The sequence below is a fragment of the Rutidosis leptorrhynchoides genome, chromosome 2, assembly GCF_046630445.1.
Source record: "Rutidosis leptorrhynchoides isolate AG116_Rl617_1_P2 chromosome 2, CSIRO_AGI_Rlap_v1, whole genome shotgun sequence".
Lineage (NCBI taxonomy): Eukaryota > Viridiplantae > Streptophyta > Magnoliopsida > Asterales > Asteraceae > Rutidosis > Rutidosis leptorrhynchoides.
This window is the reverse complement of record NC_092334.1, coordinates 23,458,090-23,519,037: the sequence shown is the minus strand read 5'-3', so window position 1 is coordinate 23,519,037 and position 60,948 is coordinate 23,458,090. Positions and strand designations below refer to the sequence as shown.

Sequence of the window (60,948 nt, the reverse complement as noted above, 5' to 3'; positions counted from 1 at the left end):
CCATGTTGCGGACATCCTCTTAACAACTTTCCATATCTAGTCCATGCCTCATATAGAGTTTCATTTGGCTTCTGTGTAAACGTAACAATTTCTGCTTGAAGTCTTACGGCTTTAGATGCCGGAAAGAATTGTTTAAGAAATTTGTCAACTAAAACATCCCATGTATCAATCGCCCCTTCAGGTAACGATTCTAACCAATCTTTGGCTTCTCCCTTTAAAGTCCAGGGAAATAACATGAGATATATCTGTTCATCCTCCACTTCTCGGATTTTAAATAGTGTGCAGATCCTATTAAAGGTACGTAGATGTTCATTTGAATCTTCCTTCGACGCACCACTAAATTGGCATTGATTAGTCACCATGTGTAGAATTTGTCCTTTGATTTCATAATCTGGCGCATTAATGTCTGGATGAGTAATTGCGTGACCTTGGCCAGTGCGTTTAGCTCTCATTCGGTCTTCCATACTTAAAGGTTCCAGATTCTCCATAATTGAATTTGTTGAATCGGAATCACTAGAGGATTCTGACTTAATGGTTCGTTCCTCAACAATCTCTGTTTGAATGATTGGTGGTTCCGGAGGAAAATTTAATGGTTCAGGATCTACGAATCGTTCCTGAATATTCTCCGGATTCTCAATTGTGAGGTCGGGTTCAAAAAATGGATTATCTGAAATTTGAACTGAAGTACTTGGTCGACTGGATGACGATTCTAAAGAAAAATCAACGGCGGTAATATTTGCTAAATGTCTTGATCTAGTTACAGGTGGTGAACGTACAAAAGGTGGTGAACGTCTTGCTCGGTGCATTCACTGAATATCCTATTAGTTTTTAAAAGGAAAGAAAAATTATAATAAGTTATCCAATCAATAGACTTTTCTGATTTTGCCCACGTTTCGAATAGCCAAAAGATGCAGCAGAGGGGCAGGATTCGTTTGGTCTCAATATAATTGAGGACTGTTTGGCTCCAATAACCCGGTCCACGTACAAATCCAACTATTACTACGAACCAGAAAATTTTGATGTCTATCAATTTAACCACTTAAAATAAATTTTCGTAATTTTAAGAAATTTAGATAAGAAGTAGAATAAAAATCTATGTCCTAAAAACTAGAATAGCGAGAAATAAGAAAGAAAAAGAGCGTGTCGAAAAAGGTCGAAAAAGAAAATTGGTTGAAAAATAAAAGGTGACGGAAAAATAAAAGAAACTTATAAAATTTAAAAATACTTGACTAACCTAACCTTATTACTACAACTAACTTAAAATTATAATCGCAAATTGAGATTACTAATTGGAATGATAATTAATACATAGGTAAAAGTCGTCTAAAAATATTAAAGCTCACAGGAAAAACTAAATCCCAAATGGAAATAACTTAAAAAGAAACTAAAACTTAAAAAGGCGTCGCAAAATTCTAAAGTACCTAAATCTTAGTCTAAAGAAAAAGCACTTAAGGAATTCTACGGCAAAGCCTAAAAATCTAGAAGTAAAAATAACTATGGCAAAAACTAAGTTTAAAACTAAATATGAGCTAAATATTACGCTAAAACGATTAGAAAGGGACAAAATATAAAAATATACAAAAAGTTGTAAAAAGTACAATTTTTATAAAAATATTATTTTTATATTATTTATTTAATAAAACTAGTAATTTTACAATTTAATAAAACTAATTTAACTAAATAAAACAAATTAAATAAAAAGAAACTTTAAAATAAAACTTAATTATAATAATAATAGATAATTAGGGTTTATAATTATAATAATTAATAATTACCCGTAATTAATTATGAATTAGGGTTTCTGTCGGTGTCAGAGTCACTCCGCGAGTCGCGGTATTTAAAGCAGCAAACCCCGCGAGTCGCGGGGTTCAGAAATTCAACTGACAGGTTAAAAATTCGAAGCGTTTTTTTTATTATTTTATATTTTCTGTTTTTATATTTTCTGTTTTTAATATCTAATTAAAAATATTTATATAATTTAAATAAAACTTATCTTTAATAACTAAGATAAAAATAAAATACTTTATAACAATCTAAAAAAATAGATTTATATATATTTATACTTTTTTTTCGGTTTTTTATATTTATAAAATATATTTATAAAATAAATTAAATAAAACTTATATTTTTACAAACTAAAAAACTTTATAAAACTTAAATATTTATCAAACTCCTAAAAATATTTATATTTTTGTTTTTCTTTTTATATTTTCGAATATTTAAAACGTATTTTTATAAAAACGAATTTTAATAAAAGTAAACTAAATTTTTTTTTTTTTATATATTAGCGTTGCGCTTCTGGCGTTTAAGAGTTTTCCCCGGCAGCGGCGCCAAAAATACTTGATGTTTCGCGAGGTGTATATAAAATACTATTAAATTTTACAAGAAAATACTATTAAATACGATACAATTTTACACAAGATATTTATTTATTTAGAGAATGGATATACTTAAACCTTGCTACAACACTTATAGGCAGTGTACCTAATCGTACAGTAGTGTAGTTTTTAGTAAGTTCGGTTCGTTCCACAGGGAATCTTTTTAAACAAAGCTTAACGCTATATTAGTTTACTTTTATAAAAATATAAATATATATATATATATAAGTAATATTATTATTATAAAGGGGGGTTTTTACCGTTTAATGACCGGTTTGTCGATTTTAAAACTTTAGTCGCAGTTAAAACCAAATGTAAAATAATGAATAAATACAAGACTTAAATTAAAGCGTAAAGTAAATAACGATAATGAAATTGCGAATAATAAAAGTGCGATAAAATAAACTTGCGATAATTAAAAAGTACAATAATTAAAAGTGCAATTAAATACAATAACAATAAAAATGCGATAATTAGAAGTGCAATTAAATATAAAATAAAGGAAATTAAATATAAAATAAAAGAATTATGCTTATTTAAACTTCCGTAATCATGATGTTTGACGTGTTGATTTTAGTTTTATGCCCATGGGTTAATTGTCCTTTGTCCTGGATTATTTAATATGTCCATACGGATTTGTCCATAATAGTCCATCAGTCATAAATATAAAGAGCGAAAGCCTTCGTCAAATTATTCTTATTCCCGAAGTTAAATATTCCAACTAATTGGGGATTCGAATTGTAACAAGGTTTTAATACTTTGTTTAATGAATACACCAGGTTATCGACTGCGTGTAAACCAAGGTTTTACTACTTTGTTAACAATTACACCAATTACCCTTGAATGTAATTCACCCCTGTTTCAACAAGTCTATTAACTATTAATCCAGTTCCGTATCCGGTAAAATGAATAATTATTGGTATTTATAGATATCCCGCCCACCGTACCCAGTCAAGCGTATGTGGTTATATATAAATACATCGAATTATAAGTTTGTATATTAAATTAACAAGGTATTGTTTAGTTAATATAAAACCCATTAATAACCCATAGTCTAATTTCCACAAGTGTCGTTCTTTTGTCCAAACCCCAATTATGGTACAAAGCCCAATTACCCTAATTTTAGTAATTAGCCCAACATCATGATTACTTCGGATTAAATAAGCATAATAATAACTTAGCTACGAGACATTAATGTAAAAAGGTTGAACATAACTTACAATGATTAAAAATAGCGTAGCGTTACACGGACAGAATTTTGACTTTACACCTTTACAATATTCGCTAACATACCCTTATTATTAGGATTTAAAATTAAAATTAAAATTAAAATATAAATTATAAATATATATTACGTATATATTGAGAGAAGAAGGAAAAAAAGATGATGAAAAATGCTCAGAATTCGGTTGGCTTTATAGGGAGTTTCAAAGTTTGGGGCTCCGCGACTCGCGGCCCTTTTGGCCTTCAAACTCCACGAGTCGCGGAGTTTGAAATTACAGCTCACCCATTTTGGAGTCTCTCTTGCCGACGGTTTTTATATATTTATATAATATATAAATAATTATAAGAATTATTTAAATATTATATTATATTTATGTGGATAGTTGACTTGTAATTTTTAATCCGTTGCGTCGAGCGTTGAGAGTTGACTCTGGTCCCGATTCCGGATTTTCGAACGTCCTTGCGTACAATTTAATATCTTGTACTTTGCGTTTTGAATCTTGTACTCTTGTAATTTCGAGACGTTTCTTATCAATAATTGGAACCTCTTTGATTGTCTTTTGTACTTTTGAGCTTTTTGGTCGTTTGCGTCTTCAATTCGTCGAATCTGTCTTTTGTCTTCACCTTTTATTATTTAAACGAATATCACTTGTAAATAGAACAATTGCAACTAAAAGCTTGTCTTTCTTGAGGAATAATGCTATGAAATATATGTTCGTTTTTAGCATTATCAGATATCCTTCGCATCATTATTTTAAAAGTTACTACTATAACTGATATGGAACCGGATTGAAAGGATCAAAGGTGGTTGGCATGAGAGATTTTATTTCCTTATTATTTGGTCCGTATTAGTTGATTGGAATATAAGAGTCATAGATAGACTTATATTCTTTAATTATTAGATTATCTTGTTTTCTGTAATTAAATAATACGTTTCCTATTAAGTGTTAGAGTACAAGTAGGAAAGTTTTGGAGGGTAAGTTAGTTTATTATCTTTATATATAGATGCATATGTACGTACAGGGGATCACCTATCTCTCTTTGTTTTTAATAATATTATTATTATTTGATTAAGAATTGCTATTGCATTCTTGCTATACTCGTGCGCGAGTATTTTCATAATTAAATCACGTTTGTGTTTTAATTTATTGTTGCGAAGAGCGTTTGTCTTCCAACGGATCCTTTGATCCTCATCAATTGGTATTCAGAGCAATCGATCCAATCTATCATAATTCCAATTAGTTTGGTTTCTCCCACGTTTGGATTTTGATAGTTTATCTCACATATCTTAATTCGATTACTTGGGTCTCTCCCACGTTTGAGTTTTGATATTCTATCTCAAAAAAAAAAAAAGTATATATATCGTTACTGTTCATCGCCAGAACACTGTTCACGCTAACTATTCATCGTCAGAAAACGCGCAGAAATCACTGTTCACGTTACTGTTCATAAAAAAGATTTTTTTTTTCCTTGTTCAATGGCCGATAAAGGTAATCAAAGTCGCGATCTCGCTACCGCCCTAAAAAGACTCAAGGACACGTTAGATATAGTTAACAAATCCAATGAACGTGCAAAACAACGATGGCTTGAAGAAGAAACCCGAAGTGCTACTTATGATGCTTGGGTCGAATCACAACAAGACTACCAATATGGTGTACCTCAATACCACCAATGCCCTGTTTACTATGAGACACAACCCTACCATCAACCATACTATCCACCACTGCCCTACTATCATCCATACTATCAACCACAACTCTACCAACAACCGCCCCGACAAATCCGACGACCAACACATCATCATCGTAGCTTATGTGATGATAATTCATACTCAAACTATGAATTTCAAGATATTTACAACGAATATCACATCCCTTATGAGTTCCCTTATGAGCCGGAAGTATCATCACCATTGTACTATTTAAATGATGAAGACGAATCATCTTCAAATGATGTGCTTCCAAGAGTTTCGGAAGAAGAACTAAAAGTTGAACAATTATTGAATGCGGATGTTTCGACTCCAATAACACAAGATGAAGATTTAAACTCGATTCTTAATGAGCAGGAACAATTACATGAATCACGAGTTGTCAGTGAAGATGAGTTGTGTGATGACCCGAAAATTTCGACTAAATTTAAACTTAATCTTTGTATGATTAACATTTCCGACACGATAAGCAAAGTCTGTAAAACTGAATCTCAAAATCTTTGAATTACTTTTATATATTTAAATACCCTTCGGTTGTTTTCGACGATTCGCGAACAATTATATGTAAATAGATACATATATACTATAACATGAAAAGGTAACAATGTATTAATTGTTTGATACCGTACATTAAACTTATTGGTTTAAATATCTATTTGAATGTATATGATAAGTTGAAATATTTATTATTAAAATTTATTTATAAATAACTTCCAATGTGTATTTAAAAACTGATTTATGTATATTAAAAAGATATATACATATATATAATAAACGATAGTAACATTCGTTTATTGATTCAATTGATATTTAGATAAGTTAACTAAAGCGTTTAAGATGAACCAGTTAAACACTAATTTGTTACAGTGTTTTCAAATTGCCACATTACTCAAAATGCTACAGTGTTTTCAAAAATCACTATTTGCTACAGTGAAATTGACTTTGCTACAGTGAATTGCTACAGTAAAAATTGACTTTGCTACAGTAACTTTGCTACAGTGGTATATTTTATGGATGATTTAAGACTATATTTTGACAAAGGTACGATTCACGAAACGTAAAGTACAAGTTTTCTCAGCGTACGAAAGGGCGTTCGAAAAACCGGAACCGGGACATAAGTCGAGTGACAACGTACGACTTATCGGAACAAAAATTACAAGTCAACTATGCACGTGAATTTAATATAATATATAATTAATTAATTTAAATTATATATATTATATTTATATTTTATTATGTCGACAAATGTTAGGACAAAAACAATGTGAGCTGTCCCTGGTCCTCATGCGAGTCGCATGGCCAGAAGGCCATTTCCATGCGAGTCGCATGACTCCAGATTTCAGGCCAAGTGCTATAAATTCTCGAGTTTTGGCCAGATAAATCACACACACACATATATTATTTTTACTCCGTATTTATTTATTTTATTATTATTATTATTATTATTATTATTATTATTATTATTATTATTATTATTATTATTATTATTAATAATAAGATTATTATTAATCTTATTATTTTTATTATTAGTGTTATTATTTTTGCGATACAAAAATAATAATGTACATAAAATATTACGACGGAGTGCTGTCCAAGTAATTTTTCAAAACGAGTTTCCGAGAAAGCTAGAGCTAAGGAAAATATGGGTTATTGCCAAGGAGGTTATGGGTAATATTCGGGGGTATTTTTGTGAATCAAACCTCGAGCTTATTATATCCAATGCGTCTACGTGCTTTCCTGCAATATTGTATATCAATATAAAACTGTGAGTTTCATTGATCCCTTTTTATACATATTTTTGGGCTGAGAATACATGCGCAGTTTTATAAACTGTTTTACTAAATGGATACAAATACTAAAACTGATTTTGTGTGAGTTTCATAAGATCCCTTTTACTCTCTACATTTTTGGGCTGAGAATACATGCGACTGTTTATAAATACTGAAAATACTAGATTTATATGCGTGAGTTTCATATGATCCCTTTTACTCAATATATTTTTGGGCTGAGAATACATGAAATGATTTTATATCTATTTTACTAAATGGATACAAATACTAAAACTGATTTTGTGTGAGTTTCATAAGATCCCTTTTACTCTCTACATTTTTGGGCTGAGAATACATGCAAATGCTTTATTAACCGATATACAATATTTATATGCGTGAGTTTCATTTGCTCCCTTTTTAATTGCTTTTGCAATCTATATTTTTGGGCTGAGAATACATGCACTTTATTTTAAACGCAATGGATACAAGTACATACTTAATTCTACACTGAGTTTGAACCGAAAATCCCTTAGCTTTGGTAACTAGTAACTACCGGTTATAAGAACTGGTGGGCGCGAGTAGTAGTATATGGATCCATAGGGCTTGACATCCCCGTCCGAGCTAGAGCGCTAGCCTTTTAACGGACGTATGCTATTTGAGAAGCGTACACGTTGGTTTGCGTGTATTATTAAGATGATTATACAAAGGGTACAAATTATATATACGTTAAAGTTTAGTTACCAGGGTGCTCAATTTCGTAGAATATTTTGATAAACGTTTCTGGATGAAACAACTGAAATCTTGTGATCCACTTTTATATAATCTATTGATAAACGTTTCTGGATGAAACAACTGAAATCTTGTGATCCACTTTTATATAATCTATTGATAAACGTTTCTGGATGAAACAACTGAAATCTTGTGATCCACCTTTATATACAGATTATACGAAACATTAAAACTATGAACTCACCAACCTTTGTGTTGACACTTGTTAGCATGTTTATTCTCAGGTTCCCTAGAAGTCTTCCGCTGTTTGCTTACATGATATACAAGCTATGTGCATGGAGTCTTGCATGCTTTATTCAAGAAAACGTTGCATTCACAAAACCATCATCATGTATCTATTTTGACTGCATTGTCAACGGAAGTATTATTATTGTAAACTATTATTTACGGTGATTGTCTATATGTAGAAATCATCAGATGTCGAAAACCTTGGAATTAAATATTCATTTATGGTATGCCTTTTCAAAAGAATGCAATGTTTACAAAACGTATCATATAGAGGTCAAATACCTCGCAATGAAATCAATGAATGACATGTTCGTCCATATGGATTTGGAGCGATCGTCACAAGTTGTCACCACTACAACTAACTTCAGTTGACAATATAGTTGATGAATTAAATATGATAGCTCAGGATGAATTCAAGGAGGTTGAGTACAACATGGTGGCATACAAAGACTTTGGGGACAATCAGTTCCATGAAAAGAGGTTTACAATTGAAGATCTAGTTGCGGTAATTGATTTGTTTGAGTTTACATCAGGTATATCATATGATTTGAACGAGAACTCGAGGACGAGTTCTTTTAAAGAAGGGGAGAATGGTCAAAGGGGTTTAGAGCATAAGAAATTCATAAAAGGTTGTCGTAAAATTATCAAATTTATTTGGAATGACACCGATGAGTTTGTCATTGACTGGTTTGTCTTTGACCCGGGCATGCTCAAATTTATTTGGAATGGCAACAATGAATTTGTCATTAATTGGTTTGTCTTTGACCCGGGCATATCGTCATATTCAAGTTGGAACTCGAGGGCGAGTTCTTTTTGGGTGGGGAAGACTGATATGGAACCGGATTGAAAGGATCAAAGGTGGTTGGCATGAGAGATTTTATTTCCTTATTATTTGGTCCGTATTAGTTGATTGGAATATAAGAGTCATAGATAGACTTATATTCTTTAATTATTAGATTATCTTGTTTTCTGTAATTAAATAATATGTTTCCTATTAAGTGTTAGAGTACAAGTAGGAAAGTCTTGGAGGGTAAGTTAGTTTATTATCTTTATATATAGATGCATATGTACGTACAGGGGATCACCTACCTCTCTTTGTTTTTAATAATATTATTATTATTTGATTAAGAATTGCTATTGCATTCTTGCTATACTCGTGCGCGAGTATTTTCATAATTAAATCACGTTTGTGTTTTAATTTATTGTTGCGAAGAGCGTTTGTCTTCCAACGGATCCTTTGATCCTCATCAATAACAATGCATAATTAATAACCTGCATAGGAAAGAAATTTCACATAACTTTCAGAAACTGATCTCATTTCCTGTTACGCGAATACCTTCTCTTGTTTCGGCTCTTCAAGATCATATGCTCTCCAGTATCAGCAATTGCATTGAACCACTTTATTCTTCTTGTCGTCAACATTATATATCCTATTACTATTCCAAGTGGAGTTCCACAACCATATTCTAACATCGCTGGCTTCCATGTAAATCCGCTCTCTTCACTTCCATCTGCTTTGATTTGTGGTTTGAGTGACCCCTCACACTTGTTAGGCAAAGGCAGCCCACAAAGTCTCTTATTCCCTTCAAATGAGTTCCCCTCAAACGTGTTGAACTGTGATCCTTGTGGAATGCGGCCCACAAGATTGTTCTGAGAGATTCAAGAACCCAAGAAATGTCAAGTATGCAAGGCTTTCAGGGATCTCTCCTGTGATTTGGTTCCAAAATAAGTCTAATGATTCCATCTCCGATAGTTTGCCAAGACTAATTGGGATTCAACCAATGAGATTGTTGTGAGCTAAGTTGAACACTATCAATGAGGGGTAAGACTTCCGATAATTTTTGGGAAATGCACCACATCCTCACTTTTGGCTTCATCTCTATGATTTTGAAACCATTTATCCGCTATCATTTCACTATGCTGCTCAATATACTCTTTGCTATTCATTTCCGTCAACCTATATATATATATATATATATATATATATATATATACATACATACATACATACATACATACATACATACATATATATATATATATATATATATATATATATATATATATATATATACATACATACATACATACATACATACATACATACATACATACATACATACATACATACATACATACATATATATATATATATATATATATATATATATATATTCAGATACATGGAGGTGTAAAAATGGGTCCACTGAGGTTGGGTAGCGGATCAAAATGTTCACGGGCGGAACGCAAAATTACTTGGTAAAGTCCCAGAGGACCCAATAAAACTATTTATGCTTTTATGAATGCACATTTTATGTAATTTACAAAAAATAATTTGTTTAGAAGGCCCAAAGTTTTGTATAGTTTAAAAAAAGCTATTTAGGAGGCTGCATGTAATGACCCGCACTTTTTCGATCATTCTATACTTGTAAGATTAATATTTACATAAATTAAACCTTACCAACATGATAAGCAATCCAAATTGTTGAGATTTATGTTTTTGAAAAGAGTTTTACACAACGTTTGACCGTCTAGTTTGACCGATGATATCACGAACTATATAACATATGATAATTATACGTTTGTGTATATATATGTATATATACATATTTAACATGATCTAAGAATGTTTTAATATCTCATTTTGTATTAATAACAATAAGTTATATGTATATTTTGAAACTACTAACTTAAGTTTTCAAAACGATAACCATACGCAACGTTATTTGACTTAAATACTTATGACCTATAATGTTTATACATATATCGTATAAGTAATGAATTTAATCACTTTTAAGAACTTAAATACATAAAACCATATAAGTGTATTCACAAAAGATAGCTATATTTGAATCCTCATTCCATTTTTCACAAAATTTCTATACGTATATCTAGAGTATATGTACTCGTATCATACGCAGCTTCTAGATGTATTTACTATTGGTATATACCAATAAAAATCTGCTCCTTAGCAGCCTTAAATGATTAAGAAACATGTGGAACCAACCATTTGTCAAGTAGCATGAATTATTTAGCAAGAAAACAAAGTTAGGTATCTTTTTTTTCCTTTATAACCTAAAAACGTTTTTATGCATGCACACCATTTCTTCACCCCATTTTCTCATACTTACACTTCCATTTCTCTCTCAAAATACTCTTAACTTCATACTTGATCATCTCCATCATTTAGCTTCAAAAACAACACTTAAATCTCATAAGAAAACCTTACAAAAACACTTCAAGAAATCCTTCCAAGAACACAAACTTACTTCCAATCTTTCATCCAATTCCATCACCCTTTTGGTTCTAGGTTCTTACTCCTCTTTTACAGAAACCTTGTCCAAGGAACTTGAGGTAGTATCTATGTTCATAACCTTATTCGATTCATATATATATAGCTATCATATTTTGTGGTATACAATTTTAACAACAAGTACATAGTTTGAATGTTTTCAAACTTGTTTGCAAACTAAATAGATCCTTCTAACTTAACTTTTAAAATACTTCAAGACCTGTAATATAACTTAAATATATGCTAATTTAACAAGGTATAACTTGGTTTTTCAAAGAACACCTTAAAAACTGTTTTTACGACGTCGGAGTGTAACCGGGGGCTGTTTTGGGTTGGATAATTAAAAACCATCTTAAACTTTGAATTGAAGGTTTATGTTCTGGAAAAATGATTTTTACTATGAATATGGTAACACATAAAAATTTCATGATTTAATTTAAAGTATAAGTATTTTTAGAAAAATAGTCATTTAAGGTTGCCTACATAAAGAAAAAGGTTTAACTTCATAAGTTTCACTAAAGTTTTACCTATGCCGTGTGATTTTGAATACAAACTAAGATATTTACAGTTCATAGTCTTAAAGAGGAACTCGATCCAAGGAGATGGCAAGTTGAATCAACGAAAACGGAGTTGTAACGAAGAAACTATGACCGAAACAAAATTGGCTATCCAAGACTAGTTTAACTTCGGGATTAATTGGAGAAAATTAAAATAAATCACATCTTTTTAAGATAACATGATATTTTATATATATGTACTCATAATTCAATTTTATATGGTTCAGGATCACCCGTAAACAACACGAGAAGATTAATCATAAGATCCCATGTTTGTACGCAACACGTCATTTGACAACACCGGTACTTTATATACGCAACACGTCATTTGACAACACCGGTACCGTGGGTCAAGATTAATCTCGACCAATACATATACGTTGGGGGTTTTATTTATTTCGTTGGGGGTTTATTAAACATCTAAATATGAACCATTAAAATTGAATTACTAACAACGAACTGCTAACTACGGACTAAGGAATTATAAAAAGTATTAAAAGTATAACAAGAATATATATGTGACGTTGTTTAAAAAGAAAAGGTATTGATATATTATATATGGATAGGTTCGTGATATCAACCGGGAGACCAAGTCAAAATATATATATCTTCAAGACGAAAGTGAGTATATAGTCCCACTTTTAAACTCTAAATATTTCGGGATGAGAATACATGTATTTTATGTTTTACGTTATGGACACAAGTAACTGAAAAATATATTCTACGTTGAGTTGTACCACTGGCATACTTCCCTGTAGCTTGGTAACTAATATTTACAGCGGTATTGTAAACGCGAATCCTGTTGATAGATCTATCGGGCTTGACAACCCCAACCGGACTGGACGACCAGTATTCAACGGTTGCACAGTACTTCGTTTCGTGACTACACTTGGTACAGTGTAGTAAGATTTCATATTAAAGGGAATATGCGACGTGATTAATTGTTAAGTATGGTTACCAAGTGCTCAACCACTTAGAATATTTTTATTAAATTGTTTATATACGAAATCTTGTGGTCTATATATATATTGCTGCCGGCACTAAACCTATATCTCACCAACTTTATGTTGACGTTTTAAACATGTTTATTCTCAGGTGATAATTAGAAGTTTCCGCTGCATTATGTTGAATTTGAGCAGGATCTTGCGTACGCATATTTGTGTCAAAAATAAGACTGCATATCCAAGAACTTGTGTTGTAAAATATGCTAGAAATCGTGTTGTTATCATCATTTGTAAAGTTTGTAAGTCGAAGATTATCGCTAAACGATAATCATCTTTATTTCATCCAAAGCTTGTATCAAAAATAAGAATCATGGTTTGTAATGTATAATATATGCAGTTTTTCTTTTAAAAATGTCGCATATAGAGGTCAATACCTCGCAATGAAATCATACGTTATCTAACACGTTCTTACGGTTAAGGACGGGTTATGACACTGCATGTAGTAAAAATATACACTCTGCATGACTTTCAGACGTTTGACATTCAGCCAAGTTAACAATGTTTTGTTTGGCGACTTTCAGATTACAAATAATCCAAAATAGAAACACACAGGTCGAAATTCCACCGATGATGATTGTTAATGTTATTAGAGAGTGCAAGAAAAGAATGTAAACATTTCTTGAGAAGTTATCGAACAACAATAGGGGTCAGTTAGGGCATAACGACTTATGGTGCGATCTTTTGCAAATCCCAATTCATTGTCAACACAAAGGTCAAAATCGTCATTCTTTCTTGATCTTGAAGAGGTTCTAGGTGCTACATTATGCACATCTGCTATCGTCACAATCCTCTCAAATAGGTCAAAAGGAGTCCCCTCGAAAGTGTACATCAATCTGCCCTTGTTCTCATACATAACCTATAAGTCCAAAATATCAGTATACTATTTGACAATGTTAGAATGTAGCATCAAAAGTCAACAAGGTCAAATTACCTTTTTTTTAGGTAATTTGACTTTAGGATCAGAAGCTGCAAACTTCATCATCTCCCAAATTAGTAATTCACAAGGAACATCTACAGCTGGACCAACGGATACAAATCTGACCACAAAACAGCATCTTTTCCTTTTATACAAAAGTGGTTCCAAAAAGTGTTATGGAGCCTACTTAAAGTAGAAATAGCTGTTGTAGTTTAGGTGTTTAAAAACACTCATAGCAGCATGTAAAAAAACCAATTCAATTGTATCAAATATTTTCAATTCAATACAAGATCAGTTTGTAATTCAAAACATGGTATCAGAGCGGTGTTGCTGATCTGGGATCATAGCATACACTCTTAAAAGCTCAATCATCTACCAAAATTTAAATGACTTCCATGCCTAATGAAGGCGGCAGCCCACCATCTGTCCAATCCACCCACACAAGCCAAATCAATGATCTTACAAGTCAACTTGCTAGCTTGTTGAGAAACAATATGAGTTTCTAACAACCCAAAATCTCAGACACCCTGAAAATTAGCCTGAATTTAAACAGTTCCAACTATTCTCTATGGTCAAGAATGATGAAGGTAGCCATTGGAGGCAAATCCAAGGCTCTCCTTGCTCATTTGACACATAACCCACCTGAAAACAACCATGAAACTTATGAACAGTGGGAACAGGAAGATCTAATCGTTTTTTCATGGTTGATTCAAAACATTGAACCAAATCTTGCTAGCAACCTAACATCCTTCTCAACAGCAAAACTATTGTGGGATGCTCTTATTACAACATATAGTAGCGGTGGTGACAAGCTACAAATATATGATTTATATGTTAAAGCTACCGAAATCAAGCAAGGCAACATGAATCTCGAAGAACTTTGGATACGGTTGCAAGGAATCTGGGGAGACCTCGAAATCAAAGATCCAAATCCCATGGAATGTGCAGCCGACATCACAAGGTACAACAAAATTCGTGCTGAACACAAGCTTTTTCAATTTTTAAATGCACTTGACAAAAAGCATGATGCCATCAAAAGAGAACTCCTCCGTTTAACGCCGTTACCGACGGCGGAGGAGGCATATGCTGCTGTGCGAAAAGAGGCCGCCCATAGGCAAATCTTGGGGTTATCATCGGGTGGTCCTTCAACCGGTCAAGATATTGCAACTGGTTTAGTTGCAAATGACGGCAAAAGACACCCTCATCATCTAACCCATGCCAATCGGAACAGTAACTTGCAAAGAATAGATAAATCAAAACTTAAATGCTCAAGGTGTGGAAAGATGAGACACACCATAGAACAATGTTTTGAGATCAAAGGGTATCCGGAGTGGTGGATTAAACCTGGAAAGGCGGCGGCAGCCGTGGACAAGCCAACCACCACCATCACCGCCGATCAAGCTACTGCTACCACCACGGATCAAGGCTTCGGTGGTATAGCAACCACCACAGGTACAACACTAAAACCGTGTATCTCTCTGTTTTCAAACATAGAAAGCATAATAAATCATAGAGTTGATAAACCGATGAAAACACATAGAGATCATGAAGCTGTGAGAGAATCAAAAGAGATTTTTTGGGATAATAAAAAGGTGGGTGGTGATAACTGGGTAAGAGGGAACCAGGTAAAAGGGAAAGGATATCCAAAATCAAAAGAGATTTTTTGGGAAAATAAAAAAGTGGGTGGAGATTACTCGAAAAAAGGGAAAGGATATCCCTTTCATCTAACACCGAATAAATTGAATGGATATATGGGTTACCCACTTAAGGATGTTAAAATTGAGCCGAAAAAAAATAATAAGCCCACAAGGGATGGGTGGATCAAGGTTAAAAAAGGCCCAACACATAAATCTGATCAAATGTGTATTGGGCTAGGCAGCCCAAAATCGGTTAAAAATGTTAGTGGGTCAGGCAGTTTATTAAATAGGCCAAAAGATGTAACAAAATTTAATAACCCTATTTCATGTCAAAATAAGTACTCGTTTTTAACTAAAATACCAACCGACCTTTCCGAAACAAATATCATTTCAAACAGTTTGAAGTCTAAATCTTGGATTCTAGATTGTGGAGCAACCGACACGATGACTTTTGACGAAAAAGATATTAGTTTTAAAACAAAACCTAGGAAAAATAAAATTCAAACGGCTAACGGGGAAATTATTCAAGTTAAAAGTGGGGGTACTATTGAGATTTCACCAACTATTAAATTACCTAATTGTCTATATATTCCAGCTTTGTCTCATAAGCTGTTATCGGTAAGTCATATTACAAAAGAATTAAACTGTAAAGTCCTCATGTATCCGACGTTCTGCATCTTGCAGGATATCCGGACAGGACTGTTGATTGGACGTGGCACTGAACAGGGAGGATTGTACTATGTGGACGAGGTTTCTCAACAAGGTACCGTGTCACTAGCTCACGGAACACCTACGAGAGAAGCCTGGTTATGGCATAGGAGATTGGGGCACCCGTCAGCCGGATATTTACATGCTTTATTTCCTAGTTTATTTCCATCAAATATTGTTTTGAACTGTGAAACTTGTATTTTGGCTAAGAGCCACCGCAGTACTTTTAAACCTAGTAATACTAGGAAAGATATGCCTTTTGCTCTTATTCATTCTGATGTGTGGGGTCCAGCTCCAGTTAATGGGGGGGAAAAACCTTCGGTATTTTGTGATATTTATTGATGACCATACAAGGATGACATGGATTTATTTCTTGACTCATAAATCTGAAGTGTTTGAAAAATTTTCTCAATTTTATAAAATGATACAAACCCAGTTTAATAAAAACATACAAATTTTACGATCTGATAATGGAGGTGAGTTTGTCAATACTTCCATGAAACTTTTTTGCGAAAGTAATGGTATTATTCACCAAACATCTTGTGCCCATACTCCCGAACAAAATGGAGTAGCCGAACGGAAAAATCAGTTACTTTTAGAAATGACAAGAGCCTTATTAATTGAATCTAAAGTTCCAAAAAGTTTTTGGCCTGAAGCTCTTGCTTCCGCTACCTATCTTATTAACCGATTACCTACAAAAGTTTTGGGCACAAAAACCCCTAGAGATACCCTATCTCAATTTCACACCCTACCAACCTCTCTAAGCATCGAACCACGTATTTTTGGGTGCTCGGTTTTTGTTCACATTCCAAAGACTGAACGCACTAAGCTTGACCCCTGTGCTGAAAAATGTGTTATGGTTGGTTATGGAGTAAACCAAAAAGGATATCGATGTTATAGTCCAAGGAAGCGTCACGTCTTCACTACAATGAACTGTGACTTTATCGAAACTGAATATTTTTATAACACCCAACCTACGAGTGAGGGGGAGAAAGAGAGTAATGACACTCTAAGTTGGGTAACATGGACACCTAAGCCCCACAATATCCAAACTGAATCACCTAATCCTAGTCCCGAATCACCTAAATCACCTAATCCTAATCCCGAATCACCTAACTCTACTCCCGAATCATCCAATCCGAGTCCCGAATCACCCAATCCAAGTCCCGAATCACCAAACATTGAACCTAATGGAATTGAACCTAATGGAATTCCCTCAAATGATGAGGAAGATATTCAGACTAATGACACACCACTCAATAATGAATCCACTTCCGCTGAAACCAACGAAAGATATGTTTTACCACAACGAATAAATAGAGGTGTCCCACCTAAACGTTACTCTCCGGAAAAAGAAAATCAAAGATCAAGGTATCCTATTGCCAATATAGTACTAGGAAACCTATCAAGTGAAGCACAAAAATTCAATCTGTCCTATACTCTGAAAAAATCCCAAACACGGTTGAACAAGCGTTAAAATCTGAAAAATGGAGGAAGGCGATGGAAGAAGAAATGGAAGCACTCAAGAAAAGTGATACATGGGAAATTAAAAGAAGTAAGAAACAAAAGGTTGTTAGTCTTTCTACATGGTGAATTAAAAGAAGAAGTCTATATGGAAGCTCCTCCAGGATTCTCCGAAAACTTCAAAAATGGGGAAGCTTGTCGTCTTAAAAAATCTTTATATGGGCTAAAACAATCCTCACGGGCTTGGTTTGGGAGATTTACGTTATTTATGAAAAAATACGATTTTAAACAAAGTAACTCGGATCATACTCTCTTTTTTAAACGAAAAGGAAATCTGATTACATGTTTAATCATTTACATTGATGACATGATAATAACAGGAAATGACAAAGAAGAAATTTCAAACTTAAAATTGAACTTATTTAAAGAATTCGAAATGAAAGACTTGGGCAGACTTAAATACTTTTTGGGAATTGAGGTTTTACGATCCCAACAGGGAATATTTATCTGTCAAAAGAAGTATGTTCTCGATTTTCTTGCAGAAACAGGTATGATTGATTGCAAACCAGCCGATACACCAATGATTCCAAATCAGAAACTATATATGGAAGAAGAAGGTGATCTGGCTGATAAAGGGCAATACCAAAGAATAGTGGAAAAATTAATCTATCTTGCTCACACTCGACCTGATATAGCACATGCAGTTGGAGTTGTGAGTCAATTCATGCACCAACCACAGGTCCATCACATGGAGGCTGTAATGAGAATTCTCAGATATTTGAAGAAAACAGCAGACCATGGAGTTGTTTTTAAGAGGCATGGGCACCTGAAGACTAAAATATATACAGATGCAAGTTGGGGTGGAGAAAAAGGGGACAGAAAATCTACATCCGGATTCTTCACAATTGTCGGGGGTAACTTGGTTGCATGGAGAAGTAAGAAACAAAAGGTTGTTAGTCTTTCAAGTGCAGAATCCGAATTCAGAGGAATAGCAAAAGGGGTAGTGGAGGCCTTATGGATCAAAAAGCTACTGACAGAGATTGGTTTCCCACCACAAGAAGCTATTCAAATCCTGTGTGACAATGAAGCAGCAATCGCTATTTCAGAGAACCCTGTTCAACATGATCGAACTAAGCATGTTGAAATTGATCGACATTTTATCAGACAAAAATTAGATGACGAAATCATTTCTCTTCCATCAATCAGAACAGAAGATCAGCTAGCTGACATCCTCACCAAATCTGTCAATGGGAGACTCTTCAGTGAAGTACTTGGCAAGTTGAATATTGGAAATCCCACTATTCAACTTGAGGGGGAGTGTTAGAATGTAGCATCAAAAGTCAACAAGGTCAAATTACCTTTTTTTTTTAGGTAATTTGACTTTAGGATCAGAAGCTGCAAACTTCATCATCTCCCAAATTAGTAATTCACAAGGAACATCTACAGCTGGACCAACGGATACAAATCTGACCACAAAACAGCATCTTTTCCTTTTATACAAAAGTGGTTCCAAAAAGTGTTATGGAGCCTACTTAAAGTAGAAATAGCTGTTGTAGTTTAGGTGTTTAAAAACACTCATAGCAGCATGTAAAAAAACCAATTCAATTGTATCAAATATTTTCAATTCAATACAAGATCAGTTTGTAATTCAAAACAGACAAACCGATAACTTGCAGTCCGATTGTGGAGACCGAAACCGAATATTGGGACACCATCCAAAGCCAAGGTGTGAAAATTTTTCTACCATTGAAAACACGTAAGTTCACAATCCGACTATTGAAGGGTCAAATAATTTGACTTTTAACTTCAATATTTGCATTTAGGGTTAAATTGAAGTTGTTACTGCTACTGTTTGTTTTCTGTTTCTTATATACAGTTACTAATTAATTTAGTTAAATCTAACAACAATGTTTGTGCAGTTTTTGGGTAGCTTATGTATAGTTTTGCCATCAGTGGTTATAGATTCCTGGATCCACCACAGTATACGTTCATTATTAATCAAAGTCGCAACTTACTCAATACTGAATTACCACCATTACGAAGCAACAACATACATTAACACATGATCGGGGCAGGTTCAGACGAGAACCACAAAAAAGGCGAGAATTGTGAGAACTTTTTAATTTCATAGTTTTTATGCATTTAAATGTAACAATTACATGCAAATGTTAATTAATGTTCATATCATTAACAAACATATGTTCATTACCACAAATTACATGTTAAATTGTTGATTTTATAAAATGTTCACATGTATCACAAACAAATACACACATGTGAACGAAAAACTATATATTTGATTATATAGGCAAAATATAGGTTTTTTCAAACTATTTTATGTTCATTCTTACCCTCCATCAACATTTATGGGTGATTCAATCTACTAACATGTGAAAATCTTTGTAAATTAAAAGTTCTCGCAGTTCTCGCCCTTTTTGTGGTTCTCGTTTGAACTTTTGACACACATGATCATCTTGCAACCATATAAACTCATCAACACTTCTGAATCATACTCTGAATGTATACAAGACTTCAAATGGCCTACAGATGCGCCGAACACTGCCTAAATTCATACCCTGCATACGCAAACTGTAGAAAAATAACTGAGTAAGTTTATCAAATCAACAACTTAATATAAATGGCCTAAAAATGCGCACACTGCATAAATTTATCAAAGTAACAACTTAATTACTGAATACTGAATTACCATTAAGATGCAACAACATACATAAACACATAATCATCTAGCTAAACTCATCAACACCTCTTTAAACATACTTACACTGTATGCAACATGATTTCTAATGGCCTAAAATTGCAGCATAAATTGAAAAGTTACTTCTATAACAGTACATAACTAGTGTTCGAACCCTCGCTTCGCGCCGGGGTTCGGTTTTCAATGTATTATATTGCGTTTAGTTTGTAAAATTATTTTGTGGCTAACGATGATATCGTTGAAGCGCAACTCGAGTCGAACTAAAAGGTATAATCCGTGAAAGATTTAAATGTTATTTTAAATTAACAATATATGTACATCTCCGCGTTTCACTATGAAATTGTCGACTTTTAAAAATTTAACGCAAAATCGACGTGTATGAAAAGTACCTCAAATATTTAGCGTTTTTTAAAAAGTGTCCGATTTGCGTATAGTTAGTGATAGTGTGCTCCTAAAATTGTTTCGAGTTTAACGATGGTTTCAGAAAAATTTAACTCGGTGCGAGCGAGAAGATATGGCCCATTGAATATTTGGGTGTAGTTTTTTTAAATTTTTTTATAAAAATGAGTATTTGACACTTTACCCCCTGTTTGGGGGGTCGATTTTAATATTTGAACAAACTATGGGGGCTTTTTTTTAAAAAAAAGGTGGAAAAGGGGGGAAAATGTGAAAGAACGAAAGCACCCCTGGTGACTATTAATCGTTTTTGTCTATTAGGTAGTATATAAAGTATGTAGTCGATTTATAATGAATGAGAAGTTTAATGGTTAAAGTATAAAATGTTAAAAGTTTGTGATAAGTTTGTAAAAACCATAATAAAATGTTAAAAGTTTGTGATAACTTTGTAAAAAATAAAAAGTTAACTATTATATATTTTTTTGAGGGCTAAAATGTAAGTAAGTAAAAGAGTTGGGTGGTTTGTGAAACTTTTGAGGTTACTATTCATTTGAGCTATGCCTTGGGCTTTTTTTAAAAAAAAAAGGTGAAAAGGGGGGGAAAAAGGTGAAAGAACGAAAGCACCCCTGGTGACTATTAATCGTTTTTGTCTATTAGGTAGTATATAAAGTATGTAGTCGATTTATAATGAATGAGAAGTTTAATGGTTAAAGTATAAAATGTTAAAAGTTTGTGATAAGTTTGTAAAAACTATAGTAAAATGTAAAAAGTTTGTGATAAATTTGTAAAAAACAAAAAGTTAACTATTATATATTTTTTTGGGGGGCTAAAATGTAAGTAAGTAAAAGAGTTGGGGTAGTTTGTGAAACTTTTCAGGTTACTATTCATTTGAGCTATGCCTTTAAAATAAAAAGTTAACTATTATATTATTTTTTTTGAGGGCTAAAATATAAGTAAGTAAAAGAGTGGGGTGGTTTGTGAAACTTTTGAGGTTACTATTCATTTGAGCTATGCCTTGGGCTTTTTTTTAAAAAAAAAAGGTGGAAAAGGGGGGAAAAAAGTGAAAGAACGAAAGCACCCCTGGTGACTATTAATCGTTTTTGTCTATTAGGTAGTATATAAAGTATGTAGTCGATTTATAATGAATGAGAAGTTTAATGTTTAAAGTATAAAATGGTAAAAGTTTGTGGTAAGTTTGTAAAAACCATAGTAAAATGTAAAAAGTTTGTGATAAGTTTGGGAAAAACAAAAAGTTAACTATTATATTTTTTTTGGGGGCTAAAATGTAAGTAAGTAAAAGAGTGGGGGTGGTGTGTGAAACTTTTTAGGTTACTATTCATTTGAGCTATGCGTTTTAGATATAAGGTATAATTAATAACATGCATATGAAAGGCATTTCACATAACTTTCAAAAACTAAGTTCATTTTCTGTTATACATATATCTTCTCTTGTTTTGGATCTTCAAGATCATATGCTCTCCAGCATCAGCAATTTCATTGAACCACTTTACTCTTCTCGTTGTCAACATTATAGATCCTATTACTATTCCATGTAGTGTTCCGCAACCGTATCCCAACATCACCGCCTTCCATGTAAACCCACTCTCTTCATCTTTGTCTGCTTCGATCTGTGGTTTGAATGGCCGCTCACACTTGTTAGGCAAAGGGAGGCCACAAAGTTTTGAATTACCTACAAACGAGTTCCCTTCAAACGTGTTGAACTGTGATCCTTGTGGAATGCGGCCCACAAGATTTTTTTGAGAGAGATTTAAGAACCCGAGAAATGTCAAGTCTGCAAGGCTTCGAGTGATCTCTCCTGTGATTTGGTTCCAAGATAAGTCTAATGATTCCATTTCCGTTAGTTTCCCAAGACTAAATGGGATTCGACCAATGAGATTGTTGTAAGCTAAGTTGAGCACTATCAATTAAGTAAGACTTCCAATAATTTTTGGGATCTCTCCTTCAAATTTATTGTTTGATAAATCAAGAATTGTGTATTTAACAAAAATTTGAGGAATAACTTGCTCCACCCCTTTAGACACTACAACAATCGAGTAATACCCGTCACCAGATTTCAAATATTCTGATTCCGTAACGTTTTTCGCCACATTCTTCATGGCATTGAAATTTTGAAAATATTTTCGTGGTAGCTGGCCTACAAACTCATTATAAGATAAATCAAGAACTAGCAGACTTGGAAATTGAGATTCGACTGTCGATGAGGTTACAATGGGACCACTAAATTTGTTCGATTTAAGGATAAGAACTTGCAGTTTTGGAAGATCTCCTAACCAGCTAGGGAATGTTCCATTTAAATGGTTGTTTCCGATATCAAGTACTTTCAAAAACTGACATTTGGACAACGAGCGTGGAATCTCCCCTTCTAACTGATTTCCATTAAAAAACAGCCCTTGTAACCATTGACAGTTCTCGTATACATTTGGAATAGTTCCTTGAAAATGATTGTTCCCCAAATTAATAGTAAGAGCAGAGACAATAACGTTTCCCACGCACGATGGGATCACTCCACCAAAGTTGTTATTGGACATATCCAGATATGTTAATTGTCTCATGCTGCAAATGGAAAGAGGAAAAGGTCCTTGAATTTCGTTGGACTGTAGATACAATTCACTTGGTCCCTCCCATAGACGCTGAGGCAAGCCTGTTATCGAGTTATTTGAGAGATCTAAACTATCCAGCCCATTTCCACCCATCTGAGTTGCCCATTCAGGAATGTCACCTCTTATAAGATTATTAGATAGATTTAAACCTACAAGATCTTTCATGGCTCGTAAGGACTCAGGGAACACCTTTACGTTACAAAAGGCTAAATCTAAGAATATAACACCATGGTTGGCATCACGATTGACAGTGTTAGTCATGACAGATAAACCACTACTGGTAAGACTGAGTTCTGTAAGGTTTGCGAGGCTTGATAACAATGCATCCAACTCCCATTCACCTCTAAAATTATTAAATGAGAGGTCTAGGGCATCGAGGTTGGTGAGTTTCCGAAACGTGTGTAGAATGGGTCCTTGATCAAGTACATCAATCCGGCCGTCAAACTGATTATGGCCCAGTAAAAGATGTTTTAATGATCGAAGAGGAAACGAATCAAACTGTACAGTTCCACTGAACATATTGTAATCTAGTATTATATTTTCTAAAGAAGGAAGATTCTTAAACCACAAGGGCAATGATCCATTTAGGTTGTTAAATGACAAATCTAGATAATAAAGTTGCTTAAGATTGACTAAGGATTTCGGAAGGGACCCCACCAAACCACATCTTGAGAGAGATAAGTAATTCAAAGACTTGAGATGACCGATTGAATCGGGTATCTTTTCTCCTGATAATTTCGTGGACGAGAGATCTAAATACTCAAGACGAGTGATAGTGCTTGTGTTAACTTTAGGCAATGGACCTGTCAGATTATTGTTCTCTGATAAGCGAAGTATTTGCAACTGTGGAAGATTGAAGATATTATCAGGTAAGTTTCCTTCCAAGCCAGTATATCTAAGATCAAGTGATTTCAAAGAAGTGATATTAAGGTAACTAGGTAAAGCCCCAAAGATGTTAACTCTAGCAAGAGATAGATGTTCCAAAGAAGTAGAGTTTTCAAGGAGATTGTTCATAATGTAAGGTTTCAATTGAATATCAAACCCAATTATATTTAGATCAAGAGAAACCAAATTCGGAAGAAGAGAAATTTCTCTAGAAATACGCCCCTTAAACATGTTGTTTGACAAGTCGAGTTTTTCCAAAGAACGAAGATTAAAAATGTTATGAGGTAGTCTTCCATACAGGTTCGTGGAGCCAAGATCTAGTAGTTTCAAAGAAGAAGAAATATTAAGATAAGTAGGTAAAGATGAAGAGATATTAACACTGTTTAGTGAAAGTTCCTTCAAATTAGTACTAGTATTTTGCAGCATGTTAATTAATACATGAGATTCAAAATCAAAACCATTCCAATTCAAAGATAGATCAATGGATTCCAATTTACGAAGAAGTGCGATCTCTGTTGGGACTCGACCTGACAAACTACAACTAGAGATATTAAGATATGTGAGACTATTAGAAAACCTGGCGATTTGAGGAGGAAGTTGAGAATCAATAAAATCATTGAAAGCGAGGTTGAGACTCTTAAGGTGAGGAAGATCGAAAAGGGAGGTGTTGGGATGGATGGAACCTTGTAGCATACCACAACTAAGGTCGAGACCAGTAACGTCACCTGTGGAGTGGTCGCAAGTGACTCCGTTCCAATTACAACAATCTGTACTTACGTTCCAGCTCATCATAATTGGATGATAACTGGAACCAAGCCATTCTTTACATGGAGAATATTCAGGTGAGAAACTTATGGAAGAAAGATTTTGCTTGAAATGAAGCAAAGCGAGAGTCTGTGAACCAGAACATTTAATGGAAGAAGAATATGAGCAAGTGAAAAATGCAAAAGAGATTACCAAAAATAATAATAGAGAAATAAAGGGAATAAACTTTGGATAGCTCATTCTTCTTAACTGCAAGTTGCTAATAGATAGATATAAACATTCATACTTGCTCTACATATATAGGCTATGTTTGGCAAAGAACTTTTTGAAGCTTTTTAGAGCTTTTAGCTTTTAGTTTTTATGAAAAAACTCCTAACTAATATTTAGCTCCGTTTGTTTAAAAGATCTTCTAGCTTTTAGGATTGTGAAAAAGCTCCAATCTCAAACGTTGCTTCAACAAGCGTTTAAGAAAATGGAATAGCGTTTGGAATCTTATTTACCGAATTATCCTTCCATAATTATAAAACCTCCCACGTAAATACTCCATGTAGCAATATATTCTATGCATGGCCACGTAATAATATATTCTCCTCATGATATTCTGCTTATAGTAAAAAGCGTAAATACAGATTATGTAGAGATAATTGGTAGAGATAGGTTTCCAAGGTCTGGCACGCAACATTATAAGACCAAAAGATCCAACTTTTCAACTAGTACCACCTCAAATCATGAACGACAAAAGATACATGCCGTATTTCAAGGTATGTTTTCGGTTATTAGTAGTATTATATATGTTTTCGGTTATTTGGTAATGACTATGTTTTATTAAACTAAAATAATGATATTTAAGTATTTTTTCTAGTGTCCATTTTTGTCATTTTACTTATTTTATAACAGCTCCAGCTACTTTGCCAAACAATTAAAATACATTTAAAAAGTTTCAGCTAAACGCTCTCAGCTAAACGCTTGAAGCTAAACGCCTGCAGCTAAACGCTTGCAGCTTCCAGCTAGTTTTGCCAAACATACCCATAGAAGTACTAACCATGACATACTTCCTCACTGTCACATTCACATCAGCTTTCTCTCTCCACTTCCTCCATGACATTCCCATAACACACCACTACCAATCATGACATACTCCCTCCTCATTACATACCCCACCAAATTAATTAAATAAATAAAAGTACAAGTGAAAAGGATGTGAGTACATATCAATATTGCATTAATATATCAAGAGAGAGATTATGCCGTCCTCCAATATGCTTGGTGAGCAAATAGGTCACGGAACCATATGAGGGCGGTTGAGGGCAAACCTAGGACAAGGGAATGCCAGCAGTACTCTCGAGGGCAAAGGTGAGGGCACACCTCGAGGGCGTACTATTTGAGAGTGGCCTAAGTATAATATTATTCCACCAAAGCATTATAGTGGTCGGGGTCTGATCATATCCCATCCAAAAAAGATATTTATCTATCTACATCCTAAATCATGAAATTGCTGTTGCAATTTCATTGGCCCATATATATTGTTACCAGCCTAGAAACCATATTAATGGTCCGACCCGACCCACGTTGGTAATTTTAGTTCTCTGACTTTTCCAAAGAAGCAACCAGTTGTAACAACTTTCCTTTTCACGGATGACTCCATCCCATAACTAGATCAGTTTTTCTTCATCTTGCTTAGACTATGAATGTTTAATTTACATACGTATGTAAATATCAATACCATTGCCTACGAATGTTTACACTTCATGCTTCACATACAACACCTACAAACAACCGCCGGAAACGCGGACCTGATCACTAGTTTTAGATTCAAACCTTGTTAATCAATTCAATTAATCAATTATAATAAATATATAATAAGACTTGCAATGCTTGTTATCATGACTGAGGGACAATATGGATAGGGACAGGTTTAATAAATGTGAAAATTCAAACTTCAGTTTGTGATAATTCAAACGGAAGCCAGTGCATGAATCCTGTTTTAAGTAAGTCACCTGGTTTAGTTGACAATTGAGGCTTTGCATTTGAAGATTGATAGGAGAGTTTTGAAGTTAAATAAATAAATAAATAATCATTCCAAACAGAAACAAGGGTGAACGGACTTATTTTTCAAGTTTACATGTGAAAAAAGGATAACAAGACTGTGTGCATTGTTGTATTAACACTGTACACACAATGCGCAAGTGACTAACACGTCAATAATCAATAATGAAACTCAACTCTAAGCCAGAAATTTTGATTAGTGGTGTCACAAAATAAAACCAAAATATATCGAGTTACGGATGCAAAAATATACCGAAATATCAAAAATTTACCGTACCAAATACCGTATCGATGGTATTCGGCAGTGGCGATTTTAGGATCAAAACCCAATGGGGTCCCAAATTTTTTTTTTCCGATAACTTACTTGCAGAAAATATTGAATGTGTCAGGTCAAATCGGGTCGGGTTGGGTCGCACCCAAAACACAAACATAAAATTAGATAGTACTCGCAAAATATAAGGTTATTTATATTTATTACTATTGTCATTCCAACAACCATCATACAAAAGAATATCATTTATACAAAAAGGGAATTAATGAAGGTTGAATGAGACTAGTAGGATGAAGAATTGAAGAATTCGGGATACAAAAGAGGGAAGTCGCCGGAGGAAAATAGAAGGGTTTGTTTATTTTTTTGGTTAAATATTTAAATGGCCTATACCATATAATTATAAGTGGGCTAATTTCAGATATTTTAGTAGTCCAAACTATTAAATTATAAAATTTAATAATATATGGGTCACATATATTTAGTGGTGTCCTATACAAAAAAATAATAATTTTTGTGACAAATTTCGAAAAACTAGAGGTGTCACCGGACCCCGCTCCCTAACACCTAAACTCGCCACTGGTATTCGGTATGGATTCCTAGTTTACAAAAAAAAAAAAAAAAATAATAATAATAATAATAATAATAATAACGGTTTTTACCGATTTGCACTTAATGGTCTTTCCTCACTGAATGATACTATTTTCTTTACAAATCATTTGATTGTATTTGCATCTCTAAATTATCAATAATTATTAAGTAAAATATACATATAACAAATGTACTATACACTAGTGAAATGACTTGCAGAATCACGGGTTTATTTAATCGAAACAATTTAATAATATGTTTTAAGTATTAAGTGAATGTAAATGTTAAAGTCATTTAGTTTAATGACCTGTAGAATCACGGATTTCGATTAAAAAACTTGTCGTTATTTTTACAAATATATTGATGTACTTAACTTGGTCAGAATAAATGAACTACATTCAGTCTCTCACCACCCTCTTCCAATTTTCATCACAATTATTGTTTTCCTTATCATAAAAGCCTACATTACAACTTTTTATTAAGACATGTAGTTCGGATACATATATAACGTAATTAATCTCGTAAAGAGAACCCATATTTGAATAATAATAATAATAATAATAATAATAATAATAATAATAATAATATAATAATAATAATAATAATAATAATAATAATAATAATTATTATTATTATTATTCTAATAAATAATAATAAAGTTTGATTAAAAATTGAGTATTTATATTTTTAATAATAATTATTAGTAATAACAAATGTCTCTTGAAATTTTTTTTAAAACATAAAATAAAATTATTATACGAAGGTTGTACAATATGCTTAAAAGTTTGTAAATGTGTTCATGGTTTGTTTTTTTAAAACATTGTACAATTTGTTAAAAATTTTGTACATATGGGGGAATTTATATATTCTAGGTATTTATTTGTTTTGATTTTGTCTCTTTTTTAATTAGAATTAATTTAATAATGTAAATCAGTAAAATGTAATTATCGGGTTGTATATATAATTTAAAATCATAAAACTTTATTGCTTTCAAAATCGGCATGCATATATTATCGGGATTAATATTTGTTTTTATTTAGTAGTTTTAAAATTTTTAATTTAAGTAAAATTAATATATAAAATAATAATGACATCATTATTATAAAATTTAAAAGGTAATTAGTGAAATGATAACATCATCATTTTAGAGGTTTATGTGAATATATAGATACATAAATTAAAATTTATTTAATTGAACCACATATAAAACTAAAAATCAAATAATTCTATTAGAAATATTAAATATTACAAATAATAAATAGGTATAATATATTATAAAAAAACTAAAAAAGTACCTGAATGAACGATCAAGGTTTTAACAAAATTGTAATAGGAGATATTAAATAATACGTCACCAACCAAAAACAAAAATGTAAGTATTGCAAATATTCAAACACAATACTAACCAACTTAAATGTTACGCTTTTGACATAAAACTAACCTTTAAGAGCCCTTGCGTTGCACGGCGGACCCTAATAAGACTAAGTATAAAATGTTAACGAACTTATAAAAATCAACGAAACAACATCGATATAAAACATCACACTTGATATTAAAACAAACAATGTTTTTCATTGAACCAATGCATTCAAATTGTTCTAAGGATTATTGTAAACATTAATAAAGATAGAACTCACGTTTCTTAAATGATTATGTGTACTATAGGTGAATTTTTTACCTGGTACTTAAACCTGCTAAGATGTGTTCCTGTAGCACTTTACCAAATAGCTCAACCAAGTAAAAATGCAAATAAGTTCGCATATTCCATTTTTACTTATATCTATTGTTATAAAATTATTTCTTATTTCACAATAAAGTAATAGTAGCATTCCATGATAAATATCATACAATAATCATATCTCAAGAATCACAGCATAACCAGTAACAATATCAAAACGAAATAGTGAAGTAGTAATTTTAAATCCTTATACAGGATTAACCATGATCACTTGAAAAACTCAAAGTTATGGTATTACAACGACATGTAAAAGACATACATACATTTTAACAGTAAATGTATAATTAGCAGGGTTTTTATCGTTTGTTCTTTAACATAATGTTTTGGATATTGTTTTCTTAGTGCAGGGGTTTTGTTTTGCGAGGAACCTTCTTTAGAATGTTTGACGAGTATTTTTTTTTTACATATTTAAATACTTATTAAAATGACGTGGCATTATGATAATCATTTAGTAACTTAAATTATTTAGGTAGATGAGATGTGTATAATGTCTGTTGTGGAAAAGCCAGATGAGATTTCAAACTTTGGTCTTCTTATTTTATTCAGAAGTCTCTTTCGTATGAAGACTTGATTGATCATCGTATCAGACTGATAAATCAGTACATATTATAGTAATATAAATACCAAAGATTAAACACAATAAGTTTCTGGATCAATTACTTGATGAATTTTGTACCCAATAAAGTAAGAAACTACTAATCAAATTTATTTTCCCCTATCAATCTCCTGTATCGCAGTATGTATATCAAATGTTCTAGTGCGCCTACTTTGATAACCGCTTTAAAAAGTTATACAATATCAAGCCACCATACTGTTATTAATCAAAATTGCCTCATAAGTTGGAAGCTTAAATATTTAGTTGACAAACATGAATGGGTTTACTAAACAAACCATGACTTGACTAATGCCCAGATTTCCCTCACCTCATTGAACTTTTATCTAGCTCCTCGATCTATTCACCATTATTTGTCATAGATCTACTGCTCCATCCTTACTTTTCTCTAAATAGTCTTCACACAATTGACGATATTTTGAAGGAACGTAATTCTTAAATCTGTCAAAAGAACAATAAAGTTTAAATAAACGGGTAAATGGATAAGGTTCTCCCTATTCAACTGGGCAATCCCCTGACTGTTTCATCCCTTACCCTGGCCATTCAGGATATGTATTGTTTTGAACCCGAGACCTCGGTAAGGACATTAGGTTCCAACCACTAACTATTTACTAGAACATTAACTTTTATGAACTAATTGGCTTAAAGTGTTAACCCTGCCGTTTTGGCCCGTTAACCAAACCCACCCATTAGTTTAGTTTAGAGGTTTGTATACTACCTTTGGCGAAGAGGAAGTATATCTAGGGCAGAAAATGGATTTAGTGGCGGATTGAAGAGCAAGAGATATCTTCATGGTGTTAGACTTGAGGGCCCTTATTAACTGCAAAAATTCTTTGTATTCTCCAACATTAAGCTCTTCTCTCTCACATGTTATAAGTTTGCAGCTTAATTAGGCTTTTATATAATATAGACGACATCTTTTGAAGACATCTATTAATTAGGCTCTTATAAACCCTATTTTCATTCTTAACCTTAAAAGTACACCATATTATGAAAAGGATATCCTTATTTATCAAACCACACATGCATATCACTAAATTATAGGAGACACCAGTATATTTTAATTTGATCTTCTGCATATACTGGTAACAGCAACACCAAAAATGATCAATACCTTGAGCTAAACACTGGATCAGCTTACTATAAAGAATGATAGAGCTTTGACTTTGAAAAGTCAAAATAGTATCCTAGTATTGACCGAGCAGCCCCACTAAGACAGAAAGCAGGTTGTTGCATAACAGATAGGTATAGTAGGACCAAAATAGAGACACAAAGACTTGAGATTTAATCATTGATACAACCATAGAAGATGTGTGAATTTTCTACCTGGTACTATAGGTGCTGCAACACTTCACGGTGTTCTGTTTTGAAGTCAAATTCCTACATAACACAATGATTATGGAGCCAGATGAAGTTGAGTTACACCAGATATGTTCAACCACATGGACAAGTTTTGATAACCATATACCTAAACCTTGAACAAATTAAAGTAGTTGGTACTTTTTAACCAAAAACAAAAAAGTTTTGGTTTGAGGTTGTGTCAATGAAGCCAGGAATACAAAGTAAACTAAAAGTACATTTTTGTTGGACGTCAATAAAAGTACTTATTATCTAATAACGAAAAATGAGTTTGAAGAAAGACAACTTATCAAAACCTACCATGCACCTATTTTTAATCAAACTCACAAACCAGCAGCTTCAGATGATTGCAATATGCATCCAGAATTGTTGCCACCATACTTACCCAAAAGACACCATATAACACTTCCTCTGAAATGGAACCATAACAATAACTATGACAGTAGCACATCCCCGGCTCCTTGAGGAAAGTATCTTGACATTAACCTCCAAAACTGCATATCCACAATAACCAGTAACACCAATCACTTGATCTTACTGCAGATGGTCACGGTAATAATGACTGTCATAATACACCTTTTGATCAATAAGAACAATCGCCATAGACTATCAATGAGGCTTTTTGACATGCTCATAAAGATGAAAAGAAAAAAGAAAGTGCAACTCCACCATAATATATAAGGTGATAATTACTTTATTGCTCTGCTAAAGAGATCGTAAGCACTCTCTCGTTTGCTCTGCTTTGGAAGTAGGTCTGATGGGCAATGAGCTCTGTAATAAAGATCAAAAAAGTTAATTCTTTTTTCATCACTTATCTTATGTACGCATTCATACAGAACAACCAAGTCATGCTATATATGCAAAAAATTTTGTGTAATATAGCTTTTATGTTGGAACTGAAAAGTGATTCCTTTCCATATAGAGGAAATTTATAACAAAACAATTTAATAAAAGGTAACATTTTTGACCCATTCGTCTACAAACGGGTCGATTTGGTTTTTGTTTTATCCATCACTACCTAAATAGGTTAATTTAACAGGCTTGAGACTGAAAAAGAGAAACTGGTCAATCGGGACAAACATGTTAATCATTCGAAAACAAATCTCTTATTAACACAGCTTAAATATTTTTGTAATCAAGTCAAACATGCAATACCTTCTTTTCCTACACAACAGGTGCAGGAGGTTTTGGGGCGGAAGGATACTCTGCAGGTAATCTAAGTTTCTGTCTCCTTTCCGCCTATAACACAATATATAATTAGTTTCACCCAAGTAAATCATAAGATACTTGGCTTGTACTACTATTTATGTATGAAGGTTAAATTCATAATATGCATTAGACACAGATTTTAGCCACAAGAAGCATCATCATCATCGTTATTGTCGTTAGATATTTATAATAAGCATTTGTATGGCCAAAAAAGGACTTTTAAGACCTTATCTTCTTCCAACTTCTGTCAATTTTTTTATCTAGCTCTTTTCTCCTCCTCTTTCTCTGCTTTGCGCAGGGCTACAATACTGCAAGATAAAACATGATCCTCTTATAAATGTATGATAAATTAGTATTCTCTGCATCGTTACCATCATAAGAACTTGTTTGATCAAAAAAGTCAAACTAATCGTAGAAAATACAATACTTACTTAGATAGCAATGGAATACCTCATAAGCATTTTCAATTTTCACAAACAATTTTTTCGATTCTGGATTATTATCCGGATAACTGCCAAAAAAACATAAATCAATTCAATTCAAATCACAGACAAACGTAATTACTAGCAGCACTAATTAACGAAACACCCACAGCGGTCAATGAAACACCAATTATGCTGCAATATCTAATCATATTTTAACCTAACTGCAAGTACGTTTCGCCTCTTGATTTATATTAATTAATACGCGATATAATAGAAAATAAATACAAATTGATGTTACTTTTATCCTGGGCACCTTAATCATCATGGAACGGCGTTGGTTGGAAACACCACTCAACTTTGAATATTATTCATCGATATTGTTAATTAGGGTTTTTTTATTGTTCCAGATCTATAAATAAATTAGGGTTTTTGAATACCAGATGCAATTAATCACAGTGAAAAAATGATGGCATACCTGATTTGATTTCTGTACTGGTAATCCTTCGCACGAATTTGTGTTTACGAAATTATACAAAAGTAGTACCTTTGTGTTCCAAAAAAAATAGAGATTAATACTGCAGTGGTGTCGATATTTTTTTCCAGCGGCGTACGAAACCATAGGCGATGGACGTGGTGTGTTTTTTTTTTTTTTTTTGTTTTGTTTTGTTGAAGAGAGATGAACAGACATTGAAGGCGAGGGACGTGTTTGAATTATTTTTAACTGATACGGAGTATAAATTTTTGATTTTTAGGGTGTTGAGGGTTACACGTGGCTTTAGCTGGTTATTTGTCAGGAAAAAATTGAATAAAAAAGGGAAAAATATTAGACTATCCACGTGGAGGTCTGTAGGTGGGGTAAGTAGCAGCATAGCATGACATGTCAGATTTATTGTCACGCTTTATGTGATGTAGGGGATTGATGGGTATTATTAGGTAGTGGGTATCTATGAGAAGCCTTTTTTTTATTTTCATTTAAGATCTATTAGATATTTTCATTGAAATATTGAGCTTTAATAACAACTAATGGGGTCCTAATATTAATCGATGACGTCATTCAGCAGAAGTCCTAAGTTATACAATGTGAACAAATATGGGCTCTGAGTTTTTGGACTGATGAGTAGTGTCACAGGCCCACCCTCATGTCGATGTAGCTCCCAAACATTATTGAAATTGATTTATGAAACTGATTTATGTCTTTTTTTGTGGTCAAAGTTATACTTTTCAGCAAAAGTTCCAATAGAACAGAGGTTTGGTCAAAGTCATACGTGTACCATTTATTACAAGTTTTATTGAATATCTTTGCATATAGCCATTTCTCATTCTTATTCTTCATTCATTATTTTGGGAAGTTGAAAGATATGGGGAACACGATGCTAGGAAAATTTGGGATCTTGTTCGTGTCATGTTAAGTTCAAGTATTTAGTGTATTTCGTGTAGTAGGTCCTTGTTTTTTGGGCTGCTTTTGGCCTAGTCATCCTTGTAATCGTTGTTCTTAATAAAATTGTTGCCTTTCGGAAAAAAATTTGGGATGAGGTGGACAACTTCAAAGCAGTGAAAGATTCAAATACTGGCTAGTGATATATCCTTCCTTTATAAAATGACCTTTAGCACGATGATATCTTCAATATTTTTAAATCCTAGAAAGTTGGTTTCCACTTGTAACTTGCACTTTTAACACTAGTTCAAGCCGCAGGACTTGCCAACTAATGTAATTCGTGATTTGCATTCCATTCAATGTGTCGTACATATACAAGAGTAGCCCTATCATTGTCTGACTAACAATCCTGCATTTCAGGGATATGAGATATTTTCTATACATAACATGTTTGACTTGATTTACTTGCTATACATAGGATGACTATATATGTATAATATATGCTAATGTATATATTATAATACATTCAAGTATAAACGTTTATGTGTTTTGAATATTTGCAAGTCTTTATTAATGAAAGCTATCACAAAACATGCACTCTTATACAGTAGTTATACATATCGTTTTCAGCATGTTTGCTAACATTTGTGTATACACAACGGTTCCATATTTGATCATCATTTATCAGAGTAACAACTTACTGTAAATATACTGAAATACCCATTAAGATGCAACAACATACAATAACACGTGATCATCCTGCCACCAAGCAAACTCAACACCTCTAATAACATACTTGCAATATATACAGCAAGAATTCAAATGGCCTAAAAATGCAGCATATATTAAAAAGTTACTACTATAACAATGCATAATTAATAACCTGCATCGAAAAGGCATTTCACATAACTTTCAGAAACTAATCTCATTTCCTTTTACGCGAATACCTTCTTTTGTTTCGTCTCTTCAAGATCATATGCTCTCAGGCATCAACAATTGCATTGAACCACTTTACTCTTCTCGTCGTCAACATTATATATCCTATTACTATTCCAAGTGGAGTTCCACAACCGTATCCTAAGATCACTGCCTTCCATGTAAATCCACTCTCTTCATCTCCGTCTGCTTTGATTTGTGGTTTGAGTGACCCTTCACACTTCTTAGGCAAAGGGAGCCCACACAGTTTCTCATTCCCTTCAAACGAGTTCCCCTCAAACGTGTTGAACTGTGATCCTTGCGGAATGCGGCCCACAAGATGGTTTTGAGAAAGATTTAAGAACCCGAGAAATGTCAAGTCTGCAAGGCTTCGAGGGATCTCTCCTGTGAGTTGGTTCCAAGATAAGTCTAATGATTCCATCTCCAATAGTTTCCCAATACTAGATGGGATTCGACCAATGAGATTGTTGTGAGCTAAGTTGAGCACCATCAATGAAGTAAGACTTCCAATAATGTTTGGGATCTCTCCTTCAAATTTATTGTTTGATAGATCAATAATTGTGTAGTCAACGAAAATTTGAGGCATAGATCGCTCCACCCCTTTCGACACTACAACAATCGAGTAATAATTGCCACCAGATTCCAAATATTCAAGTTTCCTATTGTTTTTCGTCACATTCTTCATGGCGTTGAAATTTTGAAAATAATTTTTTGGTAGCTGGCCGACAAACTCATTATAAGATAAATCAAGAACTAGCAGACTTGGAAATAGAGATTCGACTGTCGATGAGGTCACAATGGGACCACTAAGTTTGTTCGATTTAAGGATAAGAACTTGCAGTTTTGGAAGATCTCCTAACCATCCGGGGAATGTTCCATTTAAATGGTTGTTTCCGACATCAAGTACTTTCAAAAACTGACATTTCGACAACGAGCGTGGAATCTCCCCTTCTAACTGATTTCCATTCAAAAACAGCCCCTCTAACGGTCCACAGTTCTCGTATACATTTGGAATAGTACCTTGAAAACGATTGTTCCCCAAATTTATCGTAACGGCAGAGATAATAACGTCTCCCACACACGATGGGATCACTCCACCGAAGCTATTATTGGAGATATCCAGATATCTTAAATTGCTCATGTTGCAAATCGATCGAGGAAACGGTCCTTGAATTGTGTTGGACTTTAGATACATATGATCTAATCCCTCCCATAAAAGTTGAGGCAAGCCTGTCAACGAGTTATTTGAGAGATCTAAACCTACCATCCCATTTCCACCAATCTCAACTGCCCATTCAGGAATGTCGCCTCGAATAAGATTATTAGATAGATCTAAGTATCTAAGATCTTTCATGGCTCGTAAGGACTCAGGAAACACCTTTACGTTGCAAAAGGCCAAATATAAGGCTCCAACACCGGGGTTGGCATAACGATTGACAGTATTTGTCATGACAGATAAACCGCTATTGGACAGAATGAGTTCTGTAAGGTTAGTGAGGCTTGATAACACTGTATCCAACTCCCATTCACCTCTAAAATTATTAAATGAAAGGTCTAGGGAAATGAGGTTGGTGAGTTGCCGAAATGTATGTAGAATGGGTCCTTGATCAAGTACATCAATCCGACCATCAAACTGATTATAGCCGAGGGCTAGTTGTTTTAGTGATTGAAGAGGAAATGAATCAAACTGTACGGTTCCACTGAACATATTGTTATGGAGTAATATGTACTCCAAAGAAGAAAGATTCTTAAACCACGAGGGCAATGATGCATTTAGCATGTTATATGACAAATCTAGAAAAGAAAGTTGCTTAAGATTGACTAAGGATTTCGGAAGGGACCCCACCAAACTACATCGCGAGAGCGATAAGTAATTCAGAGACTTGATATGATCGATTGAACCGGGTATCTCTGTTGATAATTTGGTTGACGTGAGATCTAAAACCTCAAGACGGATGATAGTGCTTGTGTTAATGGTAGGAAATGGACCTGTCAGATTACTGTTCCATGATAAGTCAAGTTGTTGCAACTGTGGAAGATTGAGGATATTATTTGGTAATTTTCCTTCCAAGCCAGTCCATCTAAGATCAAGTGATTTCAAAGAAGTGGTATTAAGGTAAGTAGGTAAAGCCCCAAAGATGTTAACTTCAACGAGAGATAGGTGTTCCAATGAAGTAGAATTTCCAAAGAGATTGTTCAAAATGTAAGGTTCCATTTGTAAATCAGACCGAGGCCAAGAGAGATCAAGAAAAACCAAATTTGGAAGAAGAGACATTTCCCTAGGAATATCTCCCTCAAACCAGTTATATGACAAGTCGAGTTTTTCCAAAGATCGAAGATTAAAAATGTTATGAGGTAGTCTTCCATACAGATTCGTGTGGCCAAGGTCTAGTAGTTTTAAAGAAGAAGAAACATTAAGATAAGTAGGTAAAGATGAAGAGATATTAACTCTGTTTAGTGAAAGTTCCTTCAAATTTGTAGTATTTTGTAGCATGTTAATGAAAACATGAGGTTCAAAATTCAAACTATCCCAATCCAAAGAGAGATCAAGAGACTCCAACTTATGAAGGAGTGTGATATCTGTTGGGACTCGACCCGACAAACTACAACTAGAGATATTGAGATATGTAAGGCTGTTAGAAAACCTTCCGATTTGAGGAGGAAGTTGAGAATCAGTAAAATCATTAAAAGCAAGGTTGAGACTTTTAAGGTGAGGAAGGTCGAAAAGGGAGGTGCTGGGATGTATGGAACCTTGTAGCATTCCACAACTAAGGTCGAGACCAATAATGTCACCTGTGGAGTGGTCGCAAGTGACTCCATTCCAGTGGCAACAATCTGTACTTATGGTCCAGTTCATCATAATTGGATAATAACTTGAGCCAAGCCAACCTTTACATGGAGAATATTCAGTTGAAAAATTGATGGAAGAAAGATTTTGCTTAAAATGAAGCAAAGCAAGAGTCTGTGAATCAGAACATTTTATGGAAGAAGAATATGATGAAGTGAAAGAAGCAAAAGAGATGACAAAAAATAAAAGATAAATGAAGGGATTAAACTTTGGATACCTCATTCTTTTTGAGATGAATGAAAGTTGCTAATAGAGCTCTAACATTCATACTTGCTCTATATATACTAATGATATTATTATTGCACCCAACCATTCCAAATTTAGTAATACAAAACAATATAATATGTATACGTAAATAATTAGAATGGCAATTATGCAATATATGTTTTCATGACTGAAAGACAATATGAATAGGGACTGGTTTTATAAATGTGGGTCGTCTAGTGGAAAAATTCAAACTTCAGTGTGATAATTTAAACAGCAGGCTGCAGCCTGTTTTAATTGTCATTTGACTATTTGAGGCTTTGCATTTTTGAAGATTAATAAGACAGTTTTATAGCCAAATAAATAAATAAATAAATAATCCTTCCAAACAGAAACAAGTGAGAAACACATCATTAATGAAACTTCATATGAAGTTGATCTTGATATGCATGACTGTTAGGTCATATTTTATTGATGTGATTTGTATTCCTAATCCCCTATATATGTACATGGTGTCTATCATCTATAAATAGACACCATCCCCCACCATTTAGAGGTTAGACATTCACACCAAAGCCTTACCTCACTTTACACCAACTCCACACACACACACTCACCAATACTCTCTCAATCCCTAACACCTTGTAATCCCTAATACCTTGTAATCTTGGCACAATGTATTGAATAAGAATCATATTCATCATCATCTTCATCTCATCATTCATACCACAGTCAGACATTCATATACTATACATACATATATCACTGATCATTCACATACAAGTCCTAAAACACGAATTCAACCTAGTTTTAATCATAACAATTGGTATCAGAGCGAAATTAGAACATCTACAAGATCCAGTAGCTCAAATTCGTGACTAATTCATCAATTACAGCACCTGTTCTTCGCAGTTTGACCAGAGTTGACTTTTAGAGAAAAAGTTTAATTCATCTGTTTTAGATCGTTTTGAAAGTTGTTACAGGTTCTAAATCGATCACTAAAGCTTCGTCAATCATTAATTCAAGTAAAAACAGTCCAGATTTCGATTTCATGATTTGGAGTTCGTTAATGGCGGTTCTACTGTGTTTGAGATTTCAATGTATTAAACAGTGTTTTTAAGGTTCAAGTCGATTAAACAAGTTCACTGGAGATGAAGAAGCATACCTGAATCATATTTTTGCAGTTTTAGCCGGAAACATCATCGGAATCTTCATAAGTCATCGGAATCTTCATAAGAAAAATAACCGTTTTTCACACGGTTGAATACACGAGTGATACAATTGGTACCTGAAACGTATGTTTTGGTATACAATTGATCAATAATTCGTACGATTGATTGCACGAGTGGTGTTTAATTTCGTAACCCATGAACAAGGTAATACTTACGAGTGATTACACGAGTGACTGAAACTTACGAGAGAATGAAGGTGAAGCGTACGAGAGACTGAAGAAAACAGGATTCGATCAATAGGATTTGGTCGATTCGTACGAGTGGTTTTTTTTTGGCATTTAGGGTTCGTCAGGTCTCAATTGGGGAAGAAGACAATTGATAAATCGTAATTATTTTTTTGGGAACATAAAACACACAGTAACAGATTCCAAGGCCCAACTTTAAAAAAAAAAAAAATAATAAATAAATAATTGTTTAGAAGCCTAAATTGACTTACTAGTCCAATTCAACATTTTAAATAAAAGAAAGGAGGAAAGGCCCAACAGTTTATCAGTCCATCATTTTCAAAAAGTTAACCATTAGTTACCTTTTTCTTTATAACGGCGGACTAACGATGCAAAGAGAAATTTAACGATTCACACTAAAGTTTCTAACGAAATTTTTCAGAAGTTTCGTTTATTAACTGTTTAAGTGCCAATTTATAGGGTTTTCGGAAGTTTCGTTTTTCTCAACAAAGGCTTCAAATGACGAGTACTTCTTCGGTTGCACCTCTAAAACCAACATGGGATCAAAGTCAAAATCATTTACATGGTTTGTGTACATGTGGGATGAGAGGTCCCGATTTAGAAGAATATAAAGACCGGATGTGTACAGTTAAGATCTATGAAGATTATCAAAAGTCTAAAATTCAGCAATAAACGATTGAAAATAACATGAAAAAACGGATTCTCATGTTGGAGAATGAATTGACTGCTCAAAGGAAAACAACATTTGAAATTTCTCAGCTCGAATCTCAACTATTAAAGAGCAAATCACGGGAGGAACTCTTATGAAAGAAAGTGTCTACTCTTCAGAATGACTTGGAGAGTCAAGTTCGGTCGTATGAGGAAAGTCAAGGAAAAATTCAAGCAAAGTTACAAAGTCAAAAAGATTCTTTCGACAAGGAACGACTCAACATAGAGACACTGAATAATCAACTTAAAGAAAAAATTGTTCATCTTATAGAAGAAAATAAGACAATTCGGACTCTTCGAGCAGAAAATCGTCATCTCAAGTCCAAACATGAGCTTGATTCAAAGACCATTCTATAACTTCGCACAGTTGTTGATCATGCTCAAACTCTTAGCCGAACATTAACTCATGACTTTGAAAAACGCATTTCTGATTTGCGACATGAGTTAGATGTTAAATCAACACCAATTTCAAAACCAACCATGGTGTCAATGGGTACAAAAGTCGAAATCCCAGAGTGCACCAAGCCACATATTTCAGAATCAAAATCATCGGCTACAAAGACTTATCCTTCACAAGAGATGTCACACCCCCAAAATGGACCAGGGGTAATTGTGACCAATCATATCATAACAGAGTTGTATAAGCGAGAACGACTCTAAATGAGACGTGTTTATTTAATAAATAAAACGTCTCATTTAGAGTCGTTCTCGCTTATACAACTGTATTATGATATGATTGGTCACAATTACCCCTGGTCCATTTTGGGGGTGTGACAAGAGAACCCCAAGGATTCTAAACTTCACAAATCGGTTTCCCACGGACAACGAATTTATTCATGTTATCGAACCAAAACTAATCAACTGTTCTTGGAACCTACTTGCGGACAAAATGGAGAACTCACCGGATTTCGTGATCAATACGGATGGTTTCCTCATAAATTGAAGCAATCACGTTCAGAAAAATCATCCATCAACTCGAACAAAACACCGTTTGTTAAAACACCTTCAAGACTAATCAAGTACTCATTCAAAGAGTTACTTTCCCTTAAGCCACGAACCGTGATTCAGGATAAACCAAAACCTTTTCAAACCAAGATCGAACCACGATGGAACGCAAGATCAATTAACCACATCGACCAAACCTACAAATTGTTCACCAAAACCAATGACAAAGCAAACCGAAAAACCCACTACTCAAACTTCCGCATCAAATTTCCAACACAAACTCTTCCCATAAACACTTCAGACTCCCCATGTCTGATTGAGGGGGAGCGAGACGATTCATCATTCAAGGGGGAGCTTAAGAAGATCGTCAAGCAAGCTCTTTCCTACACCCCTCTCAATTTAATAAAGACATTTCTGAACAACACACACCAAGGGGGAGAGACAATGTCAGGAACAAAAGATGGTGTGCATTGTGATCACTCATATCCGACAACGGAGAAGTTTCCAAAAGAAGAAGTTTCACCGTTTCAAGTCAACAACTACGCCTATTCCGAGGGGGAGAGTGCAAGTCATCAAAGAGACCCCGAGATCCCAAAGAATACAAGATTACAAAGCCAGTCAAGATCAAATCACATCAAAAGGGGAGATTGTTAGGTCATATTTTATTGATGTGATTTGTATTCCTAATCCCCTATATGTACATGGTGTCTATCATCTATAAATAGACACCATCCCCCACCATTTAGAGGTTAGACATTCACACCAAAACCTTACCTCACTTTACACCAACTCCACACACACACACTCACCAATACTTTCTCAATCCCTAACACCTTGTAATCCCTAATACCTCGTAATCTTGGCACAATGTATTGAATAAGAATCGTATTCATCATCATCATCATCTTCATCTCATTATTCATATCACAGTTAGACATTCATATACTATACATACATATATCACTGATCATTCACATACAAGTCCTAAAACACGAATTCAACCTAGTTTTAATCATAACAATATTGTCTCTCCCCATCTTTTGATCCTGACATTGTCGGATATGAGACGATTCATCATTCAAGGGGGAGCTTAAGAAGATCGTCAAGCAAGCTCTTTCTTACACCCCTCTCAATTTAATAAACACATTTCTGAACAACGCACACCAAGGGGGAGAGACAATGTCAGGATCAAAAGATGGTGTGCATTGCGATCACTCATATCCGAAAATGTCAGGATCAAAAGATGGGGAGAGACAATATTGTTATGATTAAAACTAGGTTGAATTCGTGTTTTAGAACTTGTATGTGAATGATTAGTGATATATGTATGTATAGTATATGAATGTCTGACTGTGATATGAATAATGAGATGAAGATGATGATGAATATGATTCTTATTCAATACATTGTGCCAAGATTACAAGGTATTAGAGATTACAAGGTGTTAGGGGTTGAGAGAGTATTGGTGAGTGTGTGTGCGGAGTTGGTGTAAAGTGAGGTAAGGCTTTGGTGTGAATGTCTAACCTCTAAATGGTGGGGGATGGTGTCTATTTATAGATGATAGACACCATGTACATATAGGGGATTAGGAATACAAATCACATCAATAAAATATGACCTAACAATGACAATCATGGTTACCGTTTTCGACCCTTTCTTTCTGATCACCTCAAAATGTGTGTTAAACCTGATACCTTTTGTGAAGATCCACGGATTATGGTTATGTTTTCTCGGTCTAACAATTAATTGAATAACATACTGGTTTCGTGAAATATTTCTCATATTGTTATCCAATCATTTTACGATGTGGTACACATCGTTTGAAAATATATTGATGCTTAGCAAACATATATATTTATGCTTTCTAAAAATTAGCTATCTTGAAATGGTTATTTATATACATGATTTAACAATGTCTTTGATGTCATTTGTATATATTTTAATGAATTATAGAGTAATCCTCTAAATATATCATGGTATGTTTCTCACATTGCATTGGTTTGACACCATAATTCTTGTGTGGCGTTATCATCATAAAAAAATAGTCAGATAAGTAGTTTACAAGGTAAAAGATGTTAAACACATACGAATAGGGAGAACTTTGCATAAAAGAGAACGTGAACTTAGTGTATTTTACACATGACCTCAGTCTGTGGACAGAACAGACTGGCTCCACTGGCTCCACAGACAGCCTGTCCACAGAGCTCAAGCTGCTATGCAAGATTCTCTTTGGATCCTTTCTATATATAGAAATTCTTTGAAGTTAGATACATATAACAGAATTTCAGATAACGCAAACCAAGTACCTGTCCACATTCTATTCATACACATGCACATTCCGCTCACAACGGGTGGCTCGAATAAGATCTTTAATGAATCTCTCCATTACTCAACCTCATGCATGCACCACATCCTCACTTTTGGCTTCATCTCTATGATTCTGAAACCATTTATTCGCTATCATTTCACTATGCTGCTCCAGATACTCTTTGCTATTCATTTCCGTCAACCTATATATTCAGATACATCCATTAACCACAGATGGGTCCATTGAGGTTGGGTATATAGCAGATCAAAATATTCATGGGCAGAACGCAAAGTTACTTGGTAAAGGACCAAAGCGTAGCCCAATTAAACTATTTATTCTTTTATGAATGTAATAATAGTAATAGTGATAGTGATTATATAAACATTGCCCAAAGTTTTGTATAGATTTAAAAAAGCTATTTACAAGGTTGCATGTAGTAAAAATATAGACTCCACACGACTTTCACACGTTTGACATTCAGCCTTTTTGACCCAATATTGTTTGGTTTGGCGACTTTCAGATTACAGAGAACTCAAAATAGACACACACGGGTCGAAATTGTACCGATGATGAACTGTTTAAGTTATTAGAGAATGACAAGAAATGAATGTACATGTTTTACAGAAATTATGGAACAAGAAGTTATGGAACAACATGGGTCAATTAGGGCATACCTACTGATGGTGCGATCTTTTGCGAATCCCAATTCATTATCAACACAAAGGTCAAAATCGTCATTCTTTCTTGATCTTGAAGAGGTTCTAGGTGCTACATTATGCGCATCTGCGATCGTCACAATCCTCTCAAATAGGTCAAAAGGAGTCCCCTCGGCGGTACACACCAACCTTCCCTTGTTCTCATACATAACCTATAAGTTCAAAATATATAATATAAATAAGTATGTTAAAAATGTGGTCACAAAACAAACACATAAGAGCTAAAAAGAAACGAGACTAACATCAACCAAAGTGACAAACCGATAAGCTGCAGTCCGATTGTGGAGACCGAATATTGGGACACCATCCAAAGCCAGGGTGTGAAATTTCTCTGCCATTGAAAACAGGTCAACAAATTAGACCTTTAACAAAAATATTTACATGCATTTTCGAACGTCTTCAAAACCAAGATGCCTTTGTTATGTAGTATTTGTTAAAGACTATGTTGTCACTTCCTTATAAAAAAAAAAAAATAACTAGAAATACTTCGAAGAATCCTCATAGTTTACGTTGACTTTCAAAGTCAAACTATACCGAATGTTAAATCTCTTTTTTTTTTTGAAAGGCAAACCCCCAAAGTGTAGCAGGTGGGGATTGAACCTGGGTCTCTTTAGAACTTTCCAAGCATCTTACCACCAAGCCACCCCTTGGGGTGCATCCCCGAATGTTAAATCTTTAAATCTTTAATTACGGAACAAGCAAAACAACCTGAAATGCTTTCAGTAAACTTACTACATAATCCAAAATAGTCTGCAGCACCAATAGGTTTGTCACAGAGTTCCTCAAAAGGAAAATATGCACATTTGTTAGCCCCCAACGGTACCTACCCATCACACCGTAATGATACAATTAACACATCATTCATTTTGATATATCACTGACCAAAAAGAACATAAAAACGTATTTTTACTTGATATTTCACAAACCAAATTAAAGCGATCTTTTCTTAACGGAACAAGTTTATCAAAAATTAAAATATATACCTGCAGTCTCCTGCCCATAACAACTTCCACCTCTTGAGGATGAGGTGTATGTTCCCCAATCAACTCATTAAATCTTTGCATAAGAAAATCGGATGTACCATTCTGTATGAAGTAGAAACCTTCTTCTGCCTGCACTTCAGAACATAATTCAAAATTGGATATAATATTAATATATTAAAGTGAAAAGATTTGGCCTTTTACCGAGGTCCTTCTTCTGTAGTCCACAGACGAACCGATTTCATGTACTATGCATCGTTCCTGCACTCATACATATTTAAGACGTAGCAGAATATTTATTTTAGATGGTCAAACATTTTCTGTATATTGTTAACTTAGTCGAACTTTGAAACTTTCACATGACAAAAAGGTGTCAAGTGTAAACTAGTTAAAGACTACCTTGAGAGTGGAAATGAATGGCAGAAAAAGGTCTCTTTGCAATCCACGTTCATACAGATTATCGGGAGCACGATTTGATGTAGCAACAAGTATCTATACTTGCATAACAAACACATGAAGAAACATTATGGTATGAATAAAATAAAATAGAAAAGCGAATATACATTTTGTAATGTTTTGAACACTTACAGCACCATTGTCAAAAAGATGTTTAAATAAGCGGTTTAATATTAAAGCATCAGCCACATCATTAACCTAATAAATAAGTAAAAAGTAAATCAGTAGATAATTCATAGTTATAAATGAAGGGTATTTTATACATTATGGCGCAAGTCGTAATGTACCATGAATTCATCTAAACATAGTAAAATGGACTCATGAGAAATCTCGCCTGCAACAACTTCAAGTGGGTCAGATACTCCTCTGTGTCTCTGCATTACAAAAGAGAAGACAAATCAATATTTTAAATAATCATAATTAATCATAAGTTTCATAATAAAATGAGCTTGTGTAAGCAATATTAGTTTACAGATGCATTTAAATTTGCACTGTGCATAAAGTATAAAACTTAAAAACATTTTTTGAAGCCGAAACAATGTGTTTGACTTCGAAAGTTAAAATGTGCCTCTTTTAGCAATAAAATCTTGTGTTAAGACAATTAGAACAGAGTGTGAGCATTTGACCTGCAAACTGGTGTGAACGTTTAACATAAAGTCGTGAAAATGGATCCTCCTTTTCCTCCAATTGCAAGGCCTGTTGATGGAAATACATGACCGACCATATTTTAAAGGGTAATACATGACAGAAAACGGTCAAAGTCGGTCAAAGTTGCTAAAGTGTACCAATGCTTACAATCTCTTTTCAAATTATTTTTGTTTACTCAAAAGACTAGATAATTGTAATAATATATGTTCTGTAATTCTAAAAACTCGAGCATCACTTGACCCACCTGACCTATATTTAATCATGATAGTAAACCAACATAACAATTTTTCATGGTGTTATCATGATACTTACAATTGATCAAAAAACAAGTCCATCAACATGGTTTTTCCAGTGCCAACTCCACCATAAAGATAGAGTCCTTTGACCGGTGAAACCGAAGACTGAGGTATAAAACGGGACCATAACCACCTACTCCTGAAATCAAAATAAGCACCGGTCAGTCCATGTCCGATATCAAAATAAGCAACATTGTGACTTCAAATTTCATAACAAAGTTTAAGTTGAAGGGTAAAAACGGTAGAGGTATAATAACATAGAAAGTCAATTTGAACTTGCAACAGTATTACCTCCCCGTTTTTCCAGGATCAGAATAACGATCCAAATGACATGCATGTACTGAGCTACCAAGCTCGTCATAGAGTCGTTGAATTTCTCTTAAGGTTCCTATCTGGAAATGAGAAACCATAAACTAATTATTTAAAATATTTAATCTATATACAAATCTATAATCATTGTTTCAAAAAAAGTCAGTTAAGTCGGCCGACGCGTCGGTTTGGGGACAAGCACAAGCCCGTCCCATTTCTTGCCCAAAAACGCCTAAAAAGTTGGTCAACGCTGAAAAGTCGGGTCAAAGTCGGGCTGAGTCGGTCAAAGTCAAAGTTGGTTAAAGTTAGGTCAAAATTTTAATATTTTTTGAAACTGGATTTTGTGCCCTATATATAATTGAAATATTTACGTTTTATGTTTGATATATTTATGTGTAATGTGTAATATATATATATATGTATAACTTATATTTACTAAGAGTCAATGTTGGTCAACGACTGACTCGTGCCTCTAAGTTCCAGACCGACTCGTCCCCGACTCGTAACTTTTACAACCTTGTCTATGATATTTTGGACAAAAAGTTTCTAGAAGCCCGACTGGACTTTTTTGACCAAATGCACAATTATTTTAACCCACCCAACTAGCCACCTCTACAGCATATCACTAGGTAATACAACGTACGTAAGAAGATGTACCTGACAATTATCACCATCTTCAAGTTCACCTGCATTTATTCTCCGTTCATATTCCACAAGGGGCCCGGTTCTCTTCGCTTCTGGTTTTCACATAGCACATTTACTAAGATACATCACAAAAAAAGAGACCAAACTAGATAAAATTCAAATTTTCAAACCTTCATAATTTACTTTAGCAGCATCAGCTGACAAAGCTCTTGAAAACATATATGATGGATGTCCATAGTTACACATATACACGTTGTATCTTACTTCTTTTAACATCATTCTTGGATTTAACAATGGTCTTTTCGCTTCATAATGGCGAAATACCGAGTGAACTAGTCCCGAAGATTTGACCAAAGCTCTCCTCATTTCCAGTCCAATAGTTGTAAGTTACAAAATTCTGTGTCGAATTACAACTGCTTAACACCTCCAATTCCTAAAGACCAATTGCAAATAAATAGATAAATAAATTAGTAATACAATAAATATGTATCAGAATATATCATAGTTATTGATTCCAACACTAGAGTTTGGTTTTGAATTTTATAGTCAAACTAATGGACTATTAAATTCAAAATAGATGAAGACTGAGTTTGAGTTTTGTAAAGGAACTTTAAATTTGTATTAAGAGTATCATTCTTAATGAGTCTTACCGTAAAAAATGTTATGAGCTCCGAAATTAGGAACGTAAATGTCGATTATCCGAAGTCAAGTGGACTCTAAATTCAATCTAATGGTTTAATGTCGATTTTGATTCAATGAACACAGTCAAATTCCGAAAACAACTTGTTATAAAAAAAATGACACCAATTAGGAATATATTACAGTAAGTGATTCCAAAAACTGAAGTTCGGTACTGACTTTTAGAGACAAACTGAACAAATCTGTAGTTCAAATAATTCAATTGGATTAAGATGAATTGGCTATTGAAATATAAGTTTATAACATACGATCTCATTTTCATACAAACAGAGACATTATAGTAGAAACTTATTATGAGCTACGAAACGAAAGACAACAATGTAATTTTCGATTTCAAGAAGCCAAAATAAGACTTGATTTGTGATATAATAAATATAAGAAAAAAAAAAAAAAAAAACAGGAATATCACCTTCAAGGGAAGGAAAAAAAAGGACAAAACTTTAAGTACTTGACAGAGAATCATGTTTTTACTTGTCTTGTGTATCATTCATATGAACATTTTCATAAATTCCAAATTTTGAAAAGGTAGACTGATTATTAGGCCAAAATTAGTACAGTATAATCTTTACAAACATCCTTATAAAATTTGAGGAATTGACCACCAAAAGTTCATATTTTTGACAAATTTTAATTTTTTTGATGCATACAAGAAATCAATAATTGTAAAAAATCAAGATATAAGTGTGATTTGAGTAATTAATAAGAATGGAAAAAAAAAAATACCTGCAACTCACACAAAAAAAAATAATAATAATAAAGCCTTAAAAATTCAAGAACAACCCTCAAGTGGGTGATCAATCAGATTAACTGAAATTACAAAATCTGTAACACCCAGAAAAATGGAAGATCAAACAGTCGACTGACTTCTTTTACCTACTTGTCAAAAAAATTGACCATCAAAAGTCAACACCTTTTGACAAACTCATGAAAATACAAATATACAATGTCTATCATTTTCATTATTATAAACTATTGTTTCGCTTCAAAATCAATAATTTTTGGTTACTTTGATCCCAAAAAGGAAAGAAATTTCAATCTTCGATAACACTATGGGTTGACAAAATTAAAAAATTTTAGCTATTGACAAAGCCTATGCATGCAGAATTGAATTGGGTGACTGATTAAGGTAACTTTAAACTACACTATAATTAAAAATAAAATAAATCAAACTAACAACACCTTGAGTCACTAAACACACATTTCTTATGATAATAATAAAATAAAAAAGATATAGTTGCATGCAAAAGGGGGAAAAAGGACTAAAGACTAGATGAATTCAAGAACAAACCTGAACAAAATCTCCAACACCAAGAATACAAAGTCTGCAAGATTTATCAATTTACTATTCTTGAAGGTTTCATATTGTTAACTTAATCCAAGAAGAAGCTAATAAATACAAGATTCATAAAGGATCAAGAACTCAAAGAACCCAATAAAAATGAATTCTTGAAGATAGATGAGACAGAGAGAAGGATAACAGAATATTGTGATGTATATGCTGTTTTATTAGTTTGTCATTAATGTAAATGTTTGAAATTTGGTAACAAAAGCAACGTCATAATCATTAAAATTAATATTATGGGGACTAAGATTAAGAAAACAAAATAAAACCAAACTAAATTGTTGGAACTAGAATATGGTGGCCAGAGGTTATGGGGTGGGGTGAAAGAAGGATAGGGATATTGTTGTCAAGATATAAAAAGGGTCCCTCAACCATCGAATTTATAATAAAGAACATATGAGATGGAGACCCATATCACCACGTCATTAAGATAATCTAACAGGATTACAGGGCATGAATGGCGAGTTTTTGGTTTTAATATTTTATTTTGAAAAATAATAAACATAACCCCTAAAAGCTAGTTAAATATTAAATTTAAAATTAACGCTTATATACTCTCTTCTTCTCAAATCTATTGTCCATTATTCCTTTTTTAGATGTATCAAATTAGTTGTCCAATTTCATGAATGAAAAAGAACAATATGATAAATTTCTTTTGTGTCCTTACTTTATACATGTATGACAAATAAATAGGTAAAAAGTAAGGGGTAAAATTAAAAGTGGACACAAAAGTACATGTGTCAGATATTTTTCCTTAAAATGTGTGTTTTTTGTCTGAGAACAATAGATTTGGAACGGAGGGAGTAATTAAAAAGTAGATTTTAGAGGTACATTTAAAATTCTCTATTTATACTAGTTTTATGAGCCCGTGCATTGCACGTCATTTGTATAAATTAGTAGTCGATAACGTTAATTTTGATACTTATCGAATGTATAATACAATTACAACTTGTATCGAAAACATTAGTATTGAATACTAACGCATAAATTATGAGTTCGTCCGTTGGAATCCTTTTAACTTCAATTGACAAATAATCGTTAAAACACCAAACATTAGCCCTAAAAAGTTGCTTTAAAACCGATCGTTAAGAATAATATTTTATTTACGTCTCCAATTGTATATGTTTTTATTACAAACTAATTTCATTATGTCAAAATCTCAAACGAAACAGAGTTGTCATACATCTAAATATCTATAAGGATTATTATATAATTATTTTAACTTCAATTGACAAACATGAGCTCGTGCGTTTATATAATATTATACACATAATATATTAACGTAATTTTTTAAATTTATGTAAACTGTAAATTAATTTTATATTATAAAATATCATTCATAAATAATATTATCATGTTAATAAAGAAATATCTATTTTTATTACAATAAGAATTATAGTACAATGGTTTTCAATATATGACCAATTATATATATATATATATATATATATATATATATATATATATATATATATATATATATATATATATTAAATCCGTGTATCGGTTTAATATACATTTAAAGTTATAATGATATTATCTATTTTATAATAGAACTAATTTAAATCTCATAATAATAATAATAATTATTATTTTAAAATAAATTGTTTAAAAAATCTATAAAATAATTTTTAATAATAATATAATATATAATATTAATAATATAATTTTAAAATTTACCATTATCAATATTGATATTGATATAATATTATATGATAATATTTTATAATATTATAGATAATGAAATATGTATATTAAATTAAATTAGAAAATATAATAATATAATTAATAGATGAAAATAACTGATAGACTGACACGTGTCAGGAATAAAGAAGGAGATAACAAGTGACATGAATTAATCACGAGTTGACACCTGCAATTATTGACACGCGCTTTATAAAATATATAGATATAGATTATATACGAATAAGAAAATTATAACTATGTTAGTGATATTTTGACTTTGATGCATGCGGTCATTAATATTTTAATACGGATTATTTGATAATCGTATTATGATTCTAAAATATGCATTTAATGAAATTTTAAAGTATTTTATTTTTAAATTTTACCAAAGTATGCCTTGTAGCATTTCTTAAAATACATTTAAAGAACCGTAATTTCTGTAAATATGTTAAAATTTATAATTATTATATGTACATAAAAATGATAAATATTATATTAAATTAATGAGTATTAAATACAGATGATAATATATATGAAAAGGGTGGTGAATTAAATTGATAGATCTAATTAAGAGATCTAAAATACTCTTAAATGATGTATTGCACAATTTTTATTCGAGTAGTTATTTGAGGGTATTATTGGAAGATTGTGTGAAATAATTGTGGATCTATCAAAAGTGAGTTTGAAATATTAGTACTCATATGAAAATAATGGATAACGGGTATGTGTAAACTATTGGCTGTTGGTATAGAATTATATTTTTTTAGGAATTTTGTAAATCTACTGATTCAAAGAAGTCTTAGCTGAAAAGTATTTTGAGTCTGTATTATTTGAGTATATATATATATATATATATATATATATATATATATATATATATATATATATATATAGTCTGAAAGATTGAAGAACACAGACTCTGCTCAACAAGAAATACAGATTCTACGGTTGCTGAAAAGAGATAAAGATCAAATCAAATACATGTGAAGTTATAAAAGATAAGAATGAAGAGATTCCATCTAAATGAATTTCTCTGATTTCTAGAAGAAGATCATTGAAGAAATATGATATTATCTAGTTTCCTTTTATTTAGCTACGTTTGTTTTGGAATAGATTTGATAAGATTTGAGAAGCGTGTTTCTCAAATCTATAAATAGGGAACTTGTAATTCATTCCAATTCGCCAATTCAATACCTATTATCTTCTCTATTATTCATTCTTTTCTGTGTTGATTTAAATTGTATAGTTCAATTGATTCCGCACTTTATAACTTAATTGTTATTCTGTTCAATTGATCTTATAAAACATTTTAGGTTGGTTGATTATGGACCATCAACTGGTATCAGAGCGGTTAAAGATATAAATTCTTTTGATTTTCTTTAAACGATCTATTAAAACCTAAAACAAGAATACACAATCATCATGTCTGCCACAATTACTGCTCCAGTCATGGCTGGAAAAGGTGTTCCCATCTTTGATGGTACTGATTTTGCTACATGGAAACTAAAGTTACTTTGGTATCTAGGTTCCATTCATGATGAAATGGAAAGAGTTCTAACTGAATGACCCATTATTCTAGGCAAATGGATTGAAACTGTTAGCAATGCAGATGGTACTGTGGTCAAACCTGCTGAGTTTATTCAAACTCCAAGAACTCAGTGGACAGACTAAGATGTTATACTTTATAGATAAGATAGCAAGATCAGAAGTATTATTGGCAATGCTATTTCTGTTCCTATCTTGAGAAAAGTAGGAGATGCTAAAATTGCAAAAGCCATGTGGGATATTTTGCTAAATGATTTTGAAGGGGTTACTGTGGTTAAAACTCAAAAGAAGGAGAATTTTGTAAGGTTGTATGAAAATTTTACTGCTGAACCAAAGGAATCATTGTTTGATCTTCATTCAAGATTTCAGGTTTTGATCAATGATTTGGAAGGTGCTCGAGTGATAAAGACACAAGCTGAATTGTGTCAAAATTTGTTGATGTACTTCCAGAAACTTTTGAATCTATCATTACCTCAATGGTAGTAAGTGGGAAGTTGGATAATTATGATTTTAGTGGTTTATTTAGAATTCTCACAAATTTTGAGAAAACCAAATTGAAGAAGAAGATCAATGCTAAGAAGATAGCCAAAGATCCAGATGCTGCTCTAGTTGCAACAACCAAAAGAAACAAAGAACTATTCTCAAGTTATTCTACCAAGGCTGAGACAGATGAAGAAAGTGATGACTCTTCAGAAGATGAAGAGATTCAAATGCTTGAATAACAAATGGCTCTTCTTACTCAAAGAATTGAAAAGAAAAAGTTTGGACCTAGGAAAGAAAAAAGCTCCTTTGATCCCAAGAAGGATACTTGTTTTAAGTGTGGAAAGATTGGTCACATTGCTACTGAGGGTTGGTCTAAGTTTGAGTCTAGTTCAGACTCTGGTAAGTATTTGGAAAAAGCAAAGAAGTACAAACAGAAGTACAAGAACTTGAAGAAGGAAGGAGTGAAGCCAGTGGTAAAGAAGGCTGAGAAGGCTCTCTACACAGAAACTTGGGATGATGAAGACTCATCATCTGATTAAGAGGAAGATAAGTGTTTGATGGAAGTTACTGAACAGGAGAAGTCATCTTATGATGCCCCGTCCAAAACCATCATGGTACGGATCATCAACAACAGGTCCATTACACAGTATAACACTATATGCTAGTTTAAAACAAGGTTTTGCATTCATAAAAGATAATGTGTTGCCAGCGACAAATGTTTTACAAGAGTAACGTGCTTCTACGAATAGAAAGCATTAATAAAAGTACATGACACTTAGGTCATTACAAAACCATGGTTCAAATATAACATAAGTAGTGAATGAAAACTAAAAAGTCCATGACTAGGAGACATCTCTAACAAAGCAGAGTACATCGGAAGTCTAACACAGCAAGTCTATAATAGCGGAAGCAATTTCGTCTAAGCACCTGAGAAATAACATGCTTTAAAAGGTTAACACAAATGTTGGTGAGCTATAGTGGTATTTTAAACAATAACGTAATGTAGACCACGAGATTTCGTATTCAAGACAGTATGAAAAGTATATGCTTAACCGTGGGCGCTTGTTAACTAACTTAACAAAGAAATATAATATATCACCCCCTAAAAGTACACTTGGCGAGTGCGTTAAAACAGACGAAGTATTAAACACCCGTTAAATGCTAGCGCGACTAGCCCGAGTGGGGATGTCAAACCCTATGGATCCATATCTAAGATTCGCGTCTACCCGTTCATAAACCAATAGTTAAACGTTACTGAGCTAAGGGGAAATTTGTGCCGTTATGTCACCCACACATATATAAAGTTAAAGTACTCGTGTCTAGTATGTAAAATATAAAAAGCGCATGTATTCTCAGTCCCAAAAATAGTTAAAGTAAAAAGGGAGCTATAACTCACAGTGAATGTACGGTAAAGTCGGTACGAAAACGTAAGCAAGTAGTAAGTCGGTCCAAAAGGTCCTCAACCTATGTCAATGGTTACTAAGTCAGTAAATCATCCCAAAAAGGTTTAAAAGTAAGTAAGTTAAGTCTTAAGTATCATCATTATCATCACAAGTAAAAGTTAAAGTTAGTTTTCAACAAGAATAGAGGTCGAAACGAAAAGCTGAATTTGAACAGCCGCTACGACCTCTACACAAACTGAAATGATGCGCGGCCAGTGGCCAAGGCTCCGTTTGTGAGTCCTCTTACCGTTATCTGAAATTCAGATCCTAACTCGATGTCATTTGACAGTGGAGACGGTCAAAGCGCGAGTAGGTCAGAAATTTCAGCACGTCGTTACGAAGGCGTAGTGAACTTTGGAAGACTATAAATCCTAAACCGTATATCGGATTTAGGCGAGTCTTAAACGAAAAGTCATATACACATCCCGAAATTTCTAGAAATAAATTTTCCAGAAGCTCCAGGAGTCAGATCAGACCCTGAAAAACATATACAAGTGCTCCGGTGGGTTTCTTGGTGTTTGATGCTTATCACGGTTCTCGTCCTTGATGCGTATAAGCCTCAAGTGTACAACTCTTTGATGTTTTAACATCATTTTGACCAAGTTTTAACCATCAATACACAATGTCAAGACTAAGAAAAGAAGTAAAACTCATTTAAGAGTTTTAGAAGGATGATGAACCAAAGTTACATCAAGTTCTTAGTTTCGGCACAAGTACAAGTTCTATTTGGAATTCTAACCTATAAAATTGGATTCAAACCAAACAAGCAAGACCTTAAGTTATAGAACTTAGATCTTAGCTAAATATTGAAGACCTTAGACTAGAAAGTCTAGATCTTGTGTTCTAGGTGAAACCCTAAGTTATAGAACTTAGAATTTCAACCTTTGCAAAACCTTAAGTTATAAAACTTAAATTTTTACAAAGTATAATGAATATAAGCTAATGAGCTTTTGTTTTAACAAGTTAACTTAGATCAAACTTAGATGAGTAAAAGTTATAAGCTAGAAAGCTTTTCTTGTTCTTGAACATTCAAAGTTAGCCTTTGGTTACAAGATGTATGAGATCAAAGTTAACAAGTAATCTTTGACCAAGGAGCATATAGAAATCGAAATACATAAGTACAAGAAAGAAATTAAAGCTAGTAATGAACAAGTTGAAGCTTGGATTCTTTACATAAAGAGATATCAAGCTAGAAGCTTGAATCTTCATACAATAAACCTTAAGTTTCCAATACTTGAACAAAAAGAAGATCTTAAAGTTTTTGAACTTTAGATCTTTACAAGTTTTCATGTAGAACCAAAAGCTACAAAGCTTTGATCCTTGTTCTTGCTTCTTCATCATACAAGAGATTGAAGCTTGCAAGATAGTATAAGCATTCAAGTTACAAAAACCAAAATCCAAGAACACTAATGATGATGATGATGCTACGGTTTTTAAAGAAAAGAAAGGAAGAAAAGAAGTTCAAAACTTACAACTAGAGAGAATTGTTTAGTGTGAGAAAGTAGTGAGGGAATGATATGTGTGAAATGAAATGGATTCAAGGTTTATATATAGTAAAAGAAAGGGAAAAAAATAATAATTTTGAAATAGGCCACCAAAGGCCGACGGTCATGGGGTGGTGGTGGTGTGGTCCATGGTGGTGGTACAATGGTGATGTTTGCATGTTGGGAAGCATGTATCATGGTGTAAGAAATGGTACATAAACATGCATGAATCTTGTCTTAATACTTAATGGGTTTGTCCTATGTCTTAATGGATCATAAGTCCATTAAGATGGGCTAACTTACTAGTCCATTAGCTAGGGTAGGGTGGGCCTTTGATAAACTAAGTCCATTAAGGTGATAAGCCCATTAATACCAACTAGTGTGCATTAGTAAAACACTAAGCGTAATTAAGCAACCGTCAAGCTAAGTAATTGTCATTAAGAAATAACAATTAGGATTAAGTAGTCATAATACTCCAATTATGACCAAAGTTTAACGTGTACCAAGTACGTATCTCGTTCTAAACGACAAGTGACACTAACGGTCATAAATGCATTCGAGGATCAAGTTAAGTGATTAAGCACTTAATAACACGTTTTAAGATATTAACGAAAGTAATTAACATGGATAATGATCCCAGAATGTAATCTAACTCAGTACGCACATATACGCAGATTCGTGAAAGTATAAGTATAAATATAAATCGAAAAAGTTTGGTCGTTACACATCTAGTCAATTTGAAGCTGATTTGAAAATTGCTGACAAACTTAATAGTCAATCAAACAGTGATAAAACTACTGCCTATAAGGTACAAAATTTTGTTCACTATATTGATAATGAAAACATAAACATGTTTCAGTATTTGTTGAATGACTTTAAATCCTGTTTAGATGAGAACAAAAGATTAAAATCTAAACTAAATGATCTTAAAGCCATAGTTAGAGAGAAATATTTACACATAAGTGAAACAGAGCAATGTAGAATTGAACTAGCAGCATACAAATATAGTTTTAATAAGGAGATTATAAGATTTGATGATAAGTATGAAAAGATTTGTAAATCTTGGTGCGTATCATCTAAAAAAAATTCAGATGCTATAGCTAGGCAAATACCTGCAGATATTAGGGTTGTGCTTGGTGTAGGTTTTGATCTTAAAAATGATACAGGAATTGAAGAAGAAAAGGATCCCAATAGAGTTAAGCCTGTGATTTTACATAATACTTTTCTTAAGATTGACGGTGATAAGCAATTCTTAACAAATGCTTTTGTTAGACCAGAATCTGGATCCATTTATAGTACAGAGCCTGTATCAGAATCTGTAAATACAGACTCTAGATCAAATTCTGAATCATCAGACTCCGATACAGACTCAATTAAACAAAGTGACACTGAGATCTCAGGAAAGATACATGATTCTAAAGGTGAAAAACAGAAATGTTTTGAAATCAAAGCTGTTACTAAACTGAAGAAGAGAATTTTAAAACTCGGTAAAAAGCTGAAAGATAAACCTAAAGCCAAATCTGAGTTAAACAAACTCAAGAGTCTTGAAGTCAACAAATGGTTAAAATTAGACAAACAATGGTCAAACATTCAGGATCAATTTAAAGAAAAAATTGTTTGGATAGAGAATAAACCATTTGTTTGGAGAGTAAAAAACTCTTCATGTGAACTCACTGCAAAGTGGGTTCCCAAAGGTAACTAATGTTTATTGTTTTTGTGTCTTGTGCAGAATGAAAAAAAAAATGGTTTTTGGATAGTGGATGCTCAAGACACATGACAGGATGCAAGGAGCATCTTGAAGGGTTTGTAGAAGAAAAAGGTCCCTCTGTTAGATATGGAGATAACTCTGTTGGTAAGACTATTGGGTATGGATCTGTCAAAGCTAGTGGTGTTTCTTTAAAGAGGGTTGCTCTTTGATGTTAAAGCGAAGGGTTACGAAATAGTATTATTTTTATTACGGAATACGATACAATTTACACAAGTTTTAATTATTTATATAGATGGGATATACATAAACCTTGCTATAACACTTATAGGCAGTGTACCTAATCGTAAAGTAGTGTAGTTTTTAGTAAGTCCGGTTTGTTCCACAGGGAGCTAGCTGAGTTTAACGCTATATTTTTAACAACTATATTTATATAAAATATATATAATATATATAGTAATATTATTATAAAAGGGGGTTTTTACCGTTTAATGACCGGTTTGTCGATTTTAAATAAAGCGTAAAGATAAATGACGATAATATAAATGATAGAATTTAAATTGTGATAAAGTAAATTGCAGTAATTAAAATGACAGTAAATAAAGTTACGATGAAATATGAAATAAAAGTATTATGCTTATTTAAACTTCCGTAATCATGATGTTTGACATTTTGATTTTAATTTATTACCCTGGGTTAATTGTCCTTTGTCCCGGATTATTTGATACCTATTTGGTTTTTGTCCATAAAAGTCCATCGGTCATAATTATAAAATGCTCGTCAAATTAACCTTATTCCCGAAGTCAAATATTCCAACTAATTAGGGATTCGAACTGTAACAAGGTTTTAATACTTTGTTTAATGATTACACCAGGTTATTGAAATGTCCCGTTCATATTGATTATAAACGTTCCATATTAATTGATTTCGTTGCGAGGTTTTCACCTCTATATGAGACGTTTTTCAAAGACTGCATTCGTTTTTAAAACAAACCATAACCTTTATTTTATCGACAAGGTTAACAAGACACCACTTAGATTATCCAGAAATGATAATCAAACAAATATCACACTTACACACTACCAATACATATTGGTTTACAAATATTAATATGTTACAACAAAATAAATCTCGAATGCAGTTTTAAACAATATAATACAAGCATGCTGACACCAAATCTTATCCATATAATAGCATGCAACAGCGGAAGCTCTTAATAATCACCTGAGAATAAACATGCTTTAAACGTCAACAAAAATGTTGGTGAGTTATAGGTTTAACCTATATTTATCAAATCGTAATAATAGACCACAAGATTTCAAATTTCAATATACATCCCATACATAGAGATAAAAATCATTCATATGGATTGAACACCTGGTAACCGACCTTAAAAAGATGCATATAGAATATCCCTTATCATTCCGGGACTCCCTTCGGACATGATGAATTTCGAAGTACTAAAGCATCCGGTACTTTGGATGGGGCTCGTTGGGCCCAATAGATATATCTTTAGGATTCGCGTCACTTAGGGTGTCTGTTCCCTAATTCTTAGATTACCAGACTAAAAAGGGGCATATTCGGTGTAATAATCCAGCCATAGAATGTAGTTTCGTTTACTTGTGTCTATTTTGTAAAACATTTATAAAACTGCATGTATTCTCATCCCAAAATATTAGATTTTAAAAGTGGGACTATAACTCACTTTCACAGATTTTTACTTCGTCGGGAAGTAAGACTTGGCCACTGGTCGATTCACGAACCTATAACAAATATGTACATATATATCAAAGTATGTTTAAAATATATTTACAACATTTTTAATACATTTTGCTGTTTTAAGTTTATTAAGTCAGATGTCCTCGTTAGTAACCTACAACTAGTTGTCCACAGTTAGATGTATAAAAAATAAAGCAATATATATTATCTTGAATCAATCCACGACCTCGTGTATACAAGCCTCAGGCTAGATCACAACTCAAAGTATATATAATATTTTGGAATCAACCTCAACCCTGTATATCTAACTCCAACATTACTGCATATAGAGTGTCTATGGTTGTTCCGAAATATATATATATATATGGGTCGATATGATATGTCAAAACATTGTATTCGTGTCTATGGTATCCCAAGATTACATAATATATTAGAATACATGTATAATACAATATGAGTTAGCTAGGATATGATTAATATAGATTTGTTACCAATTTTCACGTAGCTACAACAAGAAAAATTATCCAATCTTGTTTTACCCATAAGTTCTTCGTTTTAAATCCGTTTTGAGTGTTTCAAGTTGCTATGGTTTCATATTAAACTTAAGTTTATGAATATAAACAAAAAAAGTATAAGTTTATAGTCGAAAATACAGATTACAAGTCATTTTTGTAAAGGTAGTCATTTCAGTCGAAAGAACGACGTCTAGATGACGATTTTGGAAAACATACTTCCACTTTGAGTTT

General features: G+C 33.1%; 4 protein-coding genes and 1 pseudogene across 4 annotated transcripts; 1 reads left to right on the top strand and 4 right to left on the bottom strand.

Annotated features, from left to right (window-relative positions):
• Positions 1–9,410: 9,410 nt before the first annotated feature.
• On the bottom strand, positions 9,411–10,043 carry LOC139887698 (receptor-like protein 9DC1). The gene is made up of 2 exons (XM_071870765.1): positions 9,951–10,043; positions 9,411–9,746 (listed from the first exon to the last, which is right to left on the bottom strand). Exons 1-2 carry the CDS (start codon positions 10,041–10,043, stop codon positions 9,411–9,413), a joined length of 429 nt encoding a protein of 142 aa, XP_071726866.1.
• Positions 10,044–14,443: 4,400 nt separating this feature from the next.
• LOC139887697 (uncharacterized) lies at positions 14,444–17,803 on the top strand. Its single transcript, XM_071870764.1, has 3 exons — positions 14,444–16,531; positions 16,647–17,581; positions 17,626–17,803. Exons 1-3 carry the CDS (start codon positions 14,444–14,446, stop codon positions 17,801–17,803), a joined length of 3,201 nt encoding a protein of 1,066 aa, XP_071726865.1.
• Positions 17,804–22,160: 4,357 nt separating this feature from the next.
• LOC139887696 (receptor-like protein Cf-9 homolog) lies at positions 22,161–26,162 on the bottom strand (annotated as a pseudogene).
• Positions 26,163–35,295: 9,133 nt separating this feature from the next.
• On the bottom strand, positions 35,296–38,688 carry LOC139890634 (receptor-like protein Cf-9 homolog). The gene has a single exon (XM_071873534.1). The coding sequence runs from the start codon at positions 38,685–38,687 to the stop codon at positions 35,664–35,666; it is 3,024 nt and encodes a 1,007-aa protein (XP_071729635.1). The 5' UTR covers position 38,688; the 3' UTR covers positions 35,296–35,663.
• A 5,217-nt stretch (positions 38,689–43,905) lies between these two features.
• On the bottom strand, positions 43,906–50,343 carry LOC139890633 (uncharacterized). Its single transcript, XM_071873533.1, has 15 exons — positions 50,085–50,343; positions 48,268–48,530; positions 48,110–48,189; positions 47,435–47,535; positions 47,160–47,282; positions 46,826–46,895; positions 46,487–46,573; positions 46,332–46,397; positions 46,143–46,235; positions 45,948–46,004; positions 45,747–45,875; positions 45,496–45,586; positions 45,006–45,094; positions 44,722–44,915; positions 43,906–44,249 (listed from the first exon to the last, which is right to left on the bottom strand). The coding sequence occupies exons 2-15, from the start codon at positions 48,461–48,463 to the stop codon at positions 44,135–44,137; spliced, it is 1,491 nt and encodes a 496-aa protein (XP_071729634.1). The 5' UTR covers positions 48,464–48,530; positions 50,085–50,343; the 3' UTR covers positions 43,906–44,134.
• Between the last annotated feature and the right edge of the window lie 10,605 nt (positions 50,344–60,948).

What these genes read in the sequence shown, in the direction of transcription:
- LOC139887698 (XM_071870765.1), bottom strand. Translation starts at nt 10,043, where the DNA reads ATGAATAGCAAAGAGTATATTGAGCAGCATAGTGAAATGATAGCGGAT. An exon ending in AAGCCAAAAGTGAGGATGTG is followed by an intron (nt 9,747 to 9,950) that starts GTGCATTTCCCA and finishes TGAATCTCTCAG; the next exon opens with AACAATCTTGTGGGCCGCAT.
- LOC139887697 (XM_071870764.1), top strand. Translation starts at nt 14,444, where the DNA reads ATGATGAAGGTAGCCATTGGAGGCAAATCCAAGGCTCTCCTTGCTCAT. An exon ending in ATGGGGGGGAAAAACCTTCG is followed by an intron (nt 16,532 to 16,646) that starts GTATTTTGTGAT and finishes ATACAAACCCAG; the next exon opens with TTTAATAAAAACATACAAAT. An exon ending in AAAGAAAATCAAAGATCAAG is followed by an intron (nt 17,582 to 17,625) that starts GTATCCTATTGC and finishes TATCAAGTGAAG; the next exon opens with CACAAAAATTCAATCTGTCC.
- LOC139890634 (XM_071873534.1), bottom strand. Translation starts at nt 38,687, where the DNA reads ATGAGGTATCCAAAGTTTAATCCCTTCATTTATCTTTTATTTTTTGTC.
- LOC139890633 (XM_071873533.1), bottom strand. Translation starts at nt 48,463, where the DNA reads ATGAGGAGAGCTTTGGTCAAATCTTCGGGACTAGTTCACTCGGTATTT. An exon ending in AAGATGGTGATAATTGTCAG is followed by an intron (nt 47,536 to 48,109) that starts GTACATCTTCTT and finishes TCTCATTTCCAG; the next exon opens with ATAGGAACCTTAAGAGAAAT. An exon ending in GGTTTGTCACTTTGGTTGAT is followed by an intron (nt 44,916 to 45,005) that starts GTTAGTCTCGTT and finishes TTGAACTTATAG; the next exon opens with GTTATGTATGAGAACAAGGG.